This window comes from Chrysemys picta, chromosome 13 (genome assembly GCF_011386835.1).
Source record: "Chrysemys picta bellii isolate R12L10 chromosome 13, ASM1138683v2, whole genome shotgun sequence".
NCBI lineage: Eukaryota > Metazoa > Chordata > Testudines > Emydidae > Chrysemys > Chrysemys picta.
Window position 1 is genome coordinate 2149549 of NC_088803.1, and position 72089 is coordinate 2221637.

At 47.7% G+C, this 72089-nt stretch overlaps 2 long non-coding RNA genes and 1 gene segment (V, D, J or C); 1 reads left to right on the forward strand and 2 right to left on the reverse strand.

Moving 5' to 3' along the window:
• Positions 1–13261: 13261 nt before the first annotated feature.
• On the reverse strand, positions 13262–19606 carry LOC135975395 (uncharacterized). Its single transcript, XR_010592425.1, has 2 exons — positions 14065–19606; positions 13262–13673 (listed from the first exon to the last, which is right to left on the reverse strand). It is a non-coding gene; the product is annotated as an uncharacterized LOC135975395 (long non-coding RNA).
• A 3707-nt stretch (positions 19607–23313) lies between these two features.
• On the forward strand, positions 23314–32406 carry LOC135975457 (Ig heavy chain V region C3-like). The segment is given in 3 exon segments: positions 23314–23500; positions 23945–24126; positions 32110–32406. Coding segments are annotated over 3 exon segments (528 nt in total).
• Positions 32407–34790: 2384 nt separating this feature from the next.
• LOC135975394 (uncharacterized) lies at positions 34791–40481 on the reverse strand. The gene is made up of 3 exons (XR_010592424.1): positions 39497–40481; positions 39159–39382; positions 34791–38191 (listed from the first exon to the last, which is right to left on the reverse strand). It is a non-coding gene; the product is annotated as an uncharacterized LOC135975394 (long non-coding RNA).
• Positions 40482–72089: the final 31608 nt, after the last annotated feature.

Here is a 72089-nt window from a genome sequence, read left to right on the forward strand (position 1 = left end):
GGTCCTATTCCTGCGGAGGGTTCTGGTCTCTGCTTTTCTATATCAGGTCACACCCAAATCCTTGCAGCCCCACAGCCCTATTCATCCACTCACCCGGCCTGCGCCCCTCTCTGAATTCATCACCTTTTATTTCCTACCTGCCCGGCTCTCCCTGGAATATGCAAAGCTGCCAGATCCAACTCCCTACTTACCCACTGACTCCGGCATCTCAGCCAAAGGCCCTGCACCTGGCGCTGGGACTTACAGAGCTGTGCTCCCATCCCATCACCATGCTGGGTCCACTGAGACTTTACATTTTCCTGCTTGGCCTCTCCTGTGGGTTTCTTTGGTTGGCTGTTTATAAGTCGTTTTACATCGCTCTGCACTTCATGGGCTCAGGAGGGTTTTCAGAAGTCCCGAGTGTGACGGGTTGGATCACAGAAACCCCCTTGGAGGATGCCACCCGATGTGCCAAGACTACTTCTGCCCCTGCTTTCCCTGCCAGCTTAGGACTCCAGCTCCCTGTCTTGCTGAGCCAGACACGCCCGTCTGCTCCAACACAGACCCAGGGTTTGATCCATGAGTCCCCAAAGCTGCAGGTTTAACTGAAAGCAAGTTACAGAAGTGTTCCTGCCTTTAACACTCAGATGCCCAACTCCCAGTGGGGTCCAAACCCTAAATAAATCCGTTTTATCCTGTATAAAGCTTATACAGGGTAAACATAAATAGTTCACCCTCTATAACACTGATAGAGAGATATGCACAGCTGTTCCCCCCCCCCCCCCGGCATTAATACATACTCTGGGTTGATTAATAAGTAAAAAGTGATTTTATTAAATACAGAAGGTAGGATTTAAGTGGTTTCAAGTAGTAACAGACAGACTAAGGTGAATTACCAAGTAAAATAAAATAAAACACGCAAGTCTAATCTAAAAAAACTGAATACAGACAAAACCTCACCAGTTCCAGTAATCTTCCTTTTACAGACTATGGTCCTTCTAGTCTGGGTCCAGCAATCACTTGCACCACCTATAGTTGTTGTGCTTTGTTCCAGTTTCTTTGGGGGTGGAGAGGCTCTCTTGAACCAGCTGAAGACAAAATGGAGGGGTCTCCCACGGGCTTAAATAGTCTTTCTCTGGTAGTGGATACCCCTCTCTCACCCTGTGTAGAATCCAGTCACAAAATGGAGATTTGGAATCGCATGGGCAAGTCACATGTCCATGCATGACTCAGGACTTGCAGGTAGCAGCCATTACCCACATGCTACCTTGAACATCCTCAGGTAGACTTCTGATGTGGATTGGAGCCTTCCAAGCTCTTTTGTCTGTTAAGTGCTTCCTGATTGAGCACTTAACTTGCACATTCCTTCCCAAGAAGTGTCCAAATGTTCTAAATAAGGCTACTTAGAAATCAAGCAAGTTTACAGCCAATGTTCATAACTTTGACACACACCAATGGTGCCTGCATACAACTAGGATGAACATAACCAGTAGATCATAACCTTTACATAGATATGTTACACGGCATATGTACCAAACCCCTATTCCAGTTATATCATACATACATTTATAAGCACCCCCCCATAAAGCCTGATGGGGTACACTGTCACACCGAGGTCACCTAGCAACACTTAGAAAATCAATAGTTCTTGTGCTCCTACATAATGTAAGTGCACCCTGGGGGGCCGCTAGCTTCCCCAGCCAGCTGGGATCTAGAGCCACATGCTCCTCCGTGTCCTGTGCTTCTTTAGATAGCCGGCTGGCTAACCAGGCTGGCAGGTGCCTTCCCTCTGCCTCCCCGGCCAGCCCCAACTAATTCCCCTTTTCATTGGAGCTGGGCTAACAGGGGCCTGGCCTGGATCTCCTAGCCAGCATCCTGTTACACTGCACTCTCTATACTGGAGACCCACTCCAGTGCCTTCCCAGGAACATGACAGATCCAATCCCGCCAGTTGCTACCGATGAAGAAGCCGGAGGCTTTGCAGGAGAGGCGCAGAGAGTCTTTTTCACATCCCCTCCGGACTCCACCAGCTGGACCTCTGACAGAGCTCCTGGGGAGGGGGGTGGGAAGTATTGCGAATCACATCTGGAATTTTCAAAGGGTAAAGTCAATGGGAATTAGATACCCCAGTACCGAAGTCCCCTTCAAAAATGACAATCAACATTCAGATGAGCTCTGGTCCAAACCCCACTCAGACCAATGGAAGTCCTCCCCTTGCCTTTAGTGAATTCTGCACAAGGCCCATAATGCACAATATTGCCAAATATCCCTAGAAAATGTCAGAAACCATAATACCTTTAAAGGCCACTAGACTGAAGAGACAATTCAGCCAAAATATGCTGTTGATGCTGGATAAAATGCTCATGGTGTCTGGACATGAGCTGCCCAGACCCCTCCTTGTGTCCTAGCCATGCAGAGCTATTAAAGGACTTAGGTGGGGCATTAAGGATATGTATTTGCATATATTTTTTTTATAAGCCATGTTTGAGCTCTAGCCCTCAAGCTGTCGTAGGCATTTATATTGTCTCCATTACTGTAGTGTTTGAGCATCTCAATCATTAAAGCATTTAGGGTAACAAGAAAACATTTTACAAATACATTAGAAGCAAGAGGAAGACCAAGGACAGGGTAGGACCATTACTCAATGAGGAGGGAAAGACGTAACAAGAACATGCAGCAATTGCTGAAGTATTAAATGCCCTTTTTGTTTAGGTTTTCTCCAAAGTGGTTAGAAGTAACTGGACAACTAACAGTGAACATCAGTGTAAATGGGGTAGGATCTGAGGGTAAAATAGGGAAAGAACAAATAAAGAATTACTTAAACAAGTTAGATGTCCTCAAGTCAGCAGGGCCAGATGAAATACACCATACAATACTTCAAGAACTGGTCAAAGAGATCTTAGCCATTAACCATTATCTTTGAGAACTGGTGGAGGACAGGAGAGATCCCAGAGGATTGGAAGAGGGCAAGTGGTACCTATCAACAAAAAGCGGAATAAGGGCAACTCAGAAATTATAAACCACTACACTTAACTTCTGTACCTGGAAAGAATGGAGCAAATAATCTATTTGCAGGTACCTAGAAGATTAGGTGACAAGTAACAGTCAACATGGATTTGTAAAGACCAAATCACGTCAAACCCACCTCATATCCTCCTTTGACAGAGTAACAAGATTTGTGGATTGGGGGTTTGGGGTGTGGGGAGATGGGAACAGTAGATGTGGTATATCTCAGTTTCAGTAAGAAATGTGGTACTGTCCCAGGTGGCCTTCTCATAAGCAAACCAGGGAAACGTAGACTGCTGAACCTATTGTAAGGTAGGTGCACAACTAGTTAGAAAATGTACTCAGATAGTAGTTATCAATGATTCACAGTCAAGCTGGAAGGGAATATCGAGTGGGGTCCCACAGGGATCTGTCCTGGATCTGGTTCTATTCAATAGCTCCATAAATGACTTGGATAATGGCAGAGAGAGTGCATTATAAAGTTTTCAGATGATACCAATCTGGATGGGGTTGCAAGCACTGTAGAGAACAGGATTAGAATTCAAAATGATTTAGACAAACTGGAGACATGGTATGAAATATATAGGCTGCATCCACACTCACTGCCTGTGTAGCTAAACCCGGCAGCGAAAGGCTCTGGCAGGGGGAGGAGCAGTAAATTCCTTCATGACCCCAAATATCGGTCAGTTGGACCCTGAGCATGTTGGCAAGACCCACCAGCCCAACACCTGGGAAAGAATTCTCTGTAGTAACTCAGAGCCCTCCCCAGCTAGTGTCCCATCACTGCCCGTTGGGGATATTTGCTACCAGAAGTTGTAGAGGTGCCTGCAATGGCATGTGGCCAACTCATCATACCCCCCCCCATAAGTTTATCAAGCTCAGTCTTGAAACCAGTTGGGTTTTTGCCCTCCCCCCTTTTTAGTATTAATTCATGGCTGAGATTTTCAAAGCCACCTAAAGGCATTTAGCTGCCTGGTTTATATTAGGAAGAAAGGCAGGTTGGAAAATCTTAACCTAAGTAAACTGGAAACCTACTCCTATTGTTACTGCCTCTTCCCGCTCTCCTACCCCTTTGTTTGCTGCCTGGCTTGAAAGGCTTTTTGAACTGCCTCATGCAAATTAAGTAGGGCAACTTCTCTTTTTAAGAGCCAGAGAACGTCTCCTTCTCTGGCACACTCCAAGTACCCTACTTTGTGCTGCATATCTTCGTCTGTTCCAGTAGATTTCTGATTCAAAAATAAACATGATGTGTTTCATTTTTCTTTCCCTGCTGGCAGTTCTCTCAGGTAGGAACCTCCAAGGCACCTGGGATAAAGAAGGAATCAAATACAGCCAAAGGGAACATTCAGTTCAATCTTTGATTCTCCAGAGCACTGAAGAATGCGCTTAGATGCTTTGCTGAATCCTGGCCTAGATCTTTAATATTTGTCTATTTGCAGGTGTCTGGTCTCAAATCCAGTTAATCCAGTCTGGGGCAGAAGTTAAAAGGCCAGGAGACTCTGCAAAACTCTCCTGTAAAGTGTCTGGCTACACGTACACTAGCCACGGTATGCACTGGGCACGGAGGGCTCCAGGAGAAGGACTGGAAGGACTGGAAGGACCCTCCATCCTCGCAGGGTCCCAGAGCTCAGGCCCAGCCCGAGTCTCAACATCTACACAGCAATTTCTCAGCCCCAGAGCCTGAGTCAGCTGACCCAGGCCAGCAGCGGGTCTATCCCTATCCTCCAAAGGGAGTTAGGCACCCAGTCCAATTATGGCATTTGGGCATTTAGCTGCTGTAGGCTTCCTTGCAAACACGAATCTTAAATTTTAAGGGGGAGAATTTCAAAGGTCCAAAGTGCCTTGAAATAAAAAAAATCATTGTGAATTGGCTGCTTAGCTCCCATTCATGCCTTTGACAATGCTCCCTAAGCTCCTCACAGCAGTTTCTTTCGAGGGGTGCACACAGCACTGTACACACTGGGGTCTCTGTTTAGGTTTAGGGCCCTGGGAACTATTGTAAAAATAATAAGCTGATGATCTTCCCCCTCAAAAGCTTTTGTTACTCCTCTTGTAACATGACTTAGTACTTAGCATTCCATTTTTTTCTGCAGCACATGAGAACAGCAGAGACACCTGGTGGGAATTTAGTTCACATGGAAGTCCAGGCAACAGGGAATTAGACTGGGTCTTTCAAAGGGACTTAGGGGAATTCAACACACAACTTAAACCTAAACCATACAAAGATCTAAGCATATGGGGCTTGATTTCTAAAGCACACCAATGTATTGCACATTGATTGATCTGTAATGTGCACCAGAAGGGACTACAAATGTTCTGTAGTGCACTTTAACATAGTACTATCCTCCATGAATGTATCTAGTTCTTCTCTGAAGTCTATAACAAGGTTCAAAAAAGAACTAGATACATTCATGGAGGATATGTCCATCAATGGCTATTAGCCAGGATGGGCAGGGATGGTGTCCCTAGCCTCTGTTTCCCAGAAGCTGGGAATAGGCGACAGGGGATAGATGACTTGGTGATTTCCTGTTCTGTTCTGTTCATTCCCTCTGGGACACCTGGCATTGGCCACTGTTGGAAGACAGGCTACTGGGCTGGATGGACCTTTGGTCTGACCTATTGTGACCCTACTTGTGGTCTTACTGTTTCAAACAGAAATCAACCCCCTGCAGAGCACATTAGTCCACTCTGTAGACAAAGCTCCTAGTTAAATTTACTCATACGAATAGTCCCATTTAAATGACTAAGATTACTCATGTGCACAAAGTGCAGCACATTGCTAAATCTCTACAGCACAGAGAGGAAGGATGGTCCAGTGGTTAGAGCTCACCTGGAATTTGGGAGACGTTGCTTCAACTCCCCGCTCTGGTACCGAGTTCCTGTGTGACCTTTAGCAGGTCACTGTATCTCAGTGCCTCAGTTTCCCCACCTGTACAATAGGAATGAGCCCTCCTATTTCAAAGACGCCCTGTGAGGATAAATGCATTACAGATTGTGAGGTGATCAGATTCTACAGTGATGGGGCCATACAAGTAGTGGAGAGAGAAATTTGGGGCGCACCTCACTCCCTGGGCCGGAGTGCATGGACCTCTCTGAGTTTATCATGCAAGTTCCCAGCCTTACTCCTTCTGAGTATCTGGTTTTATACATTGGAGGGTGGTGCCGGCTCCATATGCAAATGAGGAGGGAGCCCCTTTTCCTTTTCAAAAGGCAGTGACAGGCCCTCAGTGGATCCTCTGTGCAGCAGTCACTGTTCTGCTACTGCAATGGTGCTGAGAAGAATAGCCATGAACTGTTGGGTCAGTTTTCTCCTCTTGTTGGCAGCTCTCCCAGGTAGGTGAAGTTCACTGGGACAAGGAGCAGGGGCGGGGGAGGAGGAACCAGAACTAGCCACAAGAATTCTCACCCGGTTTCTTTCTCCACAGGGGTAAAGGCTCAAATCCAGCTGGTCCAGTCTGGTGCAGAGGTGAAGAAGCCGGGGGAGTCTGTGAAGGAGTCCTGTAAAGGCTCTGGTTACACATTCACTAGCTATGGGATCAGCTGGGTTCAACAGATTCCCGGGAAAGGGCTGTTTGATATCGGCTGGATTAACACCGATACAGGGGCACCAGCCTACAGGGAGAATTTGAAAGGGAAAGTCACCATGACTCTGGACAAGCCCCTCAGCACGGCCTTTCTGCTAGTGAGCAGCCTGAGGGCTGAAGACACTGCAGTGTATTATTGTGCCAGACACACAGAGAGAGAAACCTCATTCGGGGTCGTTCAAAAAAAGGAACTGGATTAAATGTACTGCCAGTGGGATGGCAAGAAGCAGGTGTTTCTTCCTCCACTGAACCATCAGAGTGACATACACGGACCCGCTTCCTGTCCGCAGGGGAACAGTTACAAGTCGGATGCTGAAGAGCACAATCCAGACACATAGATCACAATCTGGGTGCTGGAAAATACCAACACAGTCACTATTTGTATCGCCACAGCACCCAGGAGCCCCAGACACGAATGAGGAGCCCTTGTGCAAACACTGCCGGGGGTGCAAGGAATGATTTTAGTTTCTTTTATGTTGCCAGTAATGAATAAAAAACAACCAAAAACAACCCAGGGTTTAATAATCTGGTTAACAAAACACGTGACAAATAATGTAGATACTGAATAGAAACACACGTCCAGAGGGTGGCAGCAACATTCCACCAACACTTTAAAACAGAATTTCTTCGGAGAAGGAACGTGAGTGAGGGGAGACCTTTGATTGCACCGAGTTCTGTTGGTGAAAAGCCGTCAGGCTACACAGAGCTGAGCTGAAGCAGGACCTGGTGTAACTGGGAAGCTTGTCTCTCTCGCCAACAGTAGTTGGTCCAGTAATAGGGATCACCTCACCCACCTTGTGTCTCCAATGTTGGTAAAGGTGTGAATTAAACAAATACACTTGCAGGAAAACAAATATATGTGTAGACCAACCCTGAGTCTAGTGCTTTTACCACAAGCCCATCCAGTTGCCCTTTATACACCACAAACAAGCCATGAAAATTCAGGGCGGAAGCCGCCTGTTTAAAGCCAAGATGCCTAGAGACACTTTCCAAACTGCAACGCTTTCTGCAGCCCCTGGGTCTATTTCTCTTCATTCATCATCATGCTCTCCCCATGGAGATCTCTTCTCTTGCTCTCTGCTCTCTCAGGTGTGTTCCTGTTCCGTAGAGTTATATCAATAAACAGTTACGTTATATATTGTACTATGCACCGGGTACATTACTGGTATGTTTGTGTTCACAGGTGTCCAGGGAATGTGGTGCTGGTGGAGTCTGCTGGCAGACTCAAAAAACCAGGAGAGTCCCTAAAACTTTCTTGCAAAGCCTCTGGGTTCACTTTCAGCAGCTCCTGGATGGACTGGGTGCGCCAGGCTCCCGGGAACGTGCTGCAGTGGGTAGCTAGCATTAGGCAGGATGGGGGAGATAGCTACTATCCAGACTGGGTCAAAGGGCGATTCACCATCTCCAGGGACAATCCCAACAACCCGCTGTATCTGCAACTGACCGACCTGAAGACTGAAGACACCACCCGGTATTACTGTGCGAGAGACACACGGTGAGAAGAAATCCACTCACAGCCATGCAAAAACCCCTGGGGCAGCACAGAGAGAGGCTGTCACTTGCTCACAATTAAGAATGAGATTTTTCCAAGAATTATCAGGGGTTCTCAAACTTCATCGCACCGCAACACCCTTCCGACAACAAAATGACTCCATGACCCTGGAGAGGGGACCAAAGCCTGAGCCCGCCTGAGACCAGCTGTGCTGGGCGGGGGGGCAAAACCGAAGCCCAAGGTCTTCAGGCCTGGGGTAGGGGGCTGTGACGTTATGAGTGTAAAATGATATTTAATTGAAAGGTGACAGGGCCAGAAAGAGTTAATTAACTCAGACTGACCTGACCCATGAGTGAACTGTAGAAACTGGTTAGGAAGATTTGTAAATGAATAGAGCTTTGAAATGCAAGTCTGCATTGTTAGAGGTAAAAGGGTAGATGTTGGGCTTGTGATGTAAGCAAACAAGTCTTGTCTTTTGCTATAGTTTAAAATTCAAAGATCAAAAAAGGAATATTAACATTTATGATGATACTTGAATGAAATAGTAACATTGTCTATATGTCTCTTTGAAGGTTGTGGTAACCTGTAAGGCTAGAGGGATAGTGATAGCTCAGTGGTTTGAGCATTGGCCTGATAAACCCAAGGTTATGAGCTCAATCCTTGAGGGGACCACTGAGGGATGTGGGGCAAAATCAGTATTTGGTCCTGTTAGTGAAGGCAAGGGGCTGGACTTGATGACCTTTCAAGGTCCCTTCCAGTTCTAGGAGATAGGATATTTCTGTTTATCTTTTAAAAAAATAATAATAAACTGTTTAATGGATAAAGTACCCTGTGCTAATTGCCAGGACGTTTGGGAGAAGGAGTGTTAAGCCTATTGTTTTCTCAGGACAAAAGGCTCCTGGAAATGTATAAGAACCCTGGGACATGATCCTACTTCATCTCAGATCTGCTTTGGGTTTCAAGAGGGGGAAATAAGCCACAAGGATCGAGATCCCCAGTCATTGATTGGAGCCACCCTGAATATGGACATTGGACTATAACCTATGGACTATTTCTAAAAGGACTTTTGGCAACTACAAGTTCACCTCTACTATGCATCTGAACCTCAAGAATTGAATACAAGTCTGTATGTATGTTGATCTTATAACCAACACTCTCTCTCTTTTCTTTTTTAATAAATTTTAGCTTAGTTAATAAGAATTGGCTGTAGCGTGTACTTTGGGTAAGATCTAAGTTATAATTGGACCTGGGTATGTGGCTGATGCTTTGGGGTTGGAAGAACCTTTTCTTTTATATGAAGAAGTAAGATTTTCAGTAATCATCATCATATCTGACAGATGTGTCTGGACGGAGGCCTGAGGCTGGGGACTTTAAGGGAACTGCGTTGTTTGGACTTCTAAGTAACCAGTGAGATACTATAGAAGCTGTTTTGTGCTGGTTGGTAAATCTAAGTATTGGAATAATCACCAGCGTTTGGGGTTTGTCTGCTCCGTTCTGTTTGCAGTTCAGCCTGATTGAATGACCTCAGCTGGCTCCCACGGGCAGCATCGTCACAGGGGCCTGTAATCTGAGCCCTGCCGCTCAGGGCTAAAGCCGAACCCTGAGCCCCGCCTCCCAAGGTAGTGGGGATTGGGCTACTGCTTCAGCCTCGGGCCTGGGCACCAGGAAGTCTAACACCAGTGCTGGCAACCCACTTTGGGGTCCCAAAACACAGTGTGAGAATCACTGAGTTAGATGCACAATTTGGGATTCCAGATCACTTTGGTGGCTTTGAAATTCTTAGCCTAAGTGCCCAACTACAAGGCATGTTGTCATTGGTAACACTTGGAATTGCTTTGTTTTTCTGTGAATTGATAGGACGCACACAGACATTCCTACATACTTCATACATCGAACAGGACTCTCTACTTTGGAGGGTCAGGACATTACAAGCATCTAGTCTCACCTCCGGTTTGTGGATAACACATACCTATAACATCATAACACCTGCTCACTGACTGTTCATATCAAACCTTCTCATTGACTTCACACCCAACCTTCTTAGTGTAGCAAGCTTCCAGATAACAGCAGTGAAAGGTGCTTCGGACAAAGATTTCTTGAGACTAGGCAGACGGATGGACTTTTTGTAGTTCAGTAAAAATCCCTGTAAATAGTTCTAACGCCAAATCAGCCTTCAGCTAAAAATCCCCCGTCCCCACTCCTATGGCTTAGAGGAGACAAAAATGACCAAGTTACATTAACCTAAAGGAAGAAAAAGGGGAAATATTTTCTACATTTATCAGACCCACATGGGGGCAGCAAAGTGTCATGTTTGATTATGAAACATTTCTATCCAAAGACTGAACCCGGGAACAAGCACAGGGAAGATTGTCCTCAGCACCGAAGGCTGGAATTTTCAAAGGGAGGGTTTGCCCACCCAAATCCCTTTCCAGCCAGCAGGAACTGAGTACCCAGCGCTCCTCGGAGGTTTGGGAAATCACATAGACATTCATTGATTCTATGTTATATCAGTTTCACATACATTGGATGTTACGTTCTGATAACCCAGATTTAGCATCTTACTATTCGAGTTTCCAGTGATCATTAAACTCACACTGAAGTGCAGATGGCTTTTAGCTCATGCAGTAGAGACTCACGCATTTAGCTCCAGCAGTCCCAGGTGCGATCCTGCCTGCCGAGAACCGGGGTCTGTTGTGGTTACACATGCAATAAAGGAGGTATACACATTCCACTGGGTAAGCAAGAAATGAAGTCCCCCTCGTGTCCAGGTGCTTTAGGGTTTTCCTGGATTGAAGCCCAAACCTCATTCATTTGCTCTGGCATCATCCGTGACTGTGTCCCTCTAAACTCTGAGGTCAGTTATTAATAAAGGCAGGTGAAGCTGAGGTTTAGTAAAATGATTTAGCAACGCCCACATGCAAATGAAGTAGGAAAACTGACTGATAAAGGAGACCAGGCGACCCTCACCGAAGAGCCGCCAGCAGAGGAAGGGTTACAGCTTTGCAGCCCACCAGGTTGTTGAGAGAATGAAAATGATCTGTCTGGGGGTCTTTTTCTTTTTGGCAGCTTTCTCAGGTGAGTGGATGAACCTACACGTGTCTGGCTAGGACAGCTGGGCTAGGACAGGGAAGACGGTTTTAAGACAAAGACGTAGCAATGTGATTCAGGGATTCTGAATTCGAAATCCTAGCTCTGAACAGATCACAGTGTGAAATTTTAAAGCCACCTAGTGGATTTGGATACCAATTTTCATTAATCTTTAATGGGAAGTAGGTGTCAAAATCCCTTAAACATGGGGATAACTGTACTTCCCTACTGCACAGAAGGGTGGTGTGAATAAATTAATTAGAAGATCAGAAACTGTTGTGAAGAGGATAACAGAAGGACGTGGATAAACCTGGGAAGAGGAGGAAAAGAATGGCATTAACTGGGTTTTTATGGTTGTTTATTGACAGGTGTCAGCTCCCAGATCCAGCTGACCCAGTCTGGGGCAGAAATCAAGAAGCCTGGAGAGTCTGTGAGGGTGACATGTAAAACCTCCGGCTACACCTTTACCAGCTATGACATTAGCTGGGTACGACAGGCTCCTGGGAAAGCACTGGAGTGGATCGGATATATCTATACCAGTAGCGGTGGCACTGGTTATGCCCAGGCCTTCCAGGGGCGATTCACCATCACCAGGGACACCTCCATAAGCACGGCCTATCTACAGCTGGGCAGCCTGAGAACCGATGACACAGCCACGTATTACTGTGCTAGGCACACAGTGACACAAACCACATCTACAGCAATTCAAAAACCCTCAATGAGAGAACCCCGGTCTCCGGCAAACACTGGAGCCTTTAGTCCCCCCAGAGATCATTTGCCCATGTGAACAGACAGGGGGCAATTCCTTCCCAAACTTCTTAGGCTCCTAACTCACTTAAACTTCATTGTAAGTAGATTTTTCTTCTAAGTCACTTCTCAAAATATGAATTAGGCTCCTGTGACACCGTCACCTGTCACAGCAGGAGAACGGTCCTGGGTGAATGTCCTAAGCACCATGCTATGGGGTATTTTGGGGAGGGGTCTTTCAAGCTCTCTCATTCAATCTGTTCCACTGTGACTAAATTAATACTCGTTTGGTCTGAAAGAGAATGGGATGCGCTGGGGGTGTCTGTACCCCAAATGTCAGCCTCCCCTTGACAGTGGAAGATATGGGCTCAAATCCCTGCTCCCACATCAGGCAGAGGGGGAGAAAATGACCCTGGCTCTACCATGTCCTAGGCAAGTGCTCTAACCACTAGGCTAAAAGCTAAGGGAAGCACCAACAAATCCTTCTCTGGCACAAGGGGGTTTGAGTGTGGTTTTGAATGTAAACAGCTGAGGCACCTATCTCCAGGAGAGGGCTGTGAATCCCAACTGGAGTGAGGCACCTAACTCCCTTTAGCAGGTGGGACTTAGGACCCAACCCCTCCTCAACATCTCCTACGGGGTAGGTCAGGCAGCTCCCCGTTCAGTGTGTTTTCTTTTGTAGATCCCCCTATCAAGCTTCTAAGTCTCCTCTACACATGCATGTTACCTCTAGGGCAGCCCCACCAGCCCAGATGGGGAATGGCAGGGGACAGCTCCTCTCACACCCCCCTGGTAGCCCCTTCTCAGCCACAAAGGCCAGTCCCAGCCAGTGTCTTGTCCAGGTTCTCCCACTGGGCCTCCTGGGTTTCAGCTCATCACACAACACTTCAGTCTCCTCCCAGGGGCAGCTCTGAACCAAGGTCCTTCCCCACCTCCTGAGCTTGACTTCAGCTCCCTCCCTTGTGAGGATATTGGGACCCTAGGCTCCTCCCTCTGGGAGTCCATATGTCACTTAAACCAGCCTCCCACCCTTCCTCGGCTTCTAGCATCCATTGTTATTGCTGCTTGCTCCACAATCTCTGTGAGAGTAAGGGGGAGACTTTTATGGCGGGGTGGGAGGTTGAGTCAAATCGCCTGGCCGCTGATTATGCGCAGCCAGACTCCCTGGTGATTAGAAGAGCACAGCTGGGTGCCCTGTGCATCAGAGAAGCTTTGAAAACCAGTTTCATGACTGCCCAGGCTACAGTGTGAGAGTTCTGTTTGTTTCTCCTTGATGAAAACCTGCCCACTTGGTAGACACTACTTCCTTGTAAGCCAACAGACCTCCCCGCTTCGATCAACGCTTTCAGAGGCAATAAAGTCATTATTGTTTCAAAATCATGCATTCTTTATTAATTCATCACACAAATAGGTGGATAACTGCCAAGGTAGCCCAGGAGGGGTTTGTGAGGTGGGAAGCACCGGGTGGGGTGGTGGAGGAGGGGAGGACCAGGCCACACTGCACTTCAAAACTTATTGAAGGCCAGACTTCTGTTGCTTGGGCAATCCTTTGGGGTGGAGTGGCTGGGTGCCCAGAGCCCCCCCACCGCGTTCTTGGGCATCTGGGTGAGGAAGCTATGGAACTTGGGGAGGGGGGCAGGAGGTTATACAGGGGTGGTCTGTGCTCCTGCTGCCGTTCCTGCAGCTCCACCAGACGCCTGAGCATGTTGGCTTGCTCCCCCATTAGGCTCATTAGCCTCTGGGACGGAGATGATGGGGGAGCATAGAAACATTTGCAGCTGCAGGAGGAAAAAAAGGGAGAGTAGTATTTAAAAAGATACATTTTAGAGAACAAAGGGAAGACTATTTCACACTGGATCAAGCGATTCACATTACACAGCACATGTGCTTTCCCCCTCCCCCCACTGCGTGGCTATTATCAGGGACGATCCCTCTCAACCAAACACAAACAGCTCAGCATGAACGGATCTCCACCCACTGCACGGCAAAGGCTTTTAGAGTACCAGACACGTTAACAGAGTTTTCCACAAGCTATACTGGCCACGAATGCATCCCAAGTCTTCAGGGCAAATTAATCATTAAACACGCTTGCTTTTAAACCATGTATTATCTTTACAAAGGTACACTCACCAGAGGTGCCTTCTCTGGCTTCATGGTCTGGGAGCTCACCTTGGGGGGGTGGGGAGGGTATTGGCTCCACGGTGATAAACAGTTCCTGGCTGTCGAGGAGAAGGGATTCTCCTCTTGCCTGCTGTGCGCTTGCCTGCTGCATGCACGGATTCTTCTCCCCATACAGCGATCAGATCCAGGACCTCCCGTTCGGTCCATGCTGGAGATCTTTTGCTATTCTGGGACTCCATGGTCACCTCTGCTGATGAGCTCACCACGCTGGCCAAACAGGAAATGAAATTCAAAAGTTCACGGGGCTTTTCCTGTGTACCTGGCCAGTGCATCTGAGTTGAGAGTGCTGTCCAGAGCAGTCACAATGGAGAATCACAGCTGGGCTCAGGGTTTCTAATGAAGCCCCAGTACACCCAGCTGGGGTCACTAATGAGCTCCGATGTTCCCAGCTCACCAGTGAGGCTGAGGAATAGCTGCAAAGTCATGGGCCAGGCAGAGCCCAGCTTGCTTCAAAAGGCCCATCAGCCTGTGACATCTGCTCATGTGTTTCATAGGGGCTGGAGGTGCCTAACTCAGGGGGTGGGATTGCACTGGGTGACAGAGTCTTAAAGTTAGGAACACCAGGCCTCAGCCTAACTCCCCTTTGTGGTTCTAGACCCTAAATTGGCAGATCGGCTCTTACTGGGATTTTCATGTGATTGATCCCATGGCCCTAAGTGATTTAGGAGCACACAGGTTCAATTAAAACTCACATCTCACCATGAACTTTCACCCCAACCCCTACACTGATTTTAAACCTTTATGATTTCAGGGTCTGGGTGTGGATCCCCCATTCCTAGTTCAAAGTGTCCAGCTTCAATCTTATTGCACTTTTGGAAGGTGTGAATTCAACAGCGGATGTTGTTATTTCGCTGTAAGTTTGTGTTTAGACCAGTCCTGGCTCTGGGATTTTAACCACAAGCCCATGTAGTCCCTCTTTGTGCACTTGATAGAAAATCCTGCAAATCCAGCCTTCTGTTTAAAGCCTGAGCTCCTGCAGACCCTTTCCAAACTACCTCCCCGCTTTCTGCAGCCCCGCATCTATTTCTCTTCATTCATCACCATTATTAGGTGTTCCTTCTCTGGATTTCTTCTTTTCCTCCCAGCTCCCTCAGGGGTGGTATTCTTACATCAAAATATTTACAGAACTAGACTTAGACTGTATTACTGTATGTATGCCTTGGGTACATTACTCACATGTTTTGTGTTTGCAGATGTCTAAAGCGATGTAGGGCTGGTGAAGGACTCAAAAAAAAACAGAAGACTCCTTAAAACTCTCCTGCAAAGACTCTGGGTTCACTTTCATTGGCTACTAGTTGAAATGGTACCTCAGGTTCTGGGGAACGGGCTGCAGTGGTTATCTGACATTAAGTACGATTCAAGTGAAACGTACTATGCAGATTTCAGAGTAGCAGCCGTGTTAATCTGTATCTGCAAAAAGAACAGGAGTACTTGTGGCACCTTAGAGACTAACACATTTATTTGAGCATAAGCTTTCGTGGGCTACAGCCCACTTCTTCGGATGCATAGAATGGAACATATATTGAGGAGATATATATACACATACAGAGAGCATGAAAAGGTGGGAGTTGTCTTACCAACTCTGAGAGGCCAATTAAGTAAGAGAAAAAACGTTTGAAGTGATAATCAGGATAGCCCAGTAGAGACAGTTTGATAAGAAGTGTGAGAATACTTACAAGGGGAGATAGATTCAATGTTTGTAATGGCTCAGCCATTCCCAGTCTCTATTCAAGCCTAAGTTGATTGTATCTAGTTTGCATATCAATTCAAGCTCAGCAGTTTCTTATTGGAGTCTGTTTTTGAAGTTTTTCTGTTGTAATATAGCCACCCGCAGGTCTGTCATTGAGTGACCAGACAGGTTGAAGTGTTCTCCTACTGGTTTTTGAATGTTATGATTCCTGATGTTAGATTTGTGTCCATTAATTCTTTTCCGTAGAGACTGTCCAGTTTGGCCAACGTACATGACAGAGGGGCATTGCTGGCACATGATGGCATATATCACATTGGTAGATGTGCAGGTGAACGAACCCCTGATGGCATGGCTGATGTGATTAGGTCCTTTGATGATGTCACTTGAATAGATATGTGGACAGAGTTGGCATCGGGCTTTGTTACAAGGATAGGTTCCTGGGTCAGTGTTTTTGTTCAGTGATGGGTGGTTGCTGGTGAGTATTTGCTTTAGGTTGGGGGGTTGTCTGTAAGCGAGGACAGGTCTGTCTCCCAAGATTTGTGAGAGTAAAGGATCATCTTTCAGGATAGGTTGTAGATCTCTGATGATGCGCTGGAGAGGTTTTAGTTGGGGGCTGAAGGTGACAGCTAGTGGTGTTCTGTTATTTTCTTTGTTGGGCCTGTCTTGTAGGAGGTGACTTCTGGGTACTCGTCTGGCTCTGTCAATCTGTTTTTTTCACTTCAGGAGGTGGTTATTGTAGTTTTAAGAATGCTTGATAGAGATCTTGTAGGTGCTAGTCTCTGTCTGAGGGATTGGAGCAAACGCAGTTGTATCTTAGAGCTTGGCTGTAGACAATGGATCATGTGGGGTGTCCTGGATGGAAGCTGGAGGCATGTAGGTAAGTATTGCAGTCAGTAGGTTTCCAGTATAGGGTGGTATTTATGTGACCATCGCTTATCAGCACAGTAGTGTCCAGGAAATGGACCGCTTGTGTGGACTGATCTAGGCTAAGGTTGATGGTGGGATGGAAATTATTGAAATCATGGTGGAATTCCTCAAGGGCTTCTTTTCCATGGGTCCAGATGATGAAGATGTCATCAATGTAGCGCAAGTAGAGTAGGGGCATAGGGGACGAGAGCTAAGGAAGCATTGTTCTAAGTCAGCCATAAAAATGTTGGCATGCTTTGGGGCCATGCGGGTACCCATAGCAGTGCCGCTGACTTGAAGGTCTATATTGTCCCCAAATGTGAAATAGTTGTGGGTGAGGACAAAGTCACAAAGTTCAGCCACCAGGTTGGCTGTGATATTATCGGGGATACTGTTCCTGATAGCTTGTAGTCCATCTTTGTGTGGAATATTGGTGTAGAGGGCTTCTACATCCACAGTGGCCAGGATGGTGTTTTCTGGAAGATCACCGATGGATTGTAGTTTCCTCAGGAAGTCAGTGGTGTCTCGAAGATAGCTGGGAGTGCTGGTAGCGTAGGGCCTGAGGAGAGAGTGTACATAGCCAGACAATCCTCATGTTAGGGTGCCAATGACTAAGATGATGGGGAGTCCAGGATTTCCAAGTTTATGGATCTTGGGTAGCAAATAGAATACTCCTGGTCTGGGTTCTAGGCATGTGTCTGTATAGATTTGTTACTGTGCTTTGTCAGGGAGTTTTTTTAGCAGACGGTGTAGTTTCTTTAGGTAATGCTCAATGGGATCAGAGGATAATGGCCTCTCAGTCAAACTCAGTCAATGCAGACTCAGTCAAAGGACAATTCATCATCTCCAGGGAGAATCCCAAGACCCTGCTCTATTTGCAAATGGGCAGATTGAAGACTCTGCCCTGTATTATTGGGCCAGAGACATGAAACAAAATCCACCCACAGCCAGGCAAAAACTTCCAGGCGCAGCACAGAGAGAAGTTTTCAGTGGCTAATGTTAACAATAAGATGTCCACGTTCCCTAAGGGAGTTAAATGCACAATTTGAGTTTCCAACTCCATTAATTGGCTTTGAAATTTAGCCTAGGTGGCCAACTTCTAGGCAAGTTCTCATTGTTGGCTATGTGTGTTTAGAAAGAGAAAGGGAGAGAGATTTTCCATGGTTTAATATAAATCCGCAGAGTCACTTTCAAAATCTAAATCAGCATTTAAAGAAAAAAAAAAACAATGGCTATTTTCTGGCTGACAAGACACAAAACACTCTCCAACATTAAATAAAGCTAAAGCAAGGTCCATGGCAGCAAATGTCATGTGTAAGAACGGGGAGAAATATTTCATAAAAAGTGACCCCGGAAATACTCCTGAGGACTTTCTCCTCTGGTACATGAGGCCGGGATTTTCAAAGCCAGGATTTGGTCACAAACCAAACCTGTGAAAAGACTGGAAAGTGAGAACCCAGCACTCCTAGGGGGTTCTGGAAATCACGGCTCACCTACACATTTCACCACAGAAGAGTGCTCATGTTCATAGCTTTGGTTATTGCATATCTTTTCATATCCATGGGTTATTTAATTCCAGTCACCCGATATCATGCATCTTAACATTAGAGCTTCCCATTTATCTCTAAACTTACACCGAAATCCCACTGATATCAGCATGGTTCCTGCTTTCCTGAACAGGGCCACCCAGAGGATTCAGGGGGCCTGAGGCAAAGCAATTTCAGGGGCCCCTTCCATAAAAAAAAGTTGGGCGGCCCTGTTCCTGAATGGGGGCATGAATTCCATTGCAGTGACCTAGCGACTCCCCATCAGTCTGTCACTCTGGCTCTGAGGTCATTTATTTGCCAAGGTCGGTGCAGCTGCGGTTTATTCAAATGCTTTAGCAGTGCCACATGCAAATGAAGTAGGAAAACTTCCTGATAAAGGAGAGCGATTGATCCTCTCTGAAAATCTGCCGGGCGGCCAGACAGTTGCTGTTGTTACACCACACAAGGTGGTTGGGTAGAATTAAAATGACATGTCTGGGGTTCCTTGTCTTTTTGGCAGCGTTCTCAGGTAAGTGGCGTAAACGTACAAGCAGTGAGTTAGGACAGCAGGTGTCGCATGGGATGGGTTTATGGATAAGATAGAATTACTGAGTCCCAGTCTTCTCTGTTTGAATCCTGTTTCTTTCACATGTGACTTGAAACCAGTCATTTAATGTGAAAAGTGGCCTAAGGGATCTGGGTGCCAAATCCTTGTTGGTTTTACTGGGAGCTAGGTGTTGAAATCCCTTAGGCATTTGGAAAATCTCAGGCTGAATCTCCTTGTGACTCAGTTTCCTACCGGTAAAATGGGGATAACACCATATCCCTACCTAGGCAGGGTGTTGTGGGGATAAATTCATAAATACACAAACTGCTCAGATAATTCTGCCAGTGTGTGTGTAGGGGGGGGGGGAGGGTGCAATAGAAGGACCTGGAAAAATCAAGGAAATGGAGAGGGGAAATCAAGTGTATTTTCTTTCTTCTTATTTATTGACAGGTGTCAGCTCCCAGATCCAGCTGACCCAGTCTGGGGCAGAAATCAAGAAGCCTGGAGAGTCTGTGAGGGTGACATGTAAAACCTCCGGCTACACCTTTACCGACTATTACATTAACTGGGTACGGCAGGCTCCCGGGAAAGGACTGGAGTGGGTCGGATATATCTATCCAAGTAGTGGTAGCACTAGCTATGCCCAGGCCTTCCAGGGGCGATTCACCATCACCAGGGACACCTCCATAAGCACGGCCTATCTACAGCTGGGCAGCCTGAGAACCGATGACACAGCCACGTATTACTGTGCTAGGGACACACAGTGACACAAACCATATCTACAGCAATTCAAAAACCCTCCGTGAGAGAACCCCGGTCTCCTGCTAACGCTGCAGCCCTCAGCCACCCCGGGGATGGTTACCCGTGTGAACAGACTCTGCGTAATTTTCTGACTTAGGGTCAGTGAAAGCTAATGGGATTTAGAACCTTAAGTGCCTAAATCACTTTTCAGGATATGACTGTTCCCGGGACACAGTGAATTATAACTGGAGGAGAAGGGGAACAGACCAATCTCAGCCCTTGGAGAAGCTGGGTGTGCCAGGAAGAAGCTGTAGGAAATGTGTGTCTGCCACAGGATTGGACCCGTTACCAGGGCGTTGTCCCCCTGCCTTCCCCCACAGCTCTGGGAGGGAAGGGAGCCCGGCTATTCGAACCTGTTAGCGAACCTCGCTGGGAGTGAGAGGAGCCAAAGGACCCACCAAACACAGGCGTCTTTAACTCCGTCTGTGGGCGGAGAGCCAGCCCTGGGGAAAAGTGGGTACCCAGGGAGTGCTAAGAGGGGAGGGCAGAGTGGGGGAGGTGTGGGGTGCTGAAAACAACCCCAGGTCACTGTTTGTACTCTCTTTCTTTGTCAAGCATTTTATATTCTCCAGAAGAAAACCATAATGTAGGAGCTAAATACTACAGTTCAACAACAAATATATCTCTAGATTCACTGGCTGGAGCACTGGACTGGGACTCAGCACATCCTGTATTGCTTCTTGCTTGGTCTTTGTGCAGTGACTAGGGCCATGGGTTCCTGATCCCTGACTGAGGGTCCTGCACAAAACCAACAAAAATCAGGATTGAAACATTTCTGTCTTACGGCCTGGATAAAACGTGCTCTGACCGATTTCCTGGTTGCACATTCAGAAGCTGCTGCTGGACGGGAAAGAGGAAGATTGCGCAAGGGTTACAAGCAGTTTGCCCAGCTGCGTGTTTCTGTCTGGATTTGTAGCACTGTGCAGAGGTGGGGACGGTGGTAGAGACCAAAGCCAATACCCAGAGGGACACCCTAGAGCTGCACTGACTAAAGCACTAGAAAAGCTCTGGCTATCAGTGCACTAGGTGGAAAAGAAAAACAACTGGTCATTCCCAGGATCCTGTGCTTGTGTGTCAGATGAGAACTCCACGGTACAAGGAAAGTCTGAACTCTAAATTCTCTCCCTATTGAATGAATATTAAAGGGTCTGTGGAACACCATCCCCCCCACCCCAGTACACAAGGAAATCCAGAGGATATAAATCGAACTCTCAGTACATTATAAAGCAGTCGGCTCTTTGAATCCCACTGTGTGCACTAGTGGTTGGGCGGCTGGATTGGGAGTCCGGAGACAGGGATTTTTTCCCGCCTCTGCCACTCCCCTGTTGCTGGACAAGTCCCTGCCATGAGCTGTGACCCTAGTTCTCCCTGCCCCCCTTTCCTTACTGAGGGTGGGGGGTTCAAAACCCAGTAAAAGATCGGGATGTCAATTCTTATTCACTTGGGCATCCAAATCCCTTAGGAGGCTTTGAAAAAAAATCTCAGCCCTCGGCTGTAAGAGCTTTGTGCACAGGATGGTCTCACAGGCACAAGGCCTTAAACCAGGGGAGGGCAAACTATGGCCTGGCCCATCAGGGCTTTGGATCCGGCCCGCGGGATTGCCACTCCCGTGGCGCCGTGGAGCTAAGACAGGCTCCTTGCCTGCCCTGGCCCCTCGTCACTCCCAGAAGCAGCCAGCACCACGTCCCTGCAGCCCCTGGGCGGGAGGGGTGGCGGGCATAGGCTCTGCACACTGCCCTCACCTGCAGGCACTGTCTCCTGCAGCTCCCATTGGCCGGGAACGGGGAACCGCGGCCAATGGAAGCTTCAAGGGAGTTACCCACAGGCAAGAGTAGCGACAAAGCCCTCTGCCCGCCCCGCCCCAGGGGCCACAGGGATGTGGTGCCGGCCGCTTCTGGGAGTGGCGCGGGGACACAGCAAGTAGGGAGCCTGTCTTAGCCCCGCTGTGTGCCCCTGCTACCCTGGAACCACCCCAGGTAAGCGGTGCTGGGCCGGAGCCCACACCCCGAACCCCTCCTGCACCCCACACCCCAAATCCCTGCTCTGAGCTCCCTGCTGCACCCCACACCCCTCCTGCACCCTAACCCCCTGCCCTGAGCCCCCTGCCACACCCTGCACCCCTCCTGCACCCCAAACCCCTGCCCTGAGCCCCCCATACACCCCACACTCCTCCTGTGCATCAACCCCCTGCCTTGAGCCCCTTCCTGCACACTGCACCCCCTCCCACACCGCAAGCTCCTGCCCCAGCCCTATATTCATGGCCCTGCATGCAATTTCCCCACCCAGATGTGGCCCTTGGGCCAAAAATTTTGCCCATCCTGCCTTAAACTCAGCTGGAGCCTCTTGGTGCTACAAACAATATGAGCCTGAAACCTTTTCTGTCAGTGACACGACAGGTGGAAATCCACCATTCTGAGCTCAGCCTCAAGGGCTGAATCCACATTTTCCATGTGGATCTTTACACAAACCCCATCAACCCAGCACTGCAGCAGCTCAAACACAAATTTATCCTCCTACCATGAAACCCTGCGATGGGGAGAAGTATCATTCTCTCCTTTTTACAGGTGGCAAACGGCAGCACTAGGGACCAGGTTTTATCTGGTATCTATGTATTTTAGTGTGAGATTCAGGCTCCTAAATCACTTTGGAATGTCAACGATGAGCACAGCAATGCCTAAACACCTAGAAAAATCTGGGCCTAAAGGCCACATTTATCAAAGTATTTAGGTGACTGAACAATCAGACAGGCCCTTTGTGGGATTTTCAGAATCAGATCGGTGCCTAACTCCCATAGATTTGAATAGAAGATAGGTACTTAGCGGGATGTTTAAGAGCACCTAGGCACCTATCTACTTCTTTATTGTCCTCAATATTTTTAATAGCCAGGCCCCAGTAAATAAAGGCTGGGATTGGCAGATGACCTAAAATTTAGGTGTGAAATTGCACTAAAACAAACACACACAAAATGAAATCAGTGTCCCTAACCCCTTTAAGTTGCTTTCTTAGAGTCAGAGATTTCAGGGCATAGTCTAAGCTCCTGCAAAACACAGGCCTGACAGTTTTACCAGTTTGAGATGCTCGGCTTGGCTGATCCTATGCTCCCAAGTGACTTCCCATTGCAAATGATACCTTCGCCAGGACCTTTCACCCATATCACTGCACTGCTGTTAACCCTTCTAGGTTGACGTGCCAGGCTCTGAGTGCATTCCTTTAGTCCAAGTGTTCTATTTCAAGCTTTAGTTTCCAAAGGTGTGAATTAAACAAATACACATCTGGGTGGGGAAATTGCATGCAGGGTCGGGGCAGGGGGTTGGGGTGCAGGAGGGAGTGTGGGGTGTGGGAGGGGGTGCAGTGTGCAGGAAGGGGCTCAGGGCAAGGGATTGGGGCAGAGAAGAGGCACGGGGCGTATGAGGGGGCTCAGAGCAGGGGGTTGGGGTGCAGGAGGGGTGAGGGCTCTGGCCTGGTGCCGCTTACCTGGAGTGGCTCCGGGGTGGCAGTGGGGGTAAGGCAGGCGCCCTGCCTGCTCTGGCCCCGCGCCGCTCCCAGAAGCAACTGGCACCATGTCCCTGAGGCCCCTGTGGGAGGGAGGGGCAGAGGGCTTCACGAGCTGCCCCTGCCTGTGGGTACTTCGCCGTATTTAAGTACCATTGAGTCAATGTGATTTAGTGTTTTCCTAGATTGGCGCCTACATTTCATTCATATGCTCCTGCATCCTCCATGACTGTGTCCCTCTAAACGCCAAGGTCATTTCTTTGTAAAGCTGAGGTTTAGTCAAATGATTTAGCAACGCCCACATGCAAATGAAGTAGGAAAACTGAGTGATAAAGAGATCAAGTGACGCTCACCGAAGAGCTGCTGGCAGAGGAAGGGTTACTGCTTTGCAGCCCACCAGGTTGTTGTGGAGAATGAAAATGATCTGTCTGGGGGTCTTGTTCTTTTTGGCAGCTTTCTCAGGTGAGTGGATGAACATACAGGTATCCGGTTAGGACAGCTGGGCTAGAATAGGGAAGATGGTTTTAGGGCTAAGACATAGCAGAGGGATTCAGGAATTCTGGATTCAAAATCCTAGAGCTTTAAACAAATCACATAGGACAGAATTTTAAAGCCATCAAGAGGATTTTGATACCCAATTTTCACTATTTTTAATGGGAACTAGGTGTCAAAATCCCTTAGACAGCTTGAGAAATCTCAGGCTGAGTGTGTGCCTCAGTTTCCCCTCTGCAAAATGGGGATAACTGTACTTCCCTCCTTCCCAGCAGTGTGGTGTGCATAAATTCATTGTTACATACAAACAGTTCAGATACTGCCATGAGGATGGCAATGGAAGGACTTGGATAAACCTGAGAAGAGGAGGAAAAGAATGGCATTAACTGTGTTTTTATTGTTGTTTATTTACAGGTGTCAGCTCCCAGATCCAGCTGACCCAGTCTGGGGCAGAAATCAAGAAGCCTGGAGAGTCTGTGAAGGTGACATGTAAAACCTCCGGCTACACCTTTACTGACTATATCATGCACTGGGTACGGCAGGCTCCCGGGAAAGCACTGGAGTGGATCGGATATATCAATCCGGGAAGGCTGCCAGCAAGAACAGAAAATGTAGCAAATATTTAATGTTTGTTTCTACAACACCCTCCGCCTGGCAAAGCGAGGTGACTCCTTTTGCTGGTGATTTTCTCCCATTGCCGTCTTTAAACAAGAAATATAATTACTTTATTTGCATATTCAACATCAAAGACACCTCAGAAGCTCCAAGGAGCTGAACAGGAATCAGAATGCATAAACTGTGCTTGGTTCTGGCATCTGTCATTCTTCTGGTTTTCAGAACTCAACCGCATTTATTTGTAATTATATCTATTGCAGTAGCACATGAGGAGAAGGCCCCGATTATATTGTGAGCTGCAGTTTATCTACGTAAAATATTGAAAATGGGATTGAAGGAAAAGAATTAGGATTTAAAGGGAAACACAAAACAGATGTAGAGGCTGAACTTTCCTGAACTGTCCAAGGGATTTGGATACCCAGATCCCATTCAAATCAATGGGGACTTGAGGTGGCTATTTCAAAGGTACAAATACTTGGGCATCAAAATCACATTGATTTATAATTGAGTTAGTGCTGTCTTGGATTCAATAGGATTAACCCAAACAATGGAGGAATTGGCTATGCCTACAACTATAATGGGTGATTCACCCTCTCCAGAGACAACTCTATCAGCACAACCTATTTAGAGATCAGTGGGCTGAGAAGTGAAGACACCACCATGTATTACCATGCGAACAGCACAGGAAAAGGAAACCCAGTCAGAGTTATGAAAAAAACAATCTGCAAAGGAAACCACAATCCCTTGGGCACATGGGAGCCCCTGGGGCAGCAGGAACCAGGACTCTGAATTCTATTTCTAAGGCGTATTGCACCCTGTAACTGGAAACGTATCTGCAGTGCACACCCCAATAGCGAAACACAAGCACTGTGATGTCCTACAAAAAAGTGATGGTGTTTTGGGTGCCTCTGGTTTTGGTTGCTCAAACTGGGACACCATAACAAGGACTGATTAATAGAACGCCCCAGGCATCCACCATCAGAAAGTCCAGCCTCTGGTAAGATGTCTCAAGTGGGTTATCGCAGAAGAGTGTGTCAGTTCTTATGTGTTGAGTGTGTGAAGACTAAATAAGGCTGAGATTTTGAAATCTGCCCAGATTTGAATGGCTAAACACGTAACAGATGATGTTAATATCAGTGCCCCCTTTGGCTTTCCTTTCTTTGTGTTGCATTTTATAGCCTCTGGAAGAAAAACTATTACCTGTGAGCTAAGTATTACCATTGAACCAAAAAGGGGGCTCTTGATTATCTGACTAGAGATCTGGACTGGGACTTCTGAGAGCCTGCATTTCTTCTTGCTTTGTCTCTGTGCCATGACTAGGGAATGGGTTCCTGATCCCTGACTGCAGGTCCCAGACAAAACAAACAAACAACAATCGGGATTGAAACATTTCTATCCTACAGCCTGGCTAAACCGTGTTCTGACCAACTTCCTTGTTACACATTCAGAAGCTGCCACTGAAAGGAAAAGTGGAAGATTGCGCACAAGTTACAAGCAGTTTGCATGTTTCTGTCTGGATTTGTATCACTGTGCAGAGGTGGGCACAGTGGTAAACATCAAAGCCAAAACCTGGAGAAAGAAGCCTAGAGCTGCACTGACTAATGCATTAGAAAAGCTCTGGCTATCAGTGCTTTCGGTGCAAAAGAAAAAGGATGGGGCATTTCCCAGGATTCTGTGATTGTCTGTCAAATGAGAACACCACAGTACAAGGAAAGTCTCCATTCTAAATTCTCTTTCTTTCAAATGAATATTAAATACTCTGTGGACCACCATCCATACACATAGAAACCCAAAGGATATGAATTGAAATCAAATTGTACTATAAAGGTTAGACCTTCACCTTCATTGACTGCAATGGAAGTACATGGATTTATACCATAAAATATATGGTCTGATCCACACTATTTAAATATGATAATCCAGAACACAAATCTGTCTATCCCCATACACACACAATCCATCCACCTACTTTTCCAGTACACACCCCTCTCTTTCTTCTCATAGACTAAGAGATGAATGACTGTCTCCATCCATCCTCATCGGAGATGGTCAGGAATTACTTCATCAGAAAATGCTGTTTAATCAAAACTGAAATTTGTATTGGAAGCATCTCAGTTTCAATTCAACTTTCATGGGGAAGATTTCTCAGGTCCTGGATGGAATTTCTGGTCAAAACCATAAGAGAGGGAGAAATCAAGACCTAATATGAGCCAGTATCCTAGTGGTTAGGACACTTTTGGGGGGATATAGGAGACCTAAGCGCAAATCCTTGTCGGCTTTATTCACAGCTGGGACTTAAAGCTGTCTTTGTCCGCTCCATGGTCCAGCCACCTGACAGTTCTGGGTTGGGTCTCCATTTTTAATGGAAATGTTTGAACGATCTCAGTGTTGTCTCAGTGTGAAATAAAATCAATTTTCTCTTTTTGGAAAAACAGAATTTGTTTTCCATACAGCCCAAATCCCCCTTAAACACTCATCTACCTCTGTCTGCCATCCCATATACACTTACCTGTCTGGATGAATGAACATTTAGAGTAAAAGTGTTTTCTGTTCCCTGTAATATGGCAACATAATTCAACACAATATACACACATTATATTCCTTATTGATGAGAATTTCTTGAGACGTTATCGCTTGGCCACCTTTAATTCAGACCTAGTCATGCAAAGTGCAAGATGGTTCTTTGAAGAAAATACACTGAAAATGTTAGCTATGCCATTCAAAACTGAACGGAGCTATTGCACTAAACTGGTGATAAATTCAAACTGGTTATTTTAAACATATCCTTGAATTTCATGATTTATGGAAATGCACTTCTCTCAATGCATCAGGATTAGAATACAACGCCGCATGCAAAAGCAAACACTGCATACAAACAGATGAGTTTCACCACGTATCTGTTGAGAATATTTCACTTTTAGGCAGATTTAAATGCATTTAAATAACTCACCTTAGAACCAGCAACAATGGAAACCTTTCAGCTACAGATTTCTTGCAATTCTCCTTGGACACTCAATATATTAGATCCTTAGTGTGGTGTGAATACTAAATACTGCAGCAAAACTCAACAGAAGTGCAACCAAACACTGCTCATCTAACAGCTCAGCAATGTAAGGATATGGTAGGGTGACCAGATAGCAACTGAGAAAAAACAGGACAGGGGGTGGGGGGTAATAGAAGCCTATATAGGAAAAAGTCCCCAAAAATGGGACTGTCCCTATAAAAACGGGACATCTGGACACCCTGGGACATGGGACTCTAGCATGGACCTGTGTAAAAGTGATAGACTCTGGTTGTTAATGTTTGCAGAACACTGAAGATTTAAGGTGTGTTATACCTGGTAATCATTGTTACCTTTATATGGCACCTCATTACCATTGATCCTCAGCTTAAAGACTTCACCTGGGAATTGAAAATTAGATCCTCATTTTCTGCCTGTGTGTTAGGAGAAACAAACAACGTACAAATTTTGTTTCCACAGGGAAAGAGGGAGGATCGGTGACTGAAAATCTTGCATTGGAACAAACATTCATTTGGGGGTTGACATAAGTAAACTATGAAACATCAGTTGATAAGAACTTTCCCTTTTTTTTTTTCTTGGACAATTTGCAAATAGCAAATGAGCAGAAACATTATGAGCTTGCAGTACCAGATTTGCCCTTTGGGGGTATCACTGAGCACTGAAGCACCCCTTCTTGGATTGTGTTTGCTAAGTCTTATTATTGTTTGATGCAGTTGTATTGCCTCACTATAGTGCAAACCTTTTCATGTAACCACAGGACCAAATCTCACACACCAGGGTCATTTTCCGGGTCATTCCCCCCCCCCCCCCCAAGTGCATTAGTGCTAAGGATCATAGGCGTGCACAGCACATTTCATTAGGGTGTGCACCCAGGGAGCCCCGCCCTAACCCTGCCCCCCTCCACTCCCTCCCACTTCCTGCCCCCTGAATGCCCCCCTCAGAACCCCCAACCCTCCCCCTGCTCCTTGTCCCCTGACTGCCTGCCAGGACCCCACCCCTATCTAAACCTCCCTGATCCTTGTCCCCTGACTTCCCCCTCCTGAGACCACCCCCCACTGTATCTGCCCCCCTAGGACCCTCCCCGCTACCTATCCCCTGACTGCCCCAAGCTTTATCCACACCCCCGCCCCCAGACAGACCCCTGGGACTCCCACGCCTATCCAACCGCTCCCCGCCCCCTGACAGGACCCCCAGAAATCCCGACCCATCCAACCCCCTCTGCTCCCTGCCTCCCCCAACCCCTCTCCACACCCCTGCCCTGACAGCCCCCCCCAGAACTCCCAACCCATCCAACCGCCCCTGCTTCCTGTCCCCTGCCTCCCCCAACCCCTCTCCACACCCCTGCCCTGACAGGCCCCCCCAGAACCCCCAACCCATCCAACTCCCCTGCTTCCTGTCCCCTGCCTCCCCCAACCCCTCTCCACACCCCTGCCCTGACAGGTCCCCCCCAGAACCCCCAACCCATCCAACTCCCCAGCTTCCTGTCCCATCTGTTCCAACCCCTCTCCACACCCCCACACCCCAACAACCCCCCCAACCCCCCCGCTCCTTGTCCCCTGACCGCCCCCTCCAGAGACCCCCCCCACCCCTAATGACCCCCCAGGACCCTCCCAACTGTCCAAACCCCTCCCCACCTCCTGGCAGCTGTGTCTAGTGCCTGCTCCCACCCACACACTCAGAGTGGCAGAGGAGGTTCCCTCTCCTTGGGCGGGAAGGTTGCCTAGTGGTTCAGGCACAGGCCTCGGGCTCAGGTGTTCTGGGTTTGATTCTCTGCTCTGCCACAGACTCCCTGCTAAGCCTTGGGAAAGTCACTTCATCTCTGTGTGCCCTAGATCCACCTGCCAAATGAGGCTAATGCTGACCCTGCCTCCCAGGCGAAATCCATTCATGGCTGTGTGATGCTGGGGGAAATGGAGATACCAACGTGGGTAGATTTGGGCTGAATTTCTCCACAGCCTGAGAGTGAGAGACGGCTCCAAGGGGGGATGGGAGAGAGAGGGGCTCAGGCCAGCTCCACACAGAGTGGGGTCAGGGCTTCAGCCCTGCAACTTTGGCCACTAGGGTGGCTGGGGCGCCTGAGCCGGGGACTTCAGCCCCACATCATCTGCCAGGGGCCAGGGCTTCTCCTGCCCCAGTGTGTCTCCTCTCCCCCTCCCCCGCCAGTGCAGCTCCTGCTGGGGTCTGGGCTTCTCCTCCCCTGCCCCAGCTCGGCTCTTCCCCCCCGGGACTCCTGCCGGTATCTGGAGCTTCTCCTCCCCCTAATCCACCACTGCACCCAGCCCTAGCCTCGCTGGGCTCCCTTGGGTCACCTGATGCCTGCTGTGGCGGAGTCGAGCCTGGCTGGCAGGGAGCAGCCACACAGGTGGACGCCGTGGCCATCAGCCCAAGAGATGTGGGGCGGCCCCAGGCAAGCGGGCCCTGGCTGGGTTGCTGCTGATAGCCCCGCACTCCCGCCCACGCCTCACCCTAAGGCTTTTCCTGAGACTCACTCGGCCCCTACCAGAGCAGGGAGGCAGGAAGCAGCTGAGCTGAGCCTGATCGCAGCTGCGCGCAGGCTGCCCCTAAGCTGAGGAGGCCCCACAAGCTGCCAACAGCGGGTCATCCCAGTGGGTGCTAAGCACCCCTATTTTTTTCCACCTGCAGCCGCAGCCTCCTCCCCTTCCCCCTCCCCCTGGACCCTCCAGGGCAGGGGGGAGGAGCAGCCTTTCCAGCCGGAGCACACCCGGCACACCCCGTGCGCTCGCCTATGCTAAGGATGGAAAGATCACACTTTAGTGCGGTCCCACTCACACATTGTTTATAGAGGACGAAGGAAATGGAACATAGAACATTCTACATCAGTTTAATAGGTTAAGGCCTGAAGGGACCATTAAACAATCTAGTCTCACCCCCTGCATAACCCAGTTATTTAACCCAACACCTTGTCTTTGGCTGAGGCACATCCTCCAGAAAGGCATCCAGGTTGGATCTGAAGACCTTCAGGGCTGAACATAAACCAAACCAGAACAAGCCTGCTTTAAACTGAAATCAGAGGGGTGGCAGAGGGTTTATTAACCCTTTTGCAATGGTTCAACTAACCCCGTTTAAAATCCCACCTTCAGTTAAACCTGCACAACTCGATGCAAACCCATTAGAGAGAGTGACTGTTCTGAGGGGCTTTTGCAGGCTGGGCTATTTATCTGTCCCGCGTCACTGTAGTGTCTGAGCGCCACACAGCCGTGAGTGCAGTCAGCCTCTCAACACCCCTGGGACGTAGGGCAATTCTACTATCCCCATCTTATACATGGGTAAACCGAGGCACAGAGCCCCAGGGTCACAGAGTTGGGGGTTGACCAGGGAACACATTCCCCATCTCCCAAGCCCTCGGGTAGATCCCAACCAAGACAGGATTCATCTGAATTCAAAGCTCAATCGCAGTATGCCCTTACACAGCTTGTTATTCAGCTATTGCCCCCCTCTCTGCAGCAGAGAGATAGGAAAGGAGCATGTGTGAACCTTTCCATGCCCATTGACATGACTGTTGGCTTTAAATGGACACCAGAGGGAGGCAAAGGACTAGAAAAGGGGATAGGGCTGCTCTGTTTCACAGCGATACAATTCACACCTGTTTTTGTTCTGAGGCAGAATTCACACCGAGGAAACCCCCTCGCATTGACCACATCCTCTCCTACCCCTGCAGGCTTCCCACAGCGGACAGACCGCTCCTGAAGTCAACGGGTTTTTGCCCACCCCACAAGCCTAGAGTTGGATAGTGAATCCCAGTCACCCCCCTACTTTCCATGTTCCCTGTATTCTTTTTACTCCTACACAGACAGTCCTTATTGGCTTGTATTTGTAGTTCGGAGGGTGCTTGAAACCGAATTGAAGTGGTCTATGCAAATCCAGTGACAAGCCAGCCTATTAAAAGGCAAGCAAACAGGAATATTCACTGAGAAAATTGGTACCCAAGTCATTCTTCACAAAGGTGTATCTGAGCTGTTAAAGGAGTATATCCCAAATCTCCAATATGATTCAAATTATTCTGATTTTCCTTTCACATATCTTTGCAGGTCAGCATTTTTCTTTCTTTTTTAAAGTTTAGTTTATGCAAAACTGAAACTGTCAGATGTTGGTGCTGAGAATTAAGATTTTGACTTTGACAAAAATTTGGAAGTACAATTGCCATTCAAATGAATTAGAGGTGCTTGACCAATTATCACTATATGCAGCTTTGAAAAATCACACCCTAGGGCTGATATATTTCCAAAGGAGCCTAGGGGACTTATACACCCAAATCCCACTGAAAGTCGGTGAGAGTTAGGTGCCTAAATGCCTTACACCACTTTGAACATCCCAATCCTAAATCTTCATTTAGACGTGTAATTGACTCCACCAGCTTCCATGGATTTACACTAGAGCCATTTTGTGCTCAAGCAGTTCTGAAGACATTTGCCTATTTAGATGCCCAATGTGAATTTAAGGCCAGATTTTTAAAGCTCTTTAGACACCTAAATGTGCAGACAGACACCTTTGAAAAAATCACACTAGGCCCCTAACAACTGGCCCTCACTTATTCCAATGGGAGTTAGACACCTCGGTGGAAACCCCACTAGGTCTCTACTGCATCTTTAGGCCCATAAAGACCTTTAAATATCAGGCCCACAAGAAAGCTTGAGTCAAAAGTTTGAAAAGTGCTTAAGTGAGTTAGGTGAAAAAGTCCCAATGAGCCAATGGGATTTAGGCTTCTGAGTCTTTTAAATGCTGTTAGAAATTAACTTTAGGCCCAATGTTGGGATTTCCAGAGACCCCAAGGGAGTTAGATGCCGAAATCCCATTGAATTTCAATGGGATGTGGACACCCAACTCTTCCGAAGTTTGACATGCCCAGCCCCAAGAAATGAAAATCTTGGCTACTTTCTTCAAGAATATTAGCTACCTTAATTCTGTCTTTATGGGGATCAAGGCAGACGTACAACTAGCAGAGTCCAGAGGAGATGTGAGAAAGCCCAGAGGCTCTCTCTGCCTCTCCTGCAAAGCCTCCGGGTTCCCCTTTAGCAGCTACTGGATGAATTGGGTCCATCAGGCTCCTGTGAAGGGACTGGCATGGTTGTCCACGGTTACCAGTGATGGCAGACAAGCCTACTACTCCCCGGCTGTTCTTGGGAGGTTCACCATCTCCAGGGACAATTCCAGCAGCCTGGTGTTCTTACAGACGGGCAGCCTGAAACCTGAAGACACTGCCGTGTGTTACTGTTCCTGACACACAGTGAGGAAAACCAGGTTATTGTCCTTGCAAGAGCACATCAAGCATGTGTTTGCAAAGGGAGGGGAGGTGGAGCAGAAATACAGAAGAAGCTGAGAGGTTTTTGGTAGGATTGTGGCAGGAAAAAGAAGTCACTGAGCAGAGAACAAATCCTGTTTACACTGGCAAGGGAAAAATAAGTGTAACTCACTTTTAAATGTCACAGAGGTAGGTGCCTTTTTCAAAAAAAAATCTCTGACCAGGTGAAGGGCCCATATGATAGCAGCAGAGAGCGGAGAATGAAAAATGTGATGGCTATTCCACATCTGGCAGCAGTGGGGCAGGAATTATCGAGGAAGAATAGATAGAAATATTTGTGGGAAACATTTGGAGATCCCATGGGGGACTGGGAGATATAGGAAGGCTGTGAAAGATGCCAGGAGGGCCTAGAATCCTATGTCAAGATTTCACGGTGGTGCCTTGCCTCTTCGCTTTCTGGAAGGGAGGAGAAGTCAGCAGCCCTTGACTTAGTCCAGAGATAAAGCCCTGGAAACTTGAGCTTCAATTTCCAGAGGAGCCTAAGGGTGGGAGATGCCTAACTTTGCATACGGAGTGTCTAAATCCCTTCTAGCTCTTTGAAAATTCCACCCTCTGAAGCCAACCTGGACAGTTGAAAACTGAATCCTGAGATTTATAGATTTCAAAGCCAGAAGGAACCATTAAAATAATCTAGTCTGACCTTCTGCATAGCAAAGTCTCTTCCTGGAACATTATTTGAATGATATAAATGACTTAAGAAGAGCCAGACTGGGTCAGACCAAAGGTCCATCTAGCCCAAAAGTCCATCTAGTATCCTGTCTCCCGACAGTGGCCAATGCCAGGTGCCCCAGAGGGAATGAATAGAACAGGGAATCACTGAGTGATCCATCCCCTGTCGCCGTTTCCCAGCTCCTGGCAAACAGAGGCCGGGGACACCATCCCTGCCCATCCTGGCTAATAGCCATTGATGGACCCATCCTCCATGAACTTATCTAGTTCTTTTTTGAACTCTGTTGTAGTCTTTGCCTTCACAACATCCTCTGGCAGAGCGCCACAGGTTAACTATGTGGTTGTGTGAAGAAATACTGCCTTTTGTTTGTTTTAAAACTGCCGTTTATTAATTTAATTGAGTAACCCCTAGTTCTTGTGTTATGAGAAGGAATAAATAACACTTCCTTATTTACTTTCTCCACACCAGTCATGATTTTAGAGACCTTTATCAAATCCCCCTTTAGTCATCTCTTTTCCATGCTGAAAAATCAGCACAGGCCAGAGAACCTCACCCAGCGATTCCCATGTCAAACCCATAACTTGTGGTCGAGTTAGAGCACATGATGAACCGAGAGACAGCAGAATTTCATGGGGATGGGGCTGACGGTTATTTTGTAGTCATCCTAATGCAAATGTGAGTTCCTGTTTCTCTATTAAAGACTGGCTGGAACAGTTTCTTTCTGAAGAAGGCTACCCACTGCTATTACCTTCTCCCTCTGCCAAATATTTTGCTGTTATTCGTATGCACCACGATGTGAACCTTCATTTGTCTCTCCATACTGCTGAGCTGCGTTGGGGGTACGTAGAGTTGTCTGGCACCTGGAGAAAAGTCTCTTCCAGGCAAATGATTTGAATGATATAAATGATTTATGAACTACAACACCTGAGTGGCGACAGCACCTTGAGCTCCTCTAGGGTCTTCAAGGGTACGTCTACACAGCATTTTGGAGTAAGCCTTCCAGTCTGGATCCACAAACAGCCTGGGGGAGAGTGGGCTTCAAAGATTCAGCTCCGTCCCACGCTGCACCTACAAAGTGCTGTTTATGCAGCTATTTTTACAGAGCTAGTGTGAACCTGGCGAGTCCTAGTCTGTAGATCTGAGCTGGGACGCTCACTCCAAAATGCTGTGTAGATCGACCCTTAATGGATTTTCTTTAAGGAAACTTTTTTCTGGCTTTTTTCTAGCCACATAGTCACATGAACGAGCTATCCGTCCTTCTGCAGTCTCTCTCTGAAATCTTCTAAAATATCTATCTTGCTATCACTGCTTCTGCAGTGTCTGTCTACCTACAAAACATATCTTTATATCTTTAGCTATCCAGAGCCAAGTGTCCCTGATTCAACCAATTGCAGAAGTTAGAAGGCCGGGAGAGTCCCTGAAGCTGACTTGCAAGTTTTCAGGCTTCAATTTCACCAAATATTGGATGCAATGGGTCCGGCAAGCCGGTGAGATTGGACTGACCTGGATCGGAGAGGTCAGCACCAATGGGATATCAACGAACGTGCTGCAGTCTCTTCGGCCGCGGTTCAGTATCACGAGGGATAACACCAACAACATGGTTCACTTAGACATGAGGAACTTGCAGGCGGATGACAGTGCAACGTATTTCTGTGCTGCCCACTGTATCGCAGGCTCGTACAATAACCCAGAGGCTAATGTCACTCAATCCACAGCAGCATCCTCAGCATTAGAAGCAGGAACTTCTGTTATTGGGCCGTAAGCCTGGGCCAAGGAGCGTTGAGTCAATGGGAGTCTTTCCCTTGAGTTCATTGGTCCCTGACTCAGATCCATTATGTTCGTAGATTTTTAAGGCCAGAAGGAACCATTAGTTCATCCAGTCTGATCTTCTCCATAACCCAGGCCAAAGAATTTCATCCAATTGCCTCTGGACTGAGCCCAGTAATTTGTGTTTGACTAAAGTATCTTCCAGAAAGGCATCCTCTCTTGATCGGAAGACCTTGAGAGATGGAGAATCTGCCATTTCCTTGTTGCAAAAGTTAATCATCCTCCCTGTCAAAAATGTGGATTTCTACTTGGAATGTCTGGCTTTAAATTCCAGTCATTGGTTCTTATATCTTTATCCAGAATGTTAAAAAATCCCTTTAGCTCCTGATATTTTCTCCCCATGAATGTATTTAGCTTGAAACATCAGCAGTCTCTTACTACTCATAAAATTGATCCAGTGAACAGGGTACTGGAATATGAGTTGGCTTGGCAGAGTTCAATTTTTATTTTCCTATAATTTCAGATATCAATATTTATTTTAAGTTTTTTTTATTTTTATCTAAATTTTCACAGTTGGGGAATTGGACACATTCAATAATGGTAGATGTTGAGATTTCAAAAGTTAAAGTGTTAAACACAAATGGTCAACATCATGCCAAAATATACAATGTAAATATTCTTAAATCAAACTAAGTTCACAAGCAGCATTTCTCTTACTTTGTCTATCTGTAAATTTCAACTATTATCAATGGAAATATTTTTGGTCTGTGTGTGTACAGTGAAATCACATTTACTGATAAAAGTCTAATACTTCCAAACGTAGCTAGGAGGCAGGAGAATTGACATCTATTCTTGTCTCTGCCGTGCATGGGCTGTGTGATCTTGGGAAACTCATCGAAACGCATGGCAGGAAGGGACCTCTTGGGTCATTGGATCCAGTTCCTTCTCTCCCAGGCAATCCTGTCACATAACCTGGCTCATCAATTCATCAAGCTCCATCTTGAAACGACTTAGTTATTTTGGCCCCACTATTTCTAGTGGGAGGCTGGTCTAGACCCTCACCCCTTCAAAGGTTAGAATCTTTATTTGTAGCCAAAATGTGTCCGTGGTCAGTTTCTCTCCATTTGTTCTTTGTGCCAACATTATCCTTTAGCCTTAATAGTTCTTCTCCCTCCTCGGTGTTGACCCCCACCCCTTGATGTATTCATAAGCCACTGAACTTCTGTTTTCCCTCCCATCCCTTGTCTATTCAAAGCATAAACTCTTTGGGAAAGGGAATATCTATGTACATATTAGTGACAAACTACAGGGGGTCACATTTCTATTAGGCCCCTCGGTGCTACCATAATTCAAACTAATTCTGTGGGACAAAGCCACACCTTCTGTCCATGTGAATTATGCTAACATTTCCTTGGTGAAATCTACTATACCTCTATACCTCTTCCTATGGCCCTTGTTAGTTATTCACCAGGATTATGCAGTACCTACATGGGGGTCAGCCTCAGATGTTGAGAGGAGGGTGTAAGAACCACTCCGTAGGCAGATGTAGTATAATCTGTCACTAAGTAGGTCTCATCCTGGTGTCTAATAACTAGAGATTGGCTTCAACTCTGAAGCAAGAGGCTTAACAGCCCTTCCAGAGTTTCTGTTGCCATTAAGTCTGATCATTCTGGACACTTCTCTGCTTTAAGAGTTCAAGGTTGCAGTTTATGCACTGGTCTGAGAGCCAGGGGAATCCGGGTTCATTTACAAAACTCTAGTCTGACAGATACCATGCGTGGTCTTAGACGAATCATCTGTGCCTTGGCTTCACCCATCTGCTGAAGGGGGAGAGGAGTTGATATTTGCAGCACTGCCCCAAAGATCTCTTTGTGCAGGACAAAAGTGAAACGATACATTCCCTGAGCAGAAAATTTTGCTACATCACATCTAATCTAGTGCTTTCCAGAGTGCATCAGACAAACTCCACCCTGTCACGCTCTGTGACTTTTAAGGTTACACCATTACCCATATGCAAATGAGGTAGGGCCATTTCCTCTTTAAAGCCTCAGTGGGAACTGTCACCAGCAAAAGGAATTTGCTTCCTTTTCCTCCTCAGACGCTCTTTTATCCAAGCAACCATGACCCCTTTGCTAAGCTTCCTCTTCTTAGCAGCAATGTTATCAGGTAAGAATGAGCAAAGGCATCTTATGTTGTTTGGAGTCAGATTTTCAAAGCTGCCTAAAGGATTGGAACACTCCATTCCCATTCAAATTAGTGGGACTTGGCATTCAAATCCCCTAGGAGACATAGAAATAGGATTAGCAAAAGTAATAGTAGTGGAATTAGTATTAACTTTGACCTTACAGTTGATATTAGAACAGTAATATTTCAAAGAGCCAGATGAGACTGGTCTCTTGTGATAGACCCTGTACAAAGCGAGATGTAATCGCTGTTCTGAACTGCCTGGCTTTAGATTTTCAAAGCTGCCTGGGGGGTTGGCCCCACATTCCCATTTATATGAGTGGGAATTGGACAGCCGTATGCGCTACCTGGCTTTGAAAATCTCACCTTGACTAGACAAGGCAGACTAAGGGTGGGTATCTGGCAGGGTGGGGGGAAATGTGGGGCACCTAAAGGACTCATTAATTCTTGCTCTTTATCAGCAGGTGTCCGGTCCCAAATCCAGTTTGTCCAGTCTGGGGCAGAAATCAAAAAGCCTGGAGAGTCTATGAAGCTGACCTGTAAAGCGTCCGGCTACACGTTTAATGAGTACCGAATGAGCTGGGTCCGACAGGCTCCCGGGAAAGGACTGGAGTGGGTAGCATCCATCAGGACAGATACTTTTGAGACCTTCTATCCCCAAAATCTGAAAGGGCGAGTCACCATCAGCGTGGATATCCCCCGCAGCACAGCGTATTTGCAAATGAACGGCCTGAAATCTGAAGACACTGCTGTGTATTACTGTGCGAGACGCACAGTGAGAAAAGACACATCCCTGCCACTCATAAACCCCGACAGAACTGGCTCACTGTTGCTGACAGTGGTATCAAAAATGCAGTGCCCCCAAATGCCCTAATGTCACAGCAAATCTAGAGCCCTGATCCTGGAAACACTTACACACATGCTTACCTTTACTCACATGAGTAGTCACATGGGCTGGGCTTCTCTGTGGGAATTAAGGGAGTTAGGCACCCAAATCCTACTGAACTTCACAGGTAGTTAGGTGCCTAGTTCCCTTGGGTTCCTTTGCAGTTCCTAGCTCCTGAGTTCAATGGAACGATTCACCTGCACAAGGGAAAGTGTTGACACCTAAGGGCTAGATTCACAAAACCCCCATTCAGCTGCTGCCCAATCCTGTAGGCACCTAAGCTTCCCAGCGCCTGAATTCTCACTGTGAAGTTCACTCGGCCCCAGTGACAGGCTGGGATTGTGAAAGGAGGGTCAGGATACTGAGCACATAAATACCATTTATTTCAGGGTCTAACATCCCTAAGCTCCTTGGTGCTCCTAGCTTTGTGATCTCCCCCTCCACCTACGCAAAACCGGATGCACAGACGCAGAACCAAGGAGGTGTTGGGAAGAAGTTTCCCCTCGTGTGCAGAGTATTCTAGAACGGGCTGCAAGAGGGTCTCATGCACTTTCCTCTGAAGCAGCTGATGCTGGAGAAAACAGACTGAAGGAGATGGACCGTTGGGGTCTCCCATTTCTTGGGATGTTTCTCCTGAATTCTGTAACCCCTTTTGCCCCCCATCTAGTCCATCCTCAGGGTGCCTCAGAACTAGTCCATCTGTTCTTTACAACACAGGGCATTTGTAAGTCTTTCCAGCCAGAAGTGCAAAGATCAAAAATAAAGCTCAAATAAGGCAAGGAGCTCTAATATGACATGTTGGAATTCAATTAAGGTAGAGTAGATATTCTCTTTTCCCTCCACCAAGCACAATGACTAAGGGAGGTAGGTGCGCAAGTCCCATTGTAAGGCAATGGGAGTTGAGGGCCTAAAGCCCTGTACTCCCCTAGATCTCAAGAGTTGCTTTCTGTGCCAAAGGCGACCAAGCACCATGCAGAAGAACAGACGAGATGAGACGGAAGAGCAGTGGGATCACGTAACAGAAATAGTCGGGCTGACAAGCTGCACTGATGCACCAAGCCAGCCCTAGCTCTTCAGACTGCAGGGCTTTTAAGTCCACTGCACTGTCCACATGCAAATGAAGAAGGGGCATCGCCTGTTTAAAACCTCCGAGGAAAAACTCACCTGCAAAGGCAATTTGCTCTCTCTGGCTCCACAGAAGCTGGTGTTTGAGAACGGCAACCATGGCCCCTTTGCTCTGCTTCCTCTTCCTGCTAGCAACTCTAACAGGTGAACATGTCCAAAAAGATCTATGAATTTCTCACAAGCAGTATAATGTTATCAAAGCCCCATGCATTGGGCTCTGTGCAGACAGACAGAAACTGTTCTTGCCCTAAAAAGATTAAAATCTAAACAGACAAGGTAGATAAAGGGTGGGAGAAAGACAGGGTTACTATCAATATTTTACAAAGGGGTTTTTTGAATTACAAGGGGAAAGGTGGAGAAGTCAAACAGATGCTTACACATTCTTCCTGTTTATCCACAGGTGTCCAGTCCCAAATCCGGTTGGTTCAGTCTGGGGCAGAAATGAAAAAGCCTGGAGAGTCTGTGAAGCTCACCTGGAAAGCGTCCGGTTACACGTTTACTGACTACTCCATGAGCTGGGTCCGACAGGCTCCAGGGAAAGGCCTGGAGTGGGTAGCAACGATTTGGACAAATAATTTCAACACTTTCTACCCCGAGGCACTGAAAGGGCGAACCACCATCAGTGTGGACACCTCCATCAGCACAACGTATCTCCAGATGAACAGCCTGAAATCTGAAGACACCGCTGTGTATTACTGTGCAAGACACACAGTGAGAAAAACACATTCATGGCCATTCATAAACCCCCCTGAAAGAGGAAGTCATTGTTGACTGTGGCATCAAATATGCAGAGCTCTTAAAATGTCCTATTGTCACAGCAAAACTCAGCCCCCAATCCTGGACATACTCACACCCATGCTGACCTTTACTCACGTGTGTAGCCATATTGGCTGGGATTCTCAATGGGGTTTGAAAAGCCTGGTGTAAGAGTCATGGCCTCAGAGAGGTATTAAAAAAGGCACAGTTCCTGCAATATCCTATTCCCATGGACAATTTTAAAGAAAGTCACGTAGTTCCCCAAAAGGCTACACCCGGTAAACAGGGAATCTCCAGTTGGAATCGGAGGTTATATTACCTCTGTTATTGGCACTGGTGCGACAGCTGCTGGAATGCTGTGTCCACTTCCAGTGGCTGCAGGTCAAGAAGGACGTTGATAAATTGGAGACGGTTCAGAGAAGTGGCACCAGAACGATTAAAGGATTAGACAAACCTGCCTAACAGTGAGAAACTCCCAGAGCTCAATCTGTTTTATCTCAACAAAGAGAAGATTAAGAGGTGACTTGATCGCATTCCAAGTACCTAGATGGGGACGAGAAATTGGATAATGGGCTCTTCAATATAGCACAGGGTTTCTCAAACAGGGGTCACCGCTTGTGTAGGGAAAACGCCTGGGGGGCCGGGCCGGTTTGTTTACCTGCCACGTCCGCAGGTTCGGCCGATCGCGGCTCCCACTGGCTGCGGTTCGCTGCTCTGGGCCAATGGGGGCTGCGGGAAGTGGTGGCCAGCAAGTCCCTCGGCCCGTGCCGCTTCCAACAGCTCCCATTGGCCTGGAGCAGCAAACCAGGGCCAGTGGGAGCCGCGATCTGCCGGACCTGCAGATGGGGCAGGTAAACAAACTGGCCCGGCCCGCCAGCGGCTTTCCCTACACAAGCGGCAACCCCTGTTTGAGAAACCCTGGTATAGCAAACAAAGGTGTAACAGGATCCAACGCTGGAAGCTGAAGCTAGACAATGTCCAACTGGAAATAAGGTGATTTTTTAAATTGACATTGAGGTGAATTAACCATTGGAACAACTTATCAAGGGTCATGGTGGATTCTCCATCACTGGCAATTATCGTCTCTAGGATTCTATGTCTTTTAGAAAATAAATAAATGAAAAATCCAGCAAGGGAGATTTAGGTTAGATATCGGGGGGGCGGGGGACTTTCTAAGGCTAAGCATATCAAACTATCAGCATTGGAACCGGTTACTTAGGGAGATTGTGAATCCCCGTCACTGGAGGTTTTTAAGAACAGACGAGGAAAGCTTCCACTAGGGGTGGTCTAGGCATATCTAATTGTGCCCCGGTACAGGTGGGCGGCTATACGACCTCTTGAAGGCCCTCGTCCAGCCCCACCTTTCTAGGTTTCTCTGAATTTCTTGTGCTCTGTGACGGAAGCAGAAGGCAGTCAGAGTATTTCACTTCCTTTAGTGACTTTCTCCACTGGAGGATCCCATTAAGGTATTTGCATTGGACTGAATGACTGTGGAACCCCATATCTCTAGCACAGTGATACAGGCCGGTGACTTCGGGTTTCAGGCTGCTGATGTGCAAATGCACCAGGTTATTGGAAGCGACTCTGGAGATGGTGAATCGAGGTAATATGGGGTAACTGCATTAGCTATACTGGAGACCCACTCCAGTCCCTTCCCAGGAGCACGACGAATCCAACCCAGCCAGTTGTTACTGACGAAGAAGCCAGAGGCCTTACAGGACAGGTGTATAGCGTCTCCGGGCTTTTTCACATCCCCTCCAGACTCTACCAGCTGGGACTGGGACTGGGCACCTGGGGCAGGGGGAGGGGGAAACAAAGTGTTGGGAATCGCATCTGGAAGTTTCAAAGAGTAAAGTTAATAGAACTAGATACCCCACTCCCTAAGTCCCCTTCGATAAATACCAGTCAATATTCACATGAGCCCTGCTCCAAACCCCACTCAGACCAATGGAAGTCCTCCCCTTGCCTTTAGTGAACTTTGCACCAGGACTATAATGCACAATATTTCCAAACATCCCTAGAAAATGCAGGAACCCACAATACCTTTAAAGGCCACTAGACTGAAGAGACAATTCAGTCAAAATATGCTGTTGATGCTGGATAAAGCGCTCATGGTGTCTAGACATGAGCTGCCCAGACCCCTCCGTGTGTCCTAGCCCTGCAGGTGCACAGATATTAAAGGACTCTGGCAGGGCACTCAGGATATGAATTTGCAGGTCTTTTTATAAGCCATGTTTGAGCTCTAGCCCTCAAGCTGTCGTAGGTATTTATATTGTTCCCACACGTCGCCTCTGCTTAGACAAGTTAGATGTCCTCAAGTCAGCGGGCCAGATGAAATACACCATAGAATACTTAAGGAACTGGTCAAAGAGATCTTAGCCATTAACCATTATCTTTGAGAACTCGTGGAGGACAGGATTGATCCCAGAGGACTGGAAGAGGGCAAGTGATACCTATCAATAAAAAGCAGAATAAGGGAAACCGAAGAATTATAAACCACTAAACTTAACTTCTGTACTCAGAAAGAATGGAACAAATAATAAATTTGCAAGTACCTAGAAGATAAGGTGACAAGTAACAGTCAGTCATGTCAAACCCACCTCACATCCTCCTTTGACAGAGTAACAAGATTTGTGGATGGTGGGAGAGGGGGACGGGAATAGTAAATGTGGTATATCTGTTTCAGTAAGAAATGTGATACTGTCCCAGGCGGACTTCTCATAAGCCAATTAGGGAAATATACTCTGGGTGAACCTATTATAAGGTAGGTGCACAACTAGTTAGAAAATGTACTCAGATAGTAGTTATCAATGATTCACAGTCAAGCTGGAAGGGAATATCGAGTGGGGTCCCACAGGGATCTGTCCTGGGTTTGGTTCTATTCAATAGCTCCATAAATGACTTGGATAATGGCAGAGAGACTACATTATAAAGTTTGCAGATGATACCAATCTGGGAGGGGTTGCAAGCACTTTAGAGAACAGGATTAGAATTCAGAATGATCTTGTCAAACCAGAGAGATGGTCTGAAATACATAGGTTGCATCCACATAGTCTGCCTGTGTAGCTAAATCCGGCTGAGAAAGGCTCTGGCAGGGGGAAGTAGCAGTAAATTCCTTCATGACCCCAAATATCGGTCAGTTGGACCATGAGCACGTGGGCAAGACCCACCAGTCAGACACCTGGGAAAGAATTCTCTGTAGTAACTCAGAGCCCTCCCCGTCTAGTGTCTCATCACTGTCCATTGGGGATATTTGCTACCAGCAGTTGTAGAGGTGCCTGGAATGGCATGTGGCCAACTCATCATACCACCCCTTCCCCCCCATAAATTTATCAAGCTCAGTTGGGTTTTTTGCCCTCCCCACTTTTTAGTTTTAATTCTGGCTGAGATTTTCAAAGCCACCTAAAGGCATTTAGCTGCCTGGTTTATATTAGGAAGAAAGGCAGTTTGGGAAATCTTAACCTAAGTACACTGGAAACCTACTCCTATTGTTACTGCCTCTTCCCTCTCTCCTACCCCTTTGTTTGCTGCCTGGCTTGAAAGGCTTTTTGAACTGCCTCATGCAAATTAAGTAGGGCAACTTCTCTTTTTAAGAGACAGAGAACTTCACCTTCTCTGGCACACTCCAAGTACCCTACTTCGTGCTGCATATCTTCCTCTGTTCCATTCGATTTCTGATTCAAAAATATTATGATGTGTTTCATTTTTCTTTCCCTGCTGGGAGCTCTCTCGGGTAAAAACCTCAGAGGCACCTGGGATAAAGAAAGAAACAAATACAGCCAAAGGGAACACTAAGTTCAATCTTTGATTTTCCAGAGCCCGGAAGATGCTTTGCTGAATCCTGGCCTAGATGTTTAATATTTGCTATTTGCAGGTGTCTGGTCACAAATCCAGTTAATCCAGTCCGGAGCAGAACTGGAATTGTGCCGCCCCAAGCACATGCTTGGTCTGCTGGTGCCTAGAGCTGGTCCTGTGCAAAACGCGTCTCCACAGGAGCTGTTCAGTCACCTCCATTCCCACTCACACTGACTGACGCGGGGACATTTTGACCCTTGCAGAATTGAGCCTTTTAACACACTTGTGGGACAAACAATTACAGCCCCTCAGCTCCTCCCTGCCCCAACGCTGCGCTCCTGCAGCCTGTGCCGGTGGGCAGAGAAAGCCCAATCCACAGCCAGTGTGAATCCGCTCAGCTTTCCTGGAACCAACGGGCCAAGTGCTCTCGTGATGTAAACAGGTGTGACTTCACTGACGGGAATGGGCCAGATCCCATTCAGCATAAGTCAGCGTAGCCAGTTACCGTCAGAGGGCCGGCCATGCAGCCAGTGTCCATCGGCCAGAGCTCCTTTGAAGTCCAGGGGGCAGTGGGGAAATCAGCAGAACTGGATTCTTGCCAGTTTTCACCATTTGAAACACTTTTCTCAGCCTGACTTTGTGTTTTGACATATTTTGTTCGCACCACAACCCCCTTCTGACAACAAAAATGACTACATGACCCAGGAGGGGGACCAAAGCTTGAGTCTGCCGGAAACCAGCCGTGCTGGGCAGGGGGCAAAGCTGAAGCCCAAGTTCTTCAGGCCTGGGCAGGGGGGCTGTAATCTGAGCACCGCCGCTCAGGGCTAAAGCCGAAGCCTGAGCCCCGCCTCCCAAGGTAGTGGGGATTGGGCTACTGCTTCAGCCTTGGGATTTGGCCCTGGGCACCAGGAAGTCTAACACCAGTGCTGGCAACCCACTTTGGGGTCCCAAAACACAGTGTGAGAATCACTGAGTTAGATGCACAATTTGGGATTCCAGATCACTTTGGTGGCTTTTAAATTCTTAGCCTAAGTGGCCAACTACAAGGCAGGTTGGCATTCTTGGTAATACTTGACATGGTTTTGTTTTTCTGTCAATTGATAGGATGCACACAGACATTCCTACATACTCAATACATCGAACAGGACTCTCTACTTTGGAGGGCCAGGTCAGGACATTACAAGCATCTAGTCTCACCTCCAGTTTGTGGATAACACGTATCTATAACATCCTAAGACCTGCTCACTGACTGCTCATATCAAACCTCCTCATTGATTTCACACCTGTCCTTCTTAGTGTAGCAAGCTTACAGATAACAGGAGTGAAAGGTGCTTCGGAGAGAGATTTCTTGAGACTAGGCAGACGGATGGACTTTTTGTACTTCAGTAAAAATCCCTGTAAATAGTTCTAACACCAAATCAGCCTTCAGCTAAAAATCCCCCGTCCCCACTCCCATGGCTTAGAGGAGACAAAAATGACCAAGTTACATTAACCTAAAGGAAAAAGAGGAGGAAATATTTTCTCTGTTTATCAGATCCACATGGGGGCAGCAAAGTGTCATGTTCAATTATGAAACATTTTTTCCCAAAAACTGAACCCAGGAACACTCGTAGGGAAGGGAATTATTGTCCTCAGCACCGGAGGCTGGAAATTTGAAAGTCAGGGTTTGCTCACCCAAATCCCTTCCAAATCAGCAGAAATTGAGTACCCAGCCCTCCTTGGAGGTTTTGGAAATCACAGCCCACATACATATTTCACCAGTGAAGAGGGCTAGTGTTTATAGAGTCACTGATTCTATGTTATTTCAGTTTCATAGCCATTGGGAGTTACATTTTGATAGCCCAGTATTAGGCATCTTAACACACGAGTTTACCAATTATCTTTAAGCTCAAACTGAAGTCCCCCCGATGTCCAAGTGCTTTAGTGTTTTCCTGGATTGGGGGCCAATTTTTAATAATATGCTCTAGCGTCCTCCATGTCAGTGTCCCGCTAAACTCCAAGGTCAGCTATTTGTAAAGGCAGGCAAAGCTGAGGTTTAGTCAAATGATTTAGCAACACCCACATGCAAATGAAGTAGGAAACTGACTGATAAAGAGATCAAGTGACCCTCACCGAAGAGCTGCGGGCAGAGGAAGGGTTACTGCTTTGCAGCCCACCAGGTTGTTGTAGAGAATGAAAATGATCTGTCTGGGGGTCTTGTTCTTTTTAGCAGCTTTCTCAGGTGAGTGGATGAACCCACAGGTGTCCGGTTAGGACAGCTGGGCTAGGACAGGAAAGACGGTTTTAAGGCAAAGACGTAGCAGTGGGATTCAGGATTCTGAATTCGAAATCCTTGCTCTGAACAAATCACGGTGTGGAATTTTTAAGCCACCTAGTGGATTTGGATACTCAATTTTCATTAATCTTTAATGGGAAGTAGGTGTCAAAAGCCCTTCAACATGGGGATAACTGTACTTCCGTACTGCACAGGAGGGTGGTGTGAATAAATTAATTAGAAGATCAGAAACTGTTGTGAGGAGGATAACAGAAGGACTTGGATAAACCTGGGAAGAGGAGGAAAAGAATGGCATTAACTGGGTTTTTATTGTTGTTTATTGACAGGTGTCAGCTCCCAGATCCAGCTGACCCAGTCTGGGGCAGAAATCAAAAAGCCTGGAGAGTCTGTGAAGCTGACATGTAAAACCTCCGGCTACACCTTTACCAGCTATAACATGCACTGGGTACGGCAGGCTCCCGGGAAAGCACTGGAGTGGATCGGATATATCTATCCTGGTAGCGGTAGCACTAGCTATGCCCAGGCCTTCCAGGGGCGATTCACCATCACCAGGGACACCTCCATAACCACGGCCTATCTACAGCTGGGCAGCCTGAGAACCGATGACACAGCCACGTATTACTGTGCTAGAGACACAGTGACACAAACCACATCTACCACCATTCAAAAACCCTCCGTGAGAGAACCCCGGTCTCTGGAGAACACTGGAGCCTTTAGTCACTCTAGAGATCATTTGCCCATGTAAACATACAGGGGGTAATTCCTCTCCAAATTTATTAGGCTCCTAACTCACTTAAACATCATTGTCAGTAGATTTTTCTTCTGTCTCCTAAGTCACTTCTCAAAATATGAATTAGGGTTCCTGTGATACCGTCACCTGTCACAGAAACAGAACGGTCCTGGGTGAATGTCCTAAGCACCAGGCTATGGGGTATTTTGGGGAGGGGTCTTTCAATCTATCCCATTCAAGCTGTTCCACCGTGACTAAATTAATACTCATTTGGTCTGAAAGAGAATGGGATGTGCTGGGGGTGTCTGTACCGCAAATGTCACCCTCCTCTTGACGGTGGAAGAAGTGGGCTCAAATCCCTGCTCCCATATCAGGCCAGGGGAGGGGAAGGAATTAAACTGGCTCTACCGTGTCGTAGGCAAGTGCTCTAACCACTAGGTTAAAAGCTAAGGGAAGCAACAACAAATCCTTCTCTGGCACAAGGGGGGTTGGGTGTGTTTTTGTATGTAAACAGCTGGGGCACCTGACTCCAGGAAATGCCTGTGAATCCCAACTGGAGTTAGGCACCTAACTCCCTTGAACAGGTGGGACTTAGGACCCAACCGCTCCTCAGCATTTTCCAGGGGGTGGGTCAGGCAGCTCCCCACTCATTGTGCTGGCTTCTGCAGATCCCTCTATCAAGCCCCTAAGTCTCCTCTACACATGCATGTTACCTCTAGGGTAGCCCCCCCTGCCCATATGGGGATTTGCAGAGGATTTCTCCTCTCACACCCCCCTGGTAGCCCCTTCTCAGCCACAAGGGCCAGTCCCAGCCAGTGTCTTCACCAGGTTCTCTCACTGGGCCTCCTGGGTCTCAGCCCATCACACAACAGTTCAGCCCCCTTCCAGAGGGCAGCTCTGAACCAAAGGTCCTTGCTGCTGAGCTTCACTTCAGTCCCCTAGACTCCTCCTTCAGGGAGTCAATATGCCACTTAAACTAACCTTCCACCCCACCCATGGGCTTCTAGCTCACTCCCTGGTCCTCACAATCCCAACCTCAGGGATCCTTCCCTCAGTAGGGCCCCACCACAGGAGATCACCCCACTCCTGTACATCTGCTTTCTGGCCACAGCCTGTCCCAAACTAAGTAGACCTTCCTCCAGCAACTCTGCCTAGATCCCCGCCATGGCCCAGGCAGGTGGAGGTGCCTAACTCAGGGGGCGGGATTGTACTGGGTGGCAGAGTCTTAATGTTCGCAACTCCAGGCCTCAGCCTAGCTCCCCTTTATAGATCTAGCCCCTAAAGAGGGAGATAGGCTCTTACTGGGATTTTCAACTGTTTAATCCCATGTTCCTAAGTGATTTAGGAGCACACAGGTCCAACTGAAACTCACATCTCAACAGGAACTTTCACCCAAACCCCTACACTGATGTTAAACCTTTATGATTTCTGTGTGGATCCCGCATTCCCAATTCAAAGTGTGTCCTGCTTCAATCTTACTTTTACAAGGTGTGAATTCAACAGAGGATGTCGTTATTTCATTGTAAGTTTGTGTTTAGATCAGCCCTGGCTCCAGGGCTTTAACCACGAGCCCATCTAGTCCCTCTGTGTGCTTGATACACAATCCTGCAAATCCAGCCTTCTGTTTGAACCCTGAGTTCCTACAGATCCTTTCCAAACTACCTCCCCGCTTTCTTCAGCCCCACATCTATTTCTCTTCATTCATCACCATTATCAGGAGCAACTTCTCTGGCTTTCTTCTTTTCCTCCCAGCTCTCTCCGGGGTATTCTTCTTCCAGCAATTTATTCCCAAAAATAGAGTTAGAATGTATTTATTTTATGTCTGCCTTGGGTACTTTACTTTCATGTTTCTGTTTTTGCAGATTTCTAATGCGATGTAGGGCTGGCAAAGGACTCAAAAAACCAGGAGACTCCTTAAAACTCTCCTGCAAAGACTCTGGGTTCACTTTTAGCAGCTACTGGATGAAATGGGTACCTCAGGCTCCGGGGAATGGGCTGCAGTGGTTATCTGACATTAAGTAGGATTCAAGTGCAACGTACGATGCAGACTCAGTCAAAGGACAATTCACCATTTCCAGGGAGAATCCCAACACCCTGCTCTGTTTGCAAATGAGCAGATCAAAGACACTGCTCTGTATTCCTGGGCCAGAGACACAATGAGACGCAATCCATCCACAGTCAGACAAATATTCCCAGGCGCAGCACAGAGAGAGGTTTTCACTGGCTAACGTTAAGAATAAGATGTCCACGTTCCCTAAGGGAGTTAAATGCACAATTTGAGTTTCCAGCTCCATTAATTGGCTTTGAAATTCAGCCTAGGTGGCCAACTGCTAGGCAAGTTCTCATTGTTGGCTGTGCTTGTTATTGCTTTGTCTGTCTGTTAATTCAGACAGCAGAGAGAAAGACGTCTGTACACACAGAGCAAGCTGAACAGGACTTCTTTGAGTCACACGTTCTAAACCAAGAAACGAACATCTGTCCGAGCTCCTGCACCACACCCCTTCTGTGGGTTCAGATAAAACCTTCTTCCTCTGCTACTGTGACAAGGATGGCTCTGGGATCCTAACCTGCCAGACTACAGAGGTGACAGACACATTAACGAGAGGGAGAGGGAAAGAGATAATGTGACTTTTAGAGAGAGAGATTTTCCAGAGTTTAATATAAATCTCCAGAGTCACTTTCAAAATCTATATCACCATTTAAAGAAAAAAAAAAAAAACGATGGATGTTTTCTGGCTGACAAGACACAAAACACTCTCCAACATTAAATAAAGCTAAAGCAAGGTCCATGGCAGCAAACGTCATGTGTATGAATGGGGAGAAATATTTCATAAAAAGTGACCCTGGAAACACTCCTGAGGATTTCCTCCTCTGGTACATAAGATCGGGATTTTCAAAGCCAGGATTTGGTCACAAACCAAACCTGTGAGAAGATTGGAAAGTGAGAACCCAGCATTCCTAGGGGGTTCTGGAAATCACAGCTCACCTACACATTTCACCACAGAAGAGTGCTCATGTTCATAGCTTCGATTAGTGCATATTTTTGTCATATCCATAGGTTATTTCATTCTAGTCACCCAATATCATGCATCTTAACATTTGAGCTTCCCGTTTATCTCTAAACTCACACCGAAATCCCATTGATATCAGCATGGTTCCTGCTTTCCTGAATGGGGGCATGAATTCCATTGCAATGGCCCTAGGACGCCCCATCAGTCAGTCACCCTGGGTTCTGAGGTCATTTATTTGCCAAGGTCCGTGCAGCTGCGGTTTATTCAAATGCCTTAGCAATGACCACATGCAAATGAAGCAGAAAAACTTCCTGATAAAGGAGAGCGACTGATCCTCTCTGAAAATCTGCTGGGGCAGCCAGACAGTTTACGGTTGTTGCACCACACAAGGTGGTTGGGTAGAATTAAAATGACATGTCTGGGGTTCCTTGTCCTTTTGGCAGCGTTATCGGGTAAGTGGTGTACATGTACAAGCAGTGAGTTAGGACAGCAGGTGTAGCATGGGATGGGTTTATGGTTAAGATAGAATTATTGAGTTCCAGTCTTCTGTGTTTGAATCCTGTTTCTTTCACATGTGACTTGAAACCAGTCATTTAATGTGAAAAGTGACCTAAGGGATCTGGGTGCCAAATCCTTGTTGGTTTTACTGGGAGCTAGGTGTTGAAATCCCTTAGGCATTTAGAAAATCCCAGGCTGAATCTCAATGTGACTCAGTCTCCTATTGGTAAAATGTGTATAAGAGCACATTCCTACCTTGGCAGGGTGTTGTGTGGATAAATTCATAAGTACACAAGGAGCTCAGAGAATTCTATGGTTGGGGGAGCAATAGAAGGATAAATCTGGGAAGAGAAGGGAAAAAAGAGAGAAATTAATCATATTTTTTTTCCTTATTGTTACTCATTTACAGGTGTCAGCTCCCAGATCCAGCTGACCCAGTCTGGAGCAGAAATCAAGAAGCCTGGAGAGTCTGTGAAGGTGACATGTAAAACCTCCGGCTACACCTTTACCAGCTACAACATTGACTGGGTACGGCAGGCTCCCGGGAAAGGGCTGGAGTGGGTAGGATATATCGCCCCCAGTACAGGTAGCACTGGCTATGCCCAGGCCTTCCAGGGGCGATTCACCATCACCAGGGACACCTCCATAAGCACGGCCTATCTACAGCTGGGCAGCCTGAGAACCGATGACACAGCCACGTATTACTGTGCTAGGGACACAGTGACACAAACCACATCTACAGCCATTCAAAAACCCTCCGTGAGAGAATCCAAGTCTCCTGCTAACACTGGAACCCTCAGCCACCCTGGGCAATGGTTACCCCGGTGAACAGACCCTGGGTAATTATCCCCAAGTGACTTAGAGTCAGTGAAAGCTAATGGGATTTAGAACCTTAAGTGCCTAAATCACTTTTCACTTTGTTCCCGGGACACAGTCAAATTGAACTGGAGGAGAAGGGGAACAGAACAGTAACAGCCCTTGGAGAAGCTGGGTGTGCCAGGAAGAAGCTGTAGGAAACGTGTGCCCAGGGCTGGCTCTAGGCACCAGCAAACCAAGCACGCACTTGGGGCGGCACATTTTCAGGGGCATTCCGGCCACCCTTTTTTTTTTTTTCTGCTTGGGGCCGCAAAAGCCTAGAGCCGGCCCTGGCAGCAGCAGCACGTCCTGCACGGGGGACGCCCTGGGGCCGCTGCGGTTCATGTCGGGGAGCAGCGCCTGCACCTTGTGGCCAGGCGGGTGTAGGGAAGGATACTGCTCCGGTAGAAATGTGTTACTTACAGCGTACTGAGCATGCTCGGTTCATCTGCTGAAGCCTCTGCCCTTCCCCCTGCCCTTATACCCGTAGGATCTGCTGACTGCTTTTGACAGGGCTTAAAAAGTGGCAAAGGGGGCGAATCGGAGGGGGGGCAGGGTCTGAGCAGGGGGTGGAAATTGACTAGTCTGGGGGGTCAAGCAGCTGGAGGCAGCATTAGGGGAGGAGCTAAAGGGTAAAATCAGGAATGGGGGGAAGGAGGCGGAGTTAAGCCCAGGAGGGAGGCGCTGGCAGAGGGTGACAGAGGGCAAAACCCGTCACAGGCAGGGGCAGAGGGGGCAGCAGTTACCCCAGTGGCATTGAGACACCACTGCCTGGCAAAATAGCTTGTTGGGGCGGGGGGACAGAGGCTTTTTTATTTGAGCAAAGTGGCTTTTTTGTAACGTCACACGAACTGAGCATGCTCAGTAACAGCTGCTGAAGCCACTGCCCTTCCCCCTGCCCTTATTAGCTGTGAAATCTGCTGACTGCTATTTAGAGAGGTTAAAAAGGGGCAAAGGGGGCGAATCGGGGAAGGGGCAGGGTCTGAGCAGCAGGGCCGTCCTTAGCCATAGGCAGAACAGGCGACCGCAACCGCCTAGGGCACCAGGCTACCTGGGGGCACCGCTCTGCCCGGAGCCCGGACACACGGGAAGCAGTGGAGCATTTAACAGCAGGGCTGCTGGGTCCTACAGAGAGCCGAATGCAGCACAGTCTGAGGGAGGGGATTGGCTGCTGGGGTCTCTGGGAAGGGAAGGGGAGGGGTGGGGGAAGGAACTCACCTGGGAGTGTGACTCTTTCCCCCGGCGTGAGGTGAGGCAGGCTCGGCAGCTCTGGCACCGGTATCCTTTGTTGTCCCCAGGGCCGGCTCCAGGTCTTCTGCCGCCCCAAGCGGCAAAAAAAAAAAAAAAAGCCGCGGCAGCACGATTGCGCCATTCCACTCTTCGGTGACAATTGGGTGGCAGGTCCTTCGCTCCGAGAGGGACTGAGGGACCCGCCACCGAATTACTGCGCTGCAGACCCAGACATGCCGCCCCAATAGCGGCTGGAGTGCCGCCCTTTGGTATTGGCAGCCTCAAGGACCTGCTTCTTTAGCTGGTGCCTGGAGCCGGCCCTGTTTCCCACTTATATCTGTCATGCTTCCCCACTCCTTCACAATTCTGCAGTGCAATTTCCTTCGTTCCCCTTGCTTTTATCCATAATGGCTGTTCAGTAAAACCACTTTTCCCTGGCTGATGGAATTGATCTGCAAAGGGATTTATTAAATACAGCATTTGTCAGAGCAGTTTTTTTAAAAAATATGTAAACCCACTTGCTTTACTCAAAGGGAATATTTGTGCTTAGGCTTGTGCATCCAGTGTGCCTTCTTGGTGGCTAGTAAGAGGTAATAAGATCAGAATTATTCCTTTGAGGTCATGGATTAGTCCAGGAAAGGAGAGACGAATTAGGTGGCCCATGCTAGGAGATTCCCTATGCATCTACCAGAGCAGGGGAAGAGAAGAGATGGAGGGCAGGGAATAAGTCAGTTCAGCCTGCTTATGGAGCTACAGCAATAACTGCAGTTGTGTATCCAGTTGTGTATCCCCACTCTATCACTGAATTGTTTTCTTCCTAACCAGGAGTCAGATTCTATTCTATTCATGTTCTTAAAACAATGCCCATCCCTGACTTATGTGAGCCCTGGGGCCTTGACAATTTGTCCCTTATATGGACTAACCTCATTCCTTGGATTTAAGCAAGTTATGTTAAATGATCACATTAATTTACATTTTGATAAAACAGCCAAAGTTTTATGGGTGGGGTAAAACACCCTTAGGCTACCACTTTTTCACAGAGGCTTACAAACATGCTTTATTTGGTTATGTTGACTGAACTGTAAAACCCAGCTCAGCCCTTTGGCCCCCGCACCAGTCAGCTGACTCCTGGGACAAGGGACCAGGCTGGATCAGAGGTGCTGGAACAATTTTTATAGTGGGGTGCTGAGAGTCAGTGAACCAATCTGTAAACATAGGGGGGTGCGCACTTCAGCACCATGGGCTGGAATGGTGGTGGTGGAGGGTCTGGCTGGAGTCAGGGGACAAAGAGACTTGGCTGGGGCGGCGCATGACTACCATGATGGGGTGAGAGGCTGAAGATCCTCACTGGAGTGAGAGAAGATAGGAGCCCAAATGATTGGACAACAGTATACGATTCACATAAAATAGAATAAAAAATAGAAAAAATAATACATTTATAAAAAGTGCAAAATAAATTTAAAATAGTAATAATGAATAAAATACAAAAATATTAACAGACTTAAAAAAGTAAAATAATAAAAACTGAAAAATAAAAGAATTGTAAAATACATAAAAACCATAAAAGGGGAAATAAAATTAAAAAGAAACTTTATATATATATATATAAACAATAAAATAAAAAAGGAAATACAAGTAAAATATATTAAAAAGGTAAAAATATAACTATTAAGAAAAAACACACACACAAAAAGAAAGAAAAAAGAAGTACAATTGTAAAACCGAGGGTGAGAGTCCATGGGGCTTGTGCTCCTATATCATAGGTGAGGAGCTCTGGTGTGTGCCCCCGTGTCCCCCTCTCTGTCCCCCGTGTGGACAGGGCTAGACAGCAGTCTCACTCCGGCCATGCGGCCACCCCAGCCTGGGAGTGAGGGGCGGCACCCTCCGGACCCACAGACAAAGCCCGAGGGGAACCACTCCCATTTATACTTGCTGGACACAAGGCTCTTGCTCATGTTGTACAGGAGGCTAAGCGACTCCCCTGTTATACACTGAGCAATGAGGACTCCCTCCGTGTGGGGCAGAGGCGAGACCCTGCGCTCCAGGGACGAGGTAGCTGGTGGACAGACCCCGCCGGAGCGGGGAATGTCGGCAGGCGCCACTCTGCCTTGGACGGAGTCATCTCCACTTGAGCAAGCGAGACTCCCCGCAACCGCCAGGCACCTCTTCCGTCAGTGGACGGTGACCCTGACTCCGGGAGAGACCCCCAGGACAGCGAGAGAGAGAGATGGGGTGTCCCTCGGCTGGGCCCCCTGGGGCGAGATTCAGCCCAGCCGCAGCGGGGTACACAAGGTACTAGGTGGAGAGGGGAAGGAGAGAGAGAGCCAGGCTGGAGGCCTCCGGGCTCTGCTCCCCTCTCTGCACCAGCCTGAGTCCCCCCCACTCAGGGCTTTTCCCAGCGTGTACCCAGCTCACCCAACCTTGTGTCATGGGTCCGGGCCAAGCCTTCAGAATGAGCGGAGAGAAAAGGGCAACACTGCCTCTGCCCGGGCTGTGCAGAGAATCACCCCGCCCTTCTGGAACTACCTCTGGGGACCCAGCTGGGATTGTAGCTCATTGAGACTTCCAGAGCCTGGCCCCATTGCGGTCACTCCATGAGGGAGAACAGAAACACCTGCCTTTAAAATTCAACTGTATCTAGGGTGACCCCACCTGTATTTCAAGTTCCGTAATAGAGGACACTGCTGCGGGGGGAGGGGGGGAGCTCGAGGGGGTATTTTGGGGTGCTGGAGGGGGGGTGTACTGGGAGATGGTATTTGGGAGGTGCTGGACAGAGTATTTGGGGTGTGTAAGAGCAGGGGTGCCTCTCGGGACCGGGGGACCTCCCGCAGGCATAGGGTGACCAGATGTCCCGATTTTATAGGGACAGTCCCGATTTTTGGGTCTTTTTCTTATATAGGCTCCTATTACCCCCCACCCCTGTCCCGATTTTTCACGCTTGTCGTTTGGTCACCCTACGCAGGCATACTGCCGAAGGCAGCCCTGAGGGCGACCGGCGACAGCACCACAGGCAGGCGCTTGGTGTGCTGGGGCCTGGAGCCGCCCCTGGTTGTCCCCCATAACGTCCATTCTTCTCCCCCCCACACCCCACGGAGCACTCCCCTTCCCTGCCCCCCCAAGGAGCACCCTTCTCTCTCTCTCTCCTCCCCTCTGGCAGCGCTGGGTTGGATGAGGTGTTGGGTAGGGTTACCATATGTAACAAATGAAAAAAGAGGACCCTCCATGGGGCCCTGGCCCCGCCCATTTCCCACCCCCAGCCCCGCCCAACCTCCGCCCCCTCCTCCCTCCCACTCCCAGCCACGTGAAAAGGGCTGCCCGAGTGCTACCGGCTTCATGGTTTGCCAGGCAGCCCCCAGACCCTGCGCCCCAGGCCGGCGCTTCCCCAGCGCAGCTGGAGCCCGGGAGGGGAAGCGCCCAGCCGGGGGCGCAGGGTCTGGAGGCTGCCCGGCAAACCGTGAAGCCGGTAGCGCTTGGGCTTCGGGCAGCCCCCATGCCTCCGGACCCCGTAGCGCTCAGCTCTTCAACAGAGCCGAAGAGTCAGGGGAGGAGCAGAGCCGCCGTGGCCGGAGGCTCTGCTCCTCCCGTGACTCTTCGACTCTGTTTAAGAGCCGAGCTGCCCGAGCGCTACCAGCTTCGGGCATTCCCCTTGCCTCCGGACCCCAGCCGCCGGCCGGGCACTTCCCCTCCCTGGCTCCAGCTGCCTCTGTTCCTCCCCTCTCAGACTTCGGCTCTGTTTAAGAGCCAAGCTGCCCGAGCCAGCGCTACCGGTTTCGGGCAGCCCCCTTGCCTCCGGACCCCAGCCGCCGGAGCAGAGCATGACCCTATGAGGTTAATTAGCTCTGATTTAGAGAGAACTCCATTGCAACTGGTGAAGACATTTGCATTGATATTTTGAGCAACAGCCAAAAAGTTTCCAGCATCAGGTTTATGAACACAGGGCGGGACACAAATGATGTTGTACTCAGTGGGGTGCATCCACTGAGTTGTAAAGGCCTTTCACATCAGGCCCTACAAGGATTAAAGTCGCTTTTCGTAAACTAGACATTTTTGAAAAATTCTCAGCCCTCGGCTGTAAGAGCTTTGTGCACAGGATGGTCTCACAGCCACGAGGCCTTAAACTCAGCTGGGTCCTCTTGGTGCTATTGTAATACAAACAATATGAGCCTGAAACCTTTTCTATCAGTGACACAACAGGTGGAAATTCACCAGTCTGAGCTCAACCTCAAGGGCTGAATTCACTTTTTCTAGCTGGATAGTTACACAAACCCCATCAACCCAGCACTGCGGCACCTCAAACATGAATTTATCCTCCGAGCCATGAAACCCTGCGATGGGGAGAAGTATCATTCTCTCCTTTTTACAGGTGGCAAATGGCAGCACTAGGGATCAGATGTTACCAGGTATCTACGTATTTGAAGGTGAGATTCAGGCTCCTAAATCACTTTGGCATTTCAACGCTGAGCACAGCAATGTCTCAACCCCTTGAAAAATCTGAACCTAAAGGCCAGTTTGTCAAAGTATTTAGGTGACAGAAAAATCAGACAGGCCCTTTGTGGGATTTTCAGAATCAGATCGGTACCTAACTCTCATAGATTTGAATAGAAGATAGGTACTTAGTGGGATGTTTAAGAGCACCTAGGCACCTATCTGCTTCTTTATTTTCCTCAATATTTTTAATAGCCAGGCCCCAATAAATAAAGGCTGGGATTGGCAGATGACCTAAGATTTAGGTGTTCAAACTGCACTAAAACAAACACACACAAAATGAAATCAGTGTCCCTAACTCCTTTAGTTCGCTTTCTTCGAGTCAGAGATTTCAGGGCATAGTCTGAGCTCTGGCATAACACAGGCCTGACAATTTTACCAATTTGAGACTCTCACCCTGGCTGATCCTATGCTCCCAAGTGACTTCCCATTGCAAATGATACCTGTGCCATGAACTTTCACCCAAATCACTATATTGATGATAAGCCTTTGAGGTTGACATGCCAGGCTCTGTGTGGATTTCTTTAGCCCAAGTGTTCTAATTCAAGCTTTAGTTTCCAAAGGTGTGAACGAAACAACTACAATGATTTTCCTGCAAGTGTGTGTATAGACCACCCTGGGTCTAGTGCTTTTACCACAAGCCCATCCAGTTGCTCTTTATACACCTCAAACAAGCCATAAGGCAAATTCATGGAGGAAGCTGCCCGTTTAAAGCCCAGGTGCCTATAGTCACTTTCCAAACTACCCCCCTTTCTGCAGCCCCTGGTTCTATTTCTCTCCATTTGCCACCGTATTATCCCCATGGAGATTTCTTCTCTTGCTCTCTGCTCTCTCTCTCAGGTGCGTTCTTGTTCCCTAGAGTTATATCAATAAACAGTTACATTCTATATTGTACTACGCACTGGGTACATTACTGGTATGGTTGGTGTTCCCAGGTGTCCGGTGTGATGTGGAGCTGGTGGAGTCTGGTGGACGACTCAAAAAAACCAGGAGAGTCCCTAAACTCTCCTGCAAAGCCTCTGGGTTCACTTTCAGCAGCTCCTGGATGAACTGGGTGTGTCAGGCTCCCGGGAAAGGGCTGCAGTGGGTAGCCTGGATTAGGTCTGATTCAGGAGAAATCTACTATACAGACTGGGTCAAAGAGCGATTCACCATCTCCAGGGACAATCCCAACACCTGCTGTATCTGCAAATGACCAGCCTGAAGACTGAAGCCTTGTATTACTGTGCGAGAGGCACAGTGAGAAGAAATCCACTCACATCCATGCAATAACACCTGGGGCGGCGCAGAGAAAGACTGTCGCTCACAGTTAAGAATGATTTTTTTTCCCGAGCTCACTAAAGGAGTTAGATGCACAATTTGGGATTCCAGCTCACTTTGGTGGCTTTGAAATTATTAGCCAAACTGGCCAACTACAAGACAAGCCACATTCTTGGCAACACTTAACATTGATTTGTTTTTCTGTTAATTCATAGGTCACACACAGACATGCCTACATACTCAATACATTGAAGAGGACTCTCTTGATTCATATAATTTAGGGCCAGGTCAGGACATTACAAGCATCTAGTCTCACCTCCTGTTTGTGGATAACACATACCTATAACATCATAACACTTGCTCACTGACTGTTTATATCAAACCTTCTCATTGACTTCACACCCATTCTTCTTGTGCAGCAAGCTTCCAGATAACAGTAGCAACGGGTGCTTCAGAGAGAAGTTTCTTATGAATAGGATGGATGGACTTTTTGCAGATCAATGAAAATCCCTGGAAACAGTTCTAAACCCAAATCAGCCATCAAATAACCCCCCCGCCCCGCCCTCCTGCCCCATGGTTTACAGGAGATAAAAATGACCGAGTTACATTAACCTAAAGGAAGAAAAAGGGGAAATATTTGCTCAGTTTATCAGACCCACATGGGGGCAGCAAAGTGTCATGTTCGATTATGAAACATTTCTTCCCAAAGACTGAATCCGGGAACAAGCACAAGGAATCATTGAAAATTCCAGCCTTAGGTGCTGAGGACAAAGTGAGGGTTTGCTCACCCAAATCCCTTTCCTATCAGCGGGAATTGAATACCCAGCGCTCCTCGGAGGGTTTGGAAATCACAGTACTCATACATATTTCACCAGTGAAGGGCACTAGTGTTTATACATTCATTGATTCTATGTTATTTCAGTTTCATATCCTGGGTGTTACATTTTGATAACCCAGTATTAGGCATCTTAATATTCCATTTTACCAATAATCTTTAAGCCAGTATTTAAATTTCATTCATTTGCTCTGGCGTCCTCCATGACTGAGTCCCTCTAAACTCTGAGGTCAGTTATTTGTAACGCCGGGTGAAGCTGAGGTTTAGTCAAATGATTTAGCAACACCCACATGCAAATGAAGTAGGGAAATTGAATGATAAAGAGATCAAGTGACCCCCACCGAAGAGCTGTCAGCAGAGGAAGGGTTACTGCTTTGCAGCCCACCAGGTTGTTGTGGAGAATGAAAATGATCTGTCTGGGGGTCTTGTTCTTTTTGGCAGCTTTCTCAGGTGAGTGGATGAACATACAGGTATCCGGTTAGGACAGCTGGGCTAGAATAGGGAAGATGGTTTTAAGGCTAAGACATAGCAGAGGGATTCAGGAATTCTGGATTTAAAATCCTAGAGCTTTAAACAAATCACATAGGACAGAATTTTAAAGCCATCAAGAGGATTTTGATACCCAATTTTCACTATTTTTAATGGGAACTAGGTGTCAAAATCCCTTAGACAGTTCGAAAAATCTCAGGCTGAGTGTGTGCCTCAGTTTCCCCTCTGCAAAATGGGGATAACTGTACTTCCCTCCTTCCCAGCAGTGCGGTGTGCATAAATTCATTGTTACATACGAACAGTTCAGATACTGCCGTGAGGAGGGCAATGGAAGGACTTGGATAAACCTGAGAAGAGGAGGAAAATAATGGCATTAACTGGGTTTTTATTGTTGTTTATTGACAGGTGTCAGCTCCCAGATCCAGCTGACCCAGTCTGGAGCAGAAATCAAGAAGCCTGGAGAGTCTGTGAAGGTGACATGTAAAACCTCCGGCTACACCTTTACCAGCTATTACATTAGCTGGGTACGGCAGGCTCCCGGGAAAGCACTGGAGTGGATCGGATATATCAATCCCAATAGTGGTGACACTGGCTATGCCCAGACCTTCCAGGGGCGATTCACCATCACCAGGGACACCTCCATAAGCACGGCCTATCTACAGCTGGGCAGCCTGAGAACCGATGACACAGCCACGTATTACTGTGCTAGGGGCACACAGTGACACAAACCACATCTCCAGCCATTCAAAAACCCTCAGTGAGAGAACCCAGGTCTCCTGCTAACACTGCAGCCCTCAGCCACCCTGGGCAATGGTTACCCCTGTGAACAGACTCTGGGGAATTTTCCCCAAGTGACTTAGGATCGGTGAAAGCTAATGGGATTTAGAACCTTAAGCGCCTAAATCACTTTTCAAGACATGACTCTGTTCCCGGGACACAGTGAATGATAACTGGAGGAGAAGGGGAACAGACCAATCCCAGCCCTTGGAGAAGCTGGGTGTGCCAGGAAGAAGCTGTACGAAATGTGTGTCTGCCACAGGATTGGACCCATTACCAGGGCATTGTCCCCCCCACAGCTTCGGGAGGGAAGGGAGCCCCAGCTATTCGAACCTGTTAGTGAACCTCGCTGGGAGTGAGAGGAGCCGAAGGACCCACCAAACACAGGTGCCTTTAACTCTGTCTGTGGGCAGAGAGCGAGCTCTGGGGAAAGGGGGGGGGGGGGTACCCAGGGAGTACTAAGGGGGGAGGGCAGAGTGGGCGAGAAGGGGGGCTGAAAAGAACCCCAGGTCCCTGTGTGCTGCCCCAGTGCAGAGAGGCAGCCCTGAGACAGATCACACTGACTCTGGGGTCACAGGCTGGGGCTTCCCTTCTTACAAAAAACTTGGACACCTCAGAGGGACAAAGACTTGAATCTCACTGAGCCCTGGAAACTCATGGGGTAAGTGGGACTCAGAGCGACGGAAGGGAAATCCTAGTGAAATAAACACCCGGGCATTTTTAATAGCTCTGCTCCATCTCTGTCTTTATTTTCCCCACCACTTCTATGGTGGGCAGGTGAGTACTTGGTGATGGTCCCTAAACCCCTTAGGTATTCAGGGGACTATTGGTGTAAGTGTTTTCCACATGAGTAGAGGATACACAATCTAGCCCAGTATAAAGACATCAGAGGCAAATAGACAGGAGCCTTCACTGAAATTTCACACTTCTCAGAGCAGACAATGGACAGAATTGTCAATGGAGATTAAGGGAATTAGGCACCAAAATCCAAATAAAACCAAATGGGACTTGGTGTGGGATTTTCAGAAACATCCAACTGCCTCGGCAGTACAAGTCCTGTTGGTTTTCCTCTGCACCTTTGGAAATCACAGCCAGCACGTCTGTCTGCAAATGACTCTTTTGGGCTGAGATTTGAAACCCAAACTGCCATTTCAATCAATGGGACCCACCTGGTTGTGGGAGGGATGTGCTGGCCGCTGCTTCCCTCAGCCCCCATTGGCCTGGAGCGGTGAACCGCAGCCAGTGGGAGCTGCGATTGGCCGAACCTGCAGACTCTGCAGGTAAACAAGCCGTCCCGGCTGCCAGCAGATTTCCCTGTTGGACCGCGTGCCAAAGGTTGCCGATCCCTGAAGTAGATCAAGGTAAGGACTTCGAAGGCCCTCATCCCTGCAGTATCTCAGTGTTTCACCATCATTAGTGAATTTTAAGGTAGGGAAGCATTATTCCCATATCACAGCTGAAGAACTGAGGCACTGAGAGATTCAAAGGGTGATTTTCAGTGGGACAAACACAAGTTAAGGTAGCCAATTAACACTGACTTTCAATGAGACTTTGCCTCTGAAAATCTCCTCTTAACTGACCATCCCCTCTATGTCCTTCCCAACACTTTTGTGGCCGGAGCCTCATGCTGTAAATCTATGGGAACTAACTCCACAGCATAAGGCGACCTACAACTAGTGGAAAGTGGAAACTCTCTCTCTCCCTGGGCGAGTTATCATAGAACTGCCCACTAGGGGACCTATTGCTCCATTTTCGGAAGCAGGTGACACTGATTGCTGCTGACAGAGACAAGCGACTGGGAAACACCGTCACCACTTCCTCTTAGATCTCAAAGCGCTTTACAGGGAGGTCAGCCCCATTATCCAGGTGACTGGTTGCTCATGGATTCATGGATTCCAAGGCCAGAATGGACCATTGTGAACATCTAATCGGACCTCCACAGGCCAGAGAACTTCCCCGAAAATAATCCCTCAGGCAGATCTTCTAGGGAAAACGTGCAGTCTTGGTTTAAAAATGGTCAGTGATGGAGAACACAGCAGGATCATTGGTGAGTTGGTCCAATGGCCAATTACTCTCACTTAGATATTTGCCCTGTTTCCAGTCTGAATGTGTCGAGCTTCAACTTCCAGCCGTTGGTTCCTGTGATACCCTTTGTCTGTCAGATTCAAGAGCCCAGGATTCAATATTTGCTCCCCATGGAGGAGCTGATCCGATGTCACTGGCCGTCAAGGCCACGTCCCTTCTCAGTTCAGGGGGGTTTGGGTCCGAACGTTACACACATTATTCGCCCATCCCTCGGAATTGGGGGGCAAGACATTTGATCGCTCAGGGAAGGAGTTTGTGTCTTATAAGGAGCGGGATATGCAAATAGGGGTGATGCTTCCTGTTTAAATCTCTCTTTATCTCCCTGCCCAGGCTGCACCCAGAGAAACAATCCGCAGCCCCTGGGTCTGTGCAGTTACCAGCCAGTCCCCTGAGAACTTTCCCCTCCAGCCCCTGGGTCTGTGCAGTTACCAGCCATTCCACTGAGAGCTTTTCCCTCCAACTCCAGGGAAAATGAGACTTTGGCTCCATTACTGTTAATTGTAGCAGCTGTGGAAGGCATCTTCTCCCCTGGGAAGCACTGGCGGGGCAAGGGAGCAGTCTATTATCGCTATTACTATTAATATGATTTATAATATCTTTCTATTCCCAGGTGCCTGGTCGCAGATCCAACCGCTGGACCCCCAAGTTTATGTGCAAAAGCCCAGAGACTCTCTCCGCCTTTCCTGCAAACCCACCGGGTTCACCCTCAGCAGCTACTGGATAGCTGGGTTAGACAGGCCCCTGGGAAGGGACTGGAGTGGATCGGGGAAATACACCCAACTTCTATTACCATCAACTGCGCACAGCCCTGCAAGGGCCACTTCACCATCTCCAGGGACAACCCCAACAACCTGCTGTATCTGCAAATGACCGGCCTGAAATCCGAGGACACTGCCTGGTATCACTGTGCTAGGCACACAGTGAGCAGATTAAAGTTATTAAACACAGAACAAAAACCGAGCTGAAATGGTACAACTTTACCAAGACACTGCGGAGGGCAGCAGTGAACTACAATTAAATGCTGTTATATTCAATTCTTTAAGGCATAAGTATTGAAGAGCATGTTTGTGCACCTATCAGCATGTAAATAATTTAGGGATTTCTCTGTGTTTTAGTGATACCAGACAAATATTCTTTCAGATCTTGATTAGCCACTGGCGTTACCGAGAATAAAGTGTGAAGTTCAATCCATGGCACTGTGAATTGTGCTGAAATGGAAGTGGTGTCCTACACAGAGACGGGGTTAAGCAAATGCCTAAGTGCTTTCCTGAATCAAGACCTAAGAAATTGTTCTAGGGTCTAGATGAAATCAGGAATTAACTTGCATCCTGGAAAATCATCCCCTGACCTAGTATCTCCTTAAACTGTTTGGAATATCCCAACCCCAGACTGCTGTGTGATTTTACACAGCAGTCTTTGTAAGAGATTGCCCACACTGAAATACTGCTGAGCTGTGCCTCTGAGCGCACTGTATCTCGCCTGAGAAACAACAGCCATTAGAGAGTTTGCTCCCGATTTTCAAAGGAACCCAAAGGTGTGAGGTTTCCAACTCTCATGGGATTTGAGAATTTACATTGCTTAAGTTAAGACCCTTTAAAAACTACCCCCCGTATCAGAATGCATCAACACGGGGGCAGGGCTCAGCTTCTCAGGTCTATGTATTATTGTTATTGTTTTATTATTTTATCCAGCGTTCCCATAGAGACTTTCGTTTAGCTTTTTGATATTTTAATCTGTATTATTCCCTATATACAGTGAGTGTTGAAAATAATATTGACACTAATACTCAGACGGAGAAGAGTGAAATAACACTTCTGTGCAACTGATTCTTTGACACTTAGCCCCACTCAACGCAATGGGAGTTCTCGGTCAGTCACAGCTACACACGCGTACAAATACCTGCCGGGTTATAATCCTAGGCTGGCGATTCTTTCAGGTACCGACTGTCCATTTTCACTATATGACTAAGCAGAGTTTAGCTCTTTGGGACTTCTGGGCTCCAACATTCAAGGCAGGCTGGGGGTACCACACCCAACTCCCATTCATGTTCAGGTGCTAAGCTAATAATAATTCTGTCTGGTTGTCCAGCATTGCAAGGAAGAGTTTCAAACATAAGTGTTGGAACTAGGGGTGCTGCTCCAACCCTGGCTGAACTGGTTTCCATCGTATTCAGGATTTCCAGTTTGGTTCAGTGTCTCTCAGTACCCTCACTATACAAATTGTTCCAGCCCTCTGGGTTTCAAATACTTGCCTGCTTCGTACAGAAGAAGAAAAAGATGTTTTCAGACATTAGTAATAGTACTAACCCCTAGTGTTTATATAGTGATTTCCATCAGGAGATCTCAGAGCACTTCACAAAGGAGGGCCAGGGTCTCTATCCCAATTTTACAGAGAGAAGTGACTTATCCAAGGCAATCCAGCAGACCCAGGAATAAACAGCCAGTGTCCCATGGCCCAATCTAGTGCTCTATGCACTAGGACACACAGTGGCAAGGAACTCACAAATCAAGAACAGACAGAGCTCAACGGCAGGTGAACACTCAATGGTGCATCTTGTCTGTCAGAGGCAGCGAGAATTCCTGTAGAGATCACTGCAGAAATGAGCCTATCAGAGAGACTCTAACTCTCCTTCTCCCGCCAAATATCTTCTTCCTCGGAACCAGGGCTGGCTCTACGTTTTTTGCCGCCCCAAGCAAAAACCGTTTTGGCTGCCCCCTCCCGGCTTTTCTTTTTTTTTTTGGCTTTTACACGTTTGCACTTTGCAATGTTTTTGTTTTGTTTTTTAAATGTTTAAAATTAAAAAAAAATGAAAACAGAGAATTTGTAGTTAGTGAAATAAAACAATTTCCTACTAGTGTACTCATTCAATTTTAAGCATTGAGAAATGTTTGAGAAATGCTTGTTTTGGTCTAATCAACTGTGAATAATTTACATTCTGTCAAGTATCAGAAGGGTAGCCACGTTAGTCTGAGTCTGTAAAAAGCAACAGAGGGTCCTGTGGCACCTTTAAGACTAACAGAAGTATTGGGAGCATACGCTTTCGTGGGTAAGAACCTCACTTCTTCAGATGCAAGTAATGGAAATCTCCAGAGGCAGGTATAAATCAGTATGGAGATAACGAGGTTAGTTCAATCAGGGAGGGTGAGGTGCTCTGCTAGCAGTTGAGGTGTGAACACCAAGGGAGGAGAAACTGCTTCTGTAGTTGGATAAAGAAGAACAGGAGTACTTGTGGCACCTTAGAGACTAACAAATTTATTAGAGCATAAGCTTTCGTGGACTACAGCCCACTTCTTCGGATGCATATAGAATGGAACATATATTGAGGAGATATATATACACACATACAGAGAGCATAAACAGGTGGGAGTTGTCTTACCAACTCTGAGAGGCCAATTAATTAAGAGAAAAAAAACTTTTAAAGTGATAATCAAGCTAGCCCAGTACAGACAGTTTGATAATAAGTGTGAGAGTACTTACAAGGGGAGATAGAGTCAATGTTTGTAATGGCTCAGCCATTCCCAGTCCTTATTCAAACCGGAGTTGATTGTGTCTAGTTTGCATATCAATTCTAGCTCAGCAGTCTCTCTTTGGAGTCTGTTTTTGAAGTTTTTCTGTTGTAATATAGCCACCCGCAGGTCTGTCACTGAATGACCAGACAGGTTAAAGTGTTCTCCCACTGGTTTTTGAGTATTTTGATTCCTGATGTCAGATTTGTGTCCATTAATTCTTTTGCGTAGAGACTGTCCGGTTTGGCCAATGTACATGGCAGAGGGGCATTGCTGGCACATGATGGCATATATCACATTGGTAGATGTGCAGGTGAACGAACCCCTGATGGTATGGCTGATGTGATTAGGTCCTATGATGATGTCAGTTGAATAGATATGTGGACAGAGTTGGCATCGGGCTTTGTTACAAGGATAGGTTCCTGGGTTAGTGGTTTTGTTCAGTGATGTGTGGTTGCTGGTGAGTGTTTGCTTTAGGTTAGGGAGTTGTCTGTAAGCGAGGACAGGTCTGTCTCCCAAGATCTGTGAGAGTAAAGGATCACACACTCTCAAAGAAACTGCGAAACCACCTGATCAGCATCCTATACAGCAAACAGGGAAAGATTAACAATGAGCTCTCGGAACTGGATACTCTCATAAGAAACCAACCTTCCACACAAACTTCCTCATGGATAGACTTTACAAAAACTAGACAAGCCATTTACAAGACAAACTTTGCCTCTCTACAAAGGAAAAAGGACACTAAACTATCTAAACTGCTACATGCCACAAGCAGCCACAACAGTAGTTCCCTTAACCCACCCAGCAATATTGTTAATCTTTCCAGCTATACTCTTAGCCCAGCAGAAGAGTCTGTCCTATCTCGGGGCCTCTCCTTTTGTCCCTCCAGACCCATGAATATGATACAGTTCTGCGGTGACCTAGAATCCTACTTTCGACGTCTCCGACTCAAAGAATATTTCCAACATACCTCTGAACAGCATACTAACCCACAGAATCCTCCCTATCAGCACTACAAAAAAAAAGGATTCTGCGTGGACTCCTCCGGACGGTCGAAACAACAGACTGGATTTCTACATAGATTGCTTCCGTCGACGTGCAAAGGCTGAAATTGTGGAAAAGGAGCATCACTTGCCACATAACCTCAGCCATGCTGAACACAACGCCATCTACAGCCTCAGAAACAACCCTGACATCATAATCAAAAAGGCTGACAAAGGAGGTGCTGTCGTCATCATGGATAAGTTGGAATATGAACGAGAGGCTGCTAGACAGCTCTCTAACACCACATTCTACAGGCCATTATCCTCTGATCCCACTGAGGACTACCTAAAGAAACTACACCATCTGCTCAAGAAACTCCCTGAGAAAGCACAGGAACAGATCTGTACAGACACATGCCTAGAACCCCGACCAGGGGTATTCTATTTGCTACCCAAGATCCATAAACCTGGATATCCTGGACGCCCCATCATCTCAGGCATTGGCACCCTAACATCAGGCTTGTCTGGTTATGTAGACTCTGTCTTAAGACCCTACGCTACCAGCACTCCCAGATATCTTCGAGACACCACTGACTTCCTGAGGAAACTACAATCCATCGGTGATCTTCCAGAAAACACCATCCTGGCCACTATGGACGTAGAAGCCCTCTACACCAATATTCCACACAAAGATGGACTACAAGCTATCAGGAACAGTATCCCTGATAATGTCACAGCTAACCTGGTGGCTGAACTTTGTGATTTTGTCCTCACCCACAACTATTTCACATTTGGGGACAATATATACCTTCAAGTCAGCGGCACTGCTATGGGTACCCGCATGGCCCCACAATATGCCAACATTTTTATGGCTGTTACTCTGAAACCTGTAGTTGGATAGCCATTCACAGTCTTTGTTTAATCCTGATCTGATGGTGTCAAATTTGCAAATGAACTGGAGCTCAGCAGTTTCTCTTTGGAGTCTGGTCCTGAAGTTTTTTTTGCTGTAAGATGGCTACCTTTACATCTGCTATTGTGTGGCCAGGGAGGTTGAAGTGTTTTCCTACAGGTTTTTGTATATTGCCATTCCTGATATCTGACTTGTGTCCATTTATCCTCTTGCGTAGTGACTGTCCGGTTTGGCCAATGTACATAGCAGAGGGGCATTGCTGGCATATGATGGCATATATAACATTGGTGGACGTGCAGGTGAATGAGCCGGTGATGTTGTAGCTGATCTGGTTAGGTCCTGTGATGGTGTTGCTGGTGTAGATATGTGGGCAGAGTTGGCATCGAGGTTTGTTGCATGGGTTGGTTCCTGAGTTAGAGTTGTTATGGTGCGGTGCGTGGTTGCTGGTGAGAATATGCTTAAGGTTGGCAGGTTGTCTGTGGGCGAGGACTGGCCTGCCTCCCAAGGTCTGTGAAAGTGAGGGATCATTGTCCAGGATGGGTTGTAGATCACTGATGATGCGTTGGAGAGGTTTAAGCTGAGGACTGTAGGTGATGGCCAGTGGAGTTCTGTTGGTTTCTTTTTTGGGCCTGTCTTGTAGCAGGAGGCTTCTGGGTACACGTCTGGCTCTGTTGATTTGTTTCTTTATTTCCTTGTGTGGGTATCGTAATTTTGAGAATGCTTGGTGAAGATCTTGTAGGTGTTGGTCTCTGTCTGAGGGGTTGGAGCAGATGCGATTGTACCTCAGTGCTTGGCTGTAGACGATGGATCGTGTGGTGTGACCGGGGTGGAAGCTGGAGGCATGAAGGTAGGCATAGCGGTCGGTGGGTTTTCGGTATAGGGTGGTGTTAATGTGGCCATCGCTTATTTGTACGGTGCTGTCTAGGAAGTGGACTTCCCGTGTAGATTGGTCCAGGCTGAGGTTGATGGTGGGGTGGAAGCTGTTGAAATCATGGTGGAATTCTTCCAGGGTCTCCTTCCCATGGGTCCAGATGATGAAGATGTCATCAATATAGCGTAGGTAGAGAAGGGTCATGAGTGGACGAGAGCTGAGGAAGCGTTGTTCCAGGTCAGCCATAAAAATGTTGGCATATTGTGGGGCCATGCGGGTGCCCATAGCGGTGCCACTGGTCTGGAGGTATATATTGTCACCAAATTTGAAATAATTGTGCGTGAGGATAAAGTCACAGAGCTCAGCAATAAGTTGTGCTGTGTCATCATCAGGGATACTGTTCCTGACAGCTTGTATTCCATCTGTATGTGGAATGTTTGTGTAGAGAGCCTCTACATCCATGGTGGCTAGGATGGTGTTTTCTGGGAGGTCACCAATGCATTGTAGTTTTCTCAGGAAATCTGTGGTGTCACGGAGATAGCTGGGAGTGCTGGTGGCGTAGGGTCTATACTTTTATTAAAGGCAATTGGTTTGTGTATTATTCTCAAGCCTCCCCAGGAAAGGGGGTGAAGGGACTTGGGGGGATATTTTGGGGAAATAAGAACTCCAAGTCATCCTTTTCCTGAATCTTTGTCTAAATCACTTGGTAGTGGCAGCAATACCGTCCAAGGACAAGGAAAGGATTTGTGCCTTGGGGAAGTTTTTAACCTAAGCTGGTATTTATAAGCTTAGGGGGTCTTTCATTTGGGTCCCCACATCTGTACCCCAGAGTTCAGAGTGGGGAGGGAACCCTGACAGGCAGAGAGCTTATTTAAAGAGCCTGTTTGCCAGAAGCTGGGAATGGGCGACAGGGGGTGGATCACTCGGTGATTCCCTGTTCTGTTCATTCCCTCTGGGGCACCTGGCAGTGGCCACTGTCGGGAGACAGGACACTGGGCTAGATGGACCCTTGGTCTGACCCAGTCTGGCCGTTCTTATCTTCTTAAAACTCGTGGTGGAACCTCCCTAGAATTTTGCACACCATAATTTTGTCACTCGTTGCACAGACCTGCAGACCGCTGAATGGTGCTTCTGCAGCGCATTGCCTGTCCTGAACAATTAAAGACTGCACTGCAATGCATAAGCACAAGTGCTGAGGGACTAGTTAAAGGTTTGGTTTTGCTTCCCGAGTAATTTCAGGATTCTTCCTGATCAGCCTGAATTCAGCTGTGTAGGATACTGCCCAAGGAAAAGACCAAACCACAAGAATATCTGGCATACCCACAAGTCTTTGCAGTGACGGGGAACCAAGGTGAAATAGCTGAAATACAGACAGCTGCCAAATCCAGTTGCCTATTAATAGCCTCTATTCTCCACTTGGCTAATTCAATCTGGGTATTTTAAGGCCCTCATCAACGCTGCATTTAGGATTTATTAGTAATTCCCATTGTGCAAATCGGGAACAGTTTAAGTGAGCTGGGAGCCCAAGGCCAACTTTCGATAGTGACTTAAATTTTGGAGCCTAAATCCCAGAGAAAGTGATTAGGATTTAAGTACCTGAATCATTTAATAACCCAAAACCCGACACCCTGGGGCTCCTTTGAGTATCCTAGATGTATAAACCGTGTTGTGAAAGACATCACAGCCCCACTACCTCAGTGCCCCACTAACACAGCAGGGGTCATTCTGCACTGAAGCTGATGGGGATGATTCAAAGGACTGCAGCTTCCTTTCTTCCTTTCTTCCTTTCTCTCTTTTCTGCTCACTCCCGTCTTCCTCTGATTCTGCTTTGACAGCCCCTCTCCAGAGTCCATCAGCACCAGGTTCCCATAGTGCAGGACTCCACACAAACACGTGGGACCGGATCCGATGTAGCTCCAAGCCACTCAGAAATCCCCCTGGGGTTTCAGTGGGATTTGGGTCAGAGCGCTACACACGTTTACCCCCTTCTCCTGGAATCGGAGGGCAAGAAATCAGATCAGCCAGGGAAGAAGTTTGTGTGTCTTATAAGAGGCGGGATATGCAAATCAGGGGGACAGTTTCCTGTTTAAATCTGTGCCTTTCCCTGCCCAGGCAGCACCCGGAGACACAATCCGCAGCCCCTGGGTCTGTGCAGTGATCAGCCAGTCCCCTGAGAACTTTCCCCTTCAATATCCAGGACAATGACGCTTTGGCTCCATGTAGTGTTCCTTGCAGTGACTTTGGAAGGTATTTTCTCTACTCACACCCATTGGCGGGGCAGGGGAACAGTCTATTGTTACTCTTAATACTAATGCGAATTACATTATGTTTCTATCCCCAGGTGCCCGGTCCCAGGTGCAGCTGGTGGAGTCCAGAGGGGATGTGAAAAAGCCCGGAGACTCTCTCCGCCTCGCCTGCAAAGCCTCCGGCTTCACCTTCAGCAGCTCTGATATGAGCTGGTTCCGGCAGGCTCCCGGGAAGGGGCTGGAGTGGGTTTCACGCATTTACACTGATGGGAGCCAACAATTTTACGCAGACTCAGTGAAAGGCCGATTCACCATCTCCAGAGACAACTCCAACAACCTGCTGTATCTGCAAATGACCGGCCTGAAGCCCGAGGACACCGCCCGGTATCACTGTGCGAGACACACAGTGAGGGGAAGCCGGGCTGAGCTCAGACAAAAACCTGCCCTCGCTGGCTAAGGACAAACTCTCCGCTCGGGGGCACTGGAGTTCTACAGCTCGCAGCGGAGAGACAGTGAGCGTGAAAACTCCTGTCCTCAGCTGCCTGTCTGTGACTCTCACACACACAGACACAGACACAGACTAACCGCACTGTGAGCAGAGACCAGCCCGCAACTTTCCCTTGTCCCCTAGTACACTCTGTGCCCCTCACTCCGCTCCTCCCCGCCTTTCCTCACCCCCTCCCCCGCACCTCCCAATAGCCCAGGCTGAGAGAACCGACATTAAATTGTAGGAAAACGTGATATTTAACCCCCCCTCTAACAGCTAGGCTGAGGGTTTCCAAGCTGCCCTAGAGATACGGGCACCTCATGCCTATTATAATCCCTCGGGAGCTTTGGAAAATCTCAGCCTGGGCAGACAGGTTTGAATTCTGGACGGATCCTAGCAGCGCTGGACAGCCACCTGCCAGGGGCTTTCAATGTGTGTTCAGGGCTCGGTCCACAAAGGGAATTCAGCACCTAACTGCCGCCTTATGTGCCCAAATCGGACATGCCACCGAGACCCCCAAAGCCTGCACCCTGTTGGCACTGAAATCCCCTAGTGCCTGGCTGGTGACATGTGCTGGGGCAGAGAGAGCAGGACAGCGAGTCACTCTACAGCCCAGGGGTTAGGACACTCTCTGGGACTCAGGAGACTCAAGTCCCTGCTATAAGCCCTATTGTATCAATCCTAGAACACCCCTCTCCCCCCCGCACATGCACACACACACACCCTGCACACACACACACACACACACACAACTCGATCTTAAATAACCACACTCACACCCCAGAAAACACACACAAGAGAAAAGAAATAGAGAGAGCAGAACGCAAGGAAAGAACTAAAACGGAGCTTCCTGCTGTTGCTGGCAGTGACCATCCCAGACAGACGT